Genomic DNA, 72,089 nt, shown 5'->3' on the forward strand with positions numbered 1-72,089 from the left:
TAAAAAATTCCATCAAAATCAGTCGAACTACGAATTCCGATTTACTCACCTGTTATCAGGAGAGACCGCAGTGCTGCATCTTTCAGCTCACTACTGTCCCTGAAAAGTAATTTTAACCGAACTTACCAGTACCTTGAATTTCCTTCCATAGGTTATGATTGACTGCTATATAAGATATATATAAATTAAAAAAATATAAAATAAAAAAATAAATATTACAATTTCAATATTTTTAAAAACATTTTTTTCAATTTAAATGAAAAATATGTAATGTAATTTAAAAAATAAAATACCTAAAAATAAATACTTTAAAACAATGTAGTAAATCAGTATAAAAAATATAACAATTAATACATTTAAAAATTAGCATTTAAAAAACCTTAGAAATTCACTAAAAAACCATAGGTTTCAGCCACGTTATAGTTAGGAATTAGCATTTAAAAAACCTTAGAAATTCACTGAAAAAAACATAGGTTTCAGCCAAGTTATAGTTAGGAATTAGCATTTAAAAAACCTTAGAAATTCACTGAAAAAACCATAGGTTTCACACATGTTATAGTTAGCTGGACATTTCACTCATATAAAACCATTGAAATTCCCCTGTTATAGTTAGTTCAGCTAACTATAACTCGCGCGCCCGCAATGCACTGGTGATGACGCCACATATTACATTACTCATGACATGGTCAGTGACATCACTCATGACATCACTGATGAGATCTCAAATGACATCACTGATGACATCACTGATGACATCTTCCAGCGAATATGTGTCTTTCTGAAAAATAATAATATTTTTTTTATATGTATACCTAAAGGTCGATGGAAGAATAAATGGGTAAATAACTGTCTAAATGGATGTTTTTTTTTGTAAAATTGATTGTATAACTGACTTATTAAGTGTATCTTAGTGAATACATGTATTAGCGAGTAATGTTTAAATATGTAAATATCTGTATCACTTTCTCACTTTTGTATAAGTGGCTGCATGGGTTGGTGAGTAGCTACATGAGTGTGTATATGGGTTATTAGTTGTTTTTTGAGTATCATTATGAGTGTCTGTATGGTTTGGTGGGGGGTATTACTTACCGCATAGATGCATGAATGAGTGAATCACTGTTTGTATGTGTTTTGAAGACAGTATGTGTGCAGGACTGTATGGGTGGATGAGTGTGTGTGTGGGTGTGTTAGTGAGTGATTGACTGTCTCAATAGTATCATTATGAGTAACTACATATGTTTTAATCTAGTATAAGTGAGTATTGATGTATATAAGTGATTACATGTGAGAGTGAGAGATTGGAAAAGTTCCTGTATAAATAAGTATGTGTTTCTATAATAGATTGTTTGAGAGAGTAAGTATGTGTATGTTTCTGTAAAAGTAAGTGTAGTGGTGTGTGTATAGCGGTATATGCAAATAAATAGATGTTTGATAGTTTATTTGCATGTGTGAGTATGTGAGTGAGTAACTCTATGGATGAGTGTCGGTGTGTAACATGATGTATAGGTGTCTGAGTACATATGATGAGTGAGTACATGTATGAATGACTATATAGAACTGTTGGTGAATGAGTGGATATGTATGTAGATTGTGGAATTACTGCGCATTTTGCAGCCGAAAAAAAAGAAGCATGTATTTTTGAGATATAGATCATGCTTATGTGTATAGAATTGGGTGGCTCTAAAAAGAGCCCTTGTGTTTATTGAGAGATTTTAGTACTTACCAGTAAGTACCGATGCAGAGTCTAAAGTTCATGAGAAAGACTCTGTTGCCTTCATCTCTAAAATGTACAGCATCTCTCCTATATCCTATAGATGCCATGCATATTTAAATGCAGATTGTTGTGGTATATGGACTCCATTCTATAGTCTTGGAGAAAAGTTTAAACAGATTTATTCAAATTTTTTCCTAGCTTTCTCAATCTGTGGACAAAATAGATTGGAGTGGTTCCATTTCTGCCTTTGGCATATGTTAGAATAGACAAAGGGAGTTTGGGGGAAAATGAAATTGAAACAGAAAAGAAATGATTGGTTGTTTGACAACATTCTACACAGAAAACTAGGGTGCATGTTTCTGTTTTTTAAAAGCATGATTCTTATTGGTTATCAGAACGTGATTGAAAATAACATTACGTAGAACATTACGTAGGATAAGGTAGTATATTGAGAAGTCAAGCACGCTTGCTGTTTTTTTTAGCAACATTGTGTGATGAACTTTTGCGTTCTTCGGGAGCCAGTATTGCTTTTTTGCATGGGTAGATGCTAATTTGTATATGGAAATGCAATCTGCTTTGGATTTTGAAAGTGAGAATAGATTTCACTGCTCTATCTTTCAAAATGCGAACTATGTTTGCTATGGGAGGGCGGGAGTCGTGAGAGTCCCGCTCTGTCAAAGCAAACGGTACAAAAGGGGGTGGTGATGGACCAGCAGTATACCGGGGGTAGACACCCCGGGACACTGCAGGAGCCGCCAGTAGTAGTTTCCAGGGCCCTCGAGGGCACCAGGTGGAGGGCCACACAGTCTGTCTCCCGTAATACAAAAATTCCCAGGGGTGGTGATCCCCGGAGCTTGAGGGGGTCGATGAGGCCCACATACTTGTAATTTTGTAGAGGGTGTTTGATGCGAAAGTGGTGCAAGGGGGTTGTAAATCTGGTACACAGTGTTTTATTTTACTTTGCTTTCCTTTCTGTCATGTAGAGGATCCTGGGTAAATGTAACAGTTTCTGTACAGCCAGTAACTTTTAACCCTACCCCCAAACGGTTTTCTGCCTGTTACTATAGAAACAGTTCATGGAACACTTAGGTGAGCACAGTGGTTAGAAGTGTACCACACTATGTTGCTAATGGCATTGTACTTTTTGTTCTTTTGAATTGAAACCATAAGTTACTCTGGTAAAGATCTGGTGAAGAGCTAGCCTCAGAAATTTACTTCAAATTATAAATATCATTTCTATTGTGGACTGCTACCCCCCCAAAAAAAGACGTATGTATTTTTTAAATTAACTTTTATTAAAACAATAAATAACTGGAAATATAACTAAATGATAACAATACAATAAATAACTAGAACCATAACTTTAACAAAACAATATAACAAACAACATATAATATGGATTCCAAAGAAAATTAGTGTTTAAAATTAGATTGATGTGACTAAATGAGGTCACACATTACAAGTCAAAGTAACACGACGATATTTCCTATTTTTGTAATGTGTGCAGTGTACCTGATAGATTTCACTTATCTTACAGGCTTGCATTCAAACGGTGTCTGTATAGAAGCGCCTACTGTGTTATATTTATATTACAGATGAACAGGTCTTTAAAATGATTCACAGATGAGATAGAATTAGGTGAGAGATGAAGTCATTATTGCGGACAATATTTTTTAGGGCTTATTTACAAAACCTTTGTGCCACTTTTGTGTTACTTTTGTCATGTTGAAAGAGATGCAAAAGTGGTGCAAGGGATTTGTAAATAAGCTCTTTTATTTCTAATGCATTTAATTGGAGGTATTGTATATCTAGGCCGATCTGCTTACCTTGTGTAAACACTGTGGCCAACAGAGTTCTCAACTTGAACTCCGCTTTGGTTGGTTACTTGCCAGATATGCAAGACTGCTTTCAAGAGGAGACCCCAAAAAAGAGTACTGGTGTGGAACTGCAAGTATGTGGAAGGACTTGCAGATCAAGAATCCGGTCAACTTTGGAAGGGAAGAGTTAAGGATATTGAGAGAGGCTCCTTCTGTTTCATGAGAAGGCCCAAGTACCAGTGGAGCAACACCGTCAACCTCTACTGCACAGCCTAATATTCGTCCCCAATTTGGAACCCTTTAGGAGAAAAAGTAAGAAGGTTGCGAGCTTTGTATTCCATCCTAATACCTAATCATCCATTAGTTATACAGAGATTCACCCTGTATCAGACTCATCCGTACTAGTGTGAATTGGACATCATCTGACACCAAAAACCCTTCAAGTGCTTATATCTGTTACTTTTTTACTTCGTCGACTACTCATATTGAGAGTATTTAACTTAACGTATCTGTTAAAAATGTGTGCATCTGTATGGCTTCAGACAACTAGTTCAAGCCATATTTGAGACGTTGGTGTAATCAGCTGGAACAGGAGGATGTACTTTTCTTCAACCTCAGCAGTTTGCTGCTGATTTATGTAACATTCTGCAAACTGAAAAAAGAGTTAAAAATGTATATGTTGTACATATGTCCAAGATTAATTTAAATGTACATAAAAACATTTGTTCTCAATAGGATTAGGGAGAACAGCAATCATCAGAGGTTATATTTGGCAAGCAAAATAGTAAATAGCATTCGATTATACAAATGTTAGGCCGAGATTGGTCACTCACTTCATTTACAAACTCCTGGTATTGATCTGATAGAACCCTTTATGGTCTTCCACGATCTAGAAATTGAGAAATAAACATCAAGAAAAATTGAAAGACATGTCTTCAAATAAAAAAATTCAAAACAACATTTTCACTTTGTATCTCAAGTGCAGGCTGAAGACGTGTAACAAGCATTTAAATGAGAAGCATATGGGTTTCAGAAACAAACGTCTATAAGACTATCACAATGGAGATTTACATTTTATAAAAAATATTTAAAGAAGCAAGAAAAATTATAACACACATTGTTAAATTTCAAATGACATATTTGGCCAATAAAATCGAGAGGACATATTTGTATTTATTTTCTTGATACCAGAATGCCCACTAATTCTACCAAAACATGAGAACAGCACAGTTATCTGTCTGCAAACACATGAAATACACAAATGCTTATCTCAGAATGCTTTTCAATCATGAAATGTTAAAGTCAAACCTGATAACTCCATTAGGTCCATTGCAATTTTTAGCTGATAGCATATGGAGAGCAGTCAGTGGATCTGGTATGTCGAGTGGTTGACCACTATTTGGAATAGTGCATGGGCAGGAATAAACAGCTTGTGGCGAACAGTATGTCCCATAGTTGAGATAGCTGTATAATGAGATAGAACAGGGGACAATACAAGTTTAAGGCTATTAAAAACCTTGGAGAGCATTCTAAAATACAACATTGGCCAATGGATTACATGTACAGTGCATGGGGAAAAAATAACACTTGGTGCAGTACTTTCGAAAATTAAAGGCGGCAGGATTAAGTGATTTGTCCAGAAACATCACCTACCAAGGCAATATTTTGGAGGTATAAGAGCTGGAAACCATGCTAAAATACAGCATTGCTAAAAACATTACATTTGCAATGCATGGGGCACGTGACGCACTACTTACACGAGAAAAACTACATCGCATTGAGTTGAACAGCATGTAGCACACTGCTGCGGGAACGGCCACGTGGCGCTTGGCAAATTAAAGAAACGTGGCAGGATTAAGAGATTTGCAAAGAACAAAGGATAGCAAATTAAAAAACATGGAGAGCCTGCTAAAAAGCAACATTGAGCAATCGATTACATGTGCAGTGCATGGGGAGGAAGTAGCACGTGGGGCAGCACTTAAAAAAATTAAAGACGACTGGATTAAGTGATTTGACCAGAAACATCGCCTACCAAGGCAAGATATTGGAGGTATAAGAGCTGGAAATCGTGCTAAAATACACTATTGCCGGAAATATTACTTTTGCAATGCATTGGGCACGTGACACACTACTTACACGAGAAAAACTACATCTCATTAACTTGAACAGCCCGTAGCACACTGGTGCGGGAACGGCCACGTGGCGCTTGCCAAATTAAAGAAACGCAGCAGGATTAAGTGATTTGCCCAGAAACAAAGTTACGAAGTCAACTTTAACGATATAAAAAAGCAGGAAAGCTTGCTTAAAAACAACATTGTCAAATCGGAAAAAAAATTGCATTTACACATTATTTAAAGATCGTTGAGATTAATTAATTTAATTAGTCTTAAAATAAATGCTCACCTATAAAGACGTGGATATGAACACTATCAATGGCTGTGACTGCGGAATAGGGAAAGTTCAAGAAGGTTGGCAGGTTATAAATGCTTTGCAGAAGGATGATTGGTTGAGCATGATGTCACTGGGTGCGAGAGCTGTGATTGGGCATGTTGTAATTGAGCATGCGCAAATAAAATGAAATACGTTAGGGATACATAGCCAGACGGTGGGACATATTGTGCGCATGCGTAACATTAACACTCATGCACTACCACAAACATGCATGCGCTAAGTGAAGGCAACTCCTAGGGGGTACATACACAGATGGAGTTCGGACAGGGTTGGATTGGGATTAAAAATCGGCCCGGGCACGATAAAAAAAAGTGCCCAACATTTCCATATTGCCTTTGTAAAACACTGCTTCAGCAAAGCTTTATTTTAAAAAAAGGGGGTTTAAGAAAAATGCACGGATTAGCTTGCACTGGTGAAACACACCTGTACACAAGTGAGGCTGCTATTATTCATGCTCCCTGACCCCGCTCATGTCAATGGGCCAGCCTCAGCGAGAGAAAGGGAATGACACCTCTGCTCATTGATAAAAGAGAAGTAATTGAGGCTGATCTGCCTCCAGAAAGGCCACTCAGGCACCCACTGGGCTGCTGGCGGCATCCGAATAACGCAGAAACCGCCAAATCGTCCAAAGGCTGCTAAAAAAAGTAGCCACAGCTGGAACTGGATATCGGCCCCTCGAGCATTGCCTGAGTGCCCGGGTTACCAATCCGACGCTGAGTTCGGATGTCGATAGAACACCGGCTCCCGCAGGAGGCGGGGAGCCGGCAGGACAGTGGGGGAATTGAAGACCCTCCAACGCTCCCCAACGGTGACGGCTAAAATAAATAAAAGAAAAAGGCCGTCCCCAGGGAATGGGGTCCCCGGGGCCTTGAAGTGGCTTCAGGAGGGGCCATGCAGCCCTCCTCCGTAAAATAATAATATATAATTAGCCATGCCCCGGAGGCTGGGGAACCCGATGCCCGGAGTTGGCCACAGGAGGGGGGCCATGCGGCCCCCTTCCCTTGAAAAAATGTAATACGGATACTCCACTTATTATCATCGTACCGTAAGCGCACCCTTCCGATCACACGCTGAAGGCTAATTGGCTGTCAAGTGGTTGTCAACATTCAAAACTATAATTGTTGGAAGCCCTTTTATGCCTTGGTACAAGGGAGGCTGAAGAAGCTTGTGAAATGTGCGTTTCAAATGTGAAAAGGGGGAGGGTAGACCCACCCTGATCCTCTAGGTCTGCTCAGGGGGTCGTACAAGGACCTCCAGGGCCCCTAATTTATTTTTGGGGAAAAATCGTGTGGTGCGCGTATGATCCGCACATTCTAGCGATATTAAAAACAAAACAAAAAAGACGTGAGCTTCTGCACGTCTTTGGTAATTTGCATTCTTTCAACTGTTTAGAGGAGATGCAACAGTGCTGGATGCAGAATGCACCATTGAGTAAGGAAAGGTAACGATAACACTATTTACCTGCTAAGTGAATTTCCTTTCATAGGTTAACATTGACTGGTTTCACTTGCAAATTCTGTGGGGAGTTTTGGAACTTTAAAATATTCACCTAAAATCATCCGTACAACTAATTCCATTTACTAATCTGTTATCAGGAAAGAAACCATTGCTGCATCTTTTAGCCCAGCACTGACCCTGAAAAGTAGTTCTAAGTATACTTACAAGTAACTTGTATTTTCTTCCATTGGAATCCCCTTCCTTTAAAAAAAATTAATAAAGTTAGATTTGTGGATCAGGCTCTAGGGGATGGTGTCCAAGGCCCAAAAAAGTAAAAGAAAGGCAGACCACATAATGCAATGTAATTTTAAAAATAAAATATCTAAAAATAAATAGTTTAAAAAAAAATTAGCAAATCAGTGTCAAAAAAAGTAAATATAAGAATAAATATATTTAAAAATTGTCATTTACAAAACCTTTGAAATTCACAGAAAAAAACATAAGTTTTAGACATGTTATAGTTAGGAATTATCATTTAAAAAACCTTTGAAATTCACTGAAAAAACCATAGGTTTCAGAAATGTCATAGTTAGGAATTAGCATTTAAAAAACCTCAGAAATTCACTGAAAAAACCACAGGTTTCAGGGGTGTTATAGTTAGTTGGACATTTCACTCGTACAAAACCATTGAAATTCCCCTGTTATAGTTAGTTGTACTAACTATAAATCACGCGCCCGCAATCCACTGCTGATGATGTCACATATTACATCATTCATGACATGGTCGGTGACATCACTGATGACATCTCAAATGACATCACTGATGACACCACTGATGAGATCATAGACGTGCCCATCTGATACATTATATCATTCACTTGAATACCTTTTTAACACTCATTATAAAATATGAAGTACCATACTTTAAAGCATTGACACACTAATGCAAGTTTCTAAAAAGCCACTTCCTAGATCTTCATGTACATCTAATTACTTACCCATAGATTCACTCATACATGGTAACAAAGATCAATACAACACTAATAAATATACTTATACACCTACATCAACATTACACACCAGCTTACATCATATCCGGTTATTCAGTTATTCCACTCACTTATGGAAACAATTGATCATACTTATATTAACTAATGTACACACTTACACAAAGACCACTTCATTTATTCATGTAGATAGTAACTCATACTTCGTGTGTTATAACATCACTATTACAAGTATACAGTTATGCATATGACATTCATACAATCACTGAGTCTTATTTATACTTATTTATAAACAACTGTCACATACACTGCCTTTTCTATTTTTAGTTTGTTGAACATGTATTATTGAGAAATATATTTACTCATCATCACACTCATAAAGAAATTCACTCACCCAAACAACTGTTTCAACATACAGTCTTAATCTCATATACCTACTAAATCAATTATTTATACATCTTTGGACAGTCACACACCTCCTACCCAACCACACAGACATTCATTCACTATTACATACAAATAATCACTTAACTAATTAATAACTAATATACACTTTCAAATAGCTAGTAACCAACTTATGTAGTACTTTATACATCAAGAGATAGAGTGACACAGTTATTCACAGTCTTTAATCAGTATCTCATATATTTAGTGATACACTTTAAATTAATTACTTAGATAGTCATTCACTCTGCTACTAAATTCTCCATTCAGACACTTATACATCAATTCAGACTTCAAGGCAGATTGCTATATATATATATATATATATATATATATATATATATATATATATATATATATATATATATATATATATATATATATATATATATATATATATATATATATATATATATATATATATATATACATAACAATCTGCCATATATATATATATTCAGTGAAAAAACCATAGGTTATAGACCATATATAGTTAGGGATTTGCATTTACAAAACCTTATTTTACTCGCATAAAACCATTGAAATTCCATATATAGTTAGTTGCGCTAACTATATATCGCGCACCCGCAATCCACTGCTGATGATGTCACATATTACATCATTCATGACATGGTTAGTGACATCACTGATGACATCACTGATGACAACATCCAGTGACTGTATGTTTCTGTAAAGTTAAAATATGTCTTACATATTGAAGAATGAGTGGATGTATAAGTGTCTGGATGAAGGATTTAGTAGGTGCAAGACTGACTGTATGAGTGAGTGATTAAATGTGTCTCACTGAGTGCATGGGTTAGTGACTAAACTGTTTTAATTTGTGCATCATTATATCTGTTGTTCTACAAACTGCTGCATATGTTGATCAGTAGCTATATGAGTAACTGTATGGGTTATTCATTGGTTGTCCAAGTATTTGTATGGGAAACTGAGTGTGTGTGTATGGGTGGCTGGAAGGTGTGTGACTCTGTACATAGATGTGTGAGTAGTTGATTCACTATATGTATAGATTCAAAAGTGCATGTGCAAACAGCTGTATGGGCGGTTGACTGTGCATGAGTGTATTAGTGAGTGAATGGATATCTCAGTGCTACATGTCAAATTAAGTACATATGTAAAACACAGTACATGTGAGAGTTGACATCTATAAATAACTGTGCATAAGAGCCAGTGAATGTGTGAGTGGCTGTATGGATCATTGTGAACATGTATCAGAGATTGTATAAGAGAGTAAAGTAAATATGTGTTAGTATATGTTTGAATAAGTAAGGTGTGTATAACTGTATAGTTGAGAAAATGGAGGTGTGATTGATTTTTGGCATAACTGACTAGGTGTGTGAGTAACTCCATGGATGAGTGACTGTCTGTTTACACTGATTGTATCTAAGGTTATATTAGAGTCTGAAGAGGTTCATGGTATTATCACATGAATGATATCATCAGTGATGTGATCAGTCTTGTCAAATGAGATGTTATCAGTGATGTCATCAGTGATGTCATTTGAGATGTCATCAGTGATGTCATCAGTGATGTCACTAACCATGTCATGAATGATGTAATATGTGACATCATCAGCAGTGGATTGCGGGTGCGCGATATATAGTTAGCGCAACTAACTATATATGGAATTTCAATGGTTTTATGCGAGTAAAATAAGGTTTTGTAAATGCAAATCCCTAACTATATATGGTCTATAACCTATGGTTTTTTCACTGAATTTTCAAGGTTTTGTAAATGCAAATTCCTAACTATATATGGTCTATAACCTATGGTTTTTTCTGTGAATTTCATTGGTTTTTTAAAAGCTAACATCTGTAACTGTAAAATGTATTCTTCTTTAAATCTTAAAATATATTTTAGATGTTTATTAATAATTTTTTTTTTTATATTTTTTTTCTTCGCTTCTAGTTCGCGAACCGGGAAGCTTTCCGTTAGCTCATCTTGATGCCGCGACCTAGTCCGCGAACCGGTCAACGTTACGTTAGCGGAACTGTGACGCGTCGCGGAAGCGCGACGTATCACGTTGTCGCGTAATGCGTCTAATGACGCGCTGCGTTAGCGCTCCCGGAAGTGCTCCGGACCGCGAACCGGAAGCGATCCGAGACGCGGCGCGCACCGCGTAACGTAAGCGGAACAGGTCATGTGACTTGTTTATCAAACTTTTCATTGGTTCATTTCACTTTTGGTTTCCAAATGATGTATGACTAGGTCATGTGACCTAAAAATAACACTTTTCATTGGTTCAGAACTTTTGCTTTTCCCAAATCATGTAAACCCCTCCTTCTTTCCTCACTCTGACTTTCATCTTGGTGAGAGAAAGACCATTTACCTTGAGTTCAACAATGGCTTCCATACTTGCAGCAGCTGGTGCACCCCCACCACCACCTCCACCTCCTCATAAGAAGAGAGGACCACCAAGTCAATTTACCTCCAACAGAGAGCAGGAAGAGGAGGAAGAAGAAGAAGAGGATACAGATCAACAACAATTTATCCCGGAGTTGCCCCGTGTTTCAAAGAGAAAAACTAGTTTCATCTGGCAGTTTTTTTCCATCCCTCCAGGGGAGAAGAAGGTGAATGCGAAATATGCCACCTGCCTCATCTGTGATTACAGATTGTCAAGAGGCACAGAGAAGAAATATAGTATGGGCAACTATACTATGCATCGACATATGACCAGGTGGCATCCCTTGAACTACAGCCGGGCTGAGTTAAGGGACCTACAAGACAATCCCCCGACAACTCCTGTGGCCAGATCTACCTCAACCATGTCTTTGTCAGGAAGAGAGGCACAGGAAACTGTGCCAAATATTCAACCGAATTTCAAACATATGAGGTTTACTTGTATATATTGTGGTGCTATGTTGTCGTATGGGAACATGAGCATCAACTTGATTAATATGGTGTTCGAAAACCATAAGTGCCCTAATGCACCCAAGCAGTAATTTTTTTTTTGCTCCTGTTGAGCCGTTTTCAATGCCTGTTTTTTTGTTGTTTCCCCTCCATAAAAAACACAAAAAAAACATAAAACTGTTCTAAAAATACAAAAAAATCAAAAAATGTTCAGAAAAAAAAAATATATATAAAACAACAAAAACAAAAAAAAAAAGTTCTTTTCAGAACTACCTCCCCTTTCAAATAAAATTGCTAGAATGTTTATCACTCTGGCAAGCTCTATTTCTTTTGGTTCGCTTCAAGTTCGCTGACCGGTTCGCGAACTGTAAGCGAACTAAAAAAATATTTTTTTAAAAAAAAGAAGAGTTAGTATAAGGGAAGTAAACAGAGAATAATGTAAAAAGAAAGACAGCTATAGAGAGTAAATGAGAGATAGTGTCAGTGACATCATCAGCAGTGCATTGCGGGTAAAAAGAGTAGAAAACATTTACCTTATAATTCTTGTTACCTTTTTAAAATATTTTTTCATACTTTCAATCTGTAAAACAGAGAACAAACATTTCCAAAAATATTAAAACATGTACTTAAAAATTAGAAAAGACAAGGTAAAAGGTTCAAGAACAAACAGTTTTTCAACAACTTTGACATTTACAGAAGTCTCTGCTTCTCTACGTCCCCTACACAATCCTAAATATATATATTTTACAAAAAACTGTATCTTGATGTTGATGAACTGAGGCCTATTTTGGAACATGGTGCTTTTTTTGCACTGCTAATGTCTCACAATAGTGATGCAAATGCAGCGCAAAAAAGATGTAAAGCCATCATAAAATTGTGTCTAACATTTTAAATGATTGTTTCAGGATGCAAATAAGATGTCTGCTTTCAACAGCTTTCTTTGACGTGAGGCCTATTCATTTTTTTTTTTTTAAAAACAGTACCCAGAAGTACAGCACTGTAAGGATTAAAATTGACACTTACAGAAGACTCAGTTTCTCCATATCTACTTCACATTTCTAAATGTATATCATAAGTACAAAAAGCAAAACATTAATTATACATGTTAAATGGTTTATTTTTGCTGTTCTCAGAATGTATCAAATTTCACTTAAATCAGTGACTTGAAGGTATTCATCATGTAACAGCGGGGAAAAAAAACCACAATCAAAATGATTGTGTTTAAAAAACCCATTCAACATAAGAAATCTGAATTCAAAACTCCTTAAAATTAACTTACTTTCAATGACATCGAAGGATGTCCTATGAACAGCGTCCACTGTGTTGTGCTATAAATATTGTCAGCCCGCCACTTTCTGAAAGAAAACCTCCAACGATTCGAAAAATATGCTACATACAAGAAAAGACTTCTCACATTCTACCACATGTTTCCACTTGGCCAAATCATGATGCAGCTATTCACAAGTCTTGTAATTCTTCCAATCAAATCCCGTCATTTTCTATATTCGCAACTTTCAAAAAGAAAACATTTAAGATAATTTTCACAATCCTGGACTACTAATATCTTACCCTTCTTTGTCACTCATGTTCTCCTTTTCCTATGACACTGATACTGCTTACTATGAAGCAGACTTACTTGCATCAGGTTTATATAGTCGGATTTTACAAAATAACATTACAATTTAAAGTTTTGGACCAATAATCTAGACAGCATTGCAGACTTACATTCCCTCAACTTGATGAACCTTTTCCAATTCTTCATAGGAAATCTCGAGATTCTTTCTTTAAAATTTTGGTTTTAAAAACACCAGGTAAGAATTTTTAAGGTCAAACGGCAATTTTTTTTTGAAACTTACAACGGAATCATTGCAGAATGACCAGCCGTTTCGAGACTTTAAATAAGCTGTATAATGTCCTGAAGTAGTTGAAGGACCATCGTGATAGATAATTGCTACAGTTACAAAAGTCCTTCCTGATATTGAAAGCTGAGAAGCCACAAATTTTTTTATTAAAGTTGACAATTTTGATCCATCAGGCCTACATCGTTGCATCATTAAAATGACATACTGGCCATATCTACGTATAAGTAATGTTGACATCATTTCAGATTTACATTGGCTACACTCCATGTTGTGATCAGCTGCATTTACTAGCTTATTAAAGGAGACTGATTTACTGTCTGGCAAAGTTAAATATATAAATCTTTCTGAGTCTACACTAGTAGTACTTGATACCCTACAATTCTCGCAGTCATGCTGCCATTGATAAGAAAGCCCAAACAGTTGATCTACATCTACACCCTCATCTTGCAATATATCAAGCATATATATTAAAAACTCCTGACAATCTTGCTGATTATTTTCAGAGAAGTCTGTTTGACCTGAACATTCATCTAACAGATAACGAACTTCAGACACACTTTCTACTTTTGTTCGATCAGTGCTACATTTCTCGAAAACAGAATTCAACAAACTGCATAAAATTTGTTCTGAATTCAACAGAATCTGTTCTTTTAAACTCTCTAGTGAAAAGAGAACATTAACCACTACATTTGCATAGCAGTTGACACCAGAACTGTTTTCAAATTGAAAACCAACAACATCTTCAACAGAATCCACTTTCTTTCTGCTAACAATTTTCGGTTCATTGACTTTTAGTCTTTTTGCAACAACCTCCCTACTATTACTGCTATTTCTACGTTTCCGGCCTACCACACGTTTCTCCAACAAAGGATATTGAGGCAAATGTGGCGCATACTCTCTTCTTAACCTATTGTATTCCTTAACACAATCTAGATCCGCACAAATGTTTCTGACATCACAGTCAATCAAGTACAATCCCGATAAAGTTCTAACTCGTGACAATGCCACATATGCCATACCCTCCTTGAACACAGAACTGCCAATATTCACCAATGCACAGTCTACACTTAAACCTTGCGATTTATGGATTGTCACCGCATATGCCAAGCAAACAGGAAACTGTTTACGGCGAACATATAAGTCTTTAACAAGCAAAAACCTAGCAGAACAACGACCAATTTGCTGTACTTCCTCAATGCCATCAAATTTAATTCTTAAAAATTCTATTCCATCTCTATTTCTGTATTTCTCAAAATCAACAACATTACCCATTGATCCATTTACCAGACCTCTTTCTACATGTAAATTCCTTCTCAAAATGATTCGGCAATTTAAACACACATTCAAAGTCTTTTCAAAACCCGCTGTTTTAGATATAGTCTTCTCTAATGAATCCAATTTTGATTTCAAATTGTCTGACAAAATAATTGTTGATCCCATATGCTCTAATTTGTCGATAGCTTCAAGTTTCACAATCTCTTGCTTTTCTAAATTCAACATTTTGTTGTTGAAGATGGCACATTCTACAAGAGTTGGCATGAGACATATCCCGGATTTCTTCTCAGTAATTTTCTGAAAAATATTCTCAGGCACAATCTCTTGTGTGGGATATAAATTTGACAGTAATCGTGCATTTAAAGCTTCTTTCCCATGCTCAGTCACTTTTCCAATTCTAATATCCTGTAGAATATTCTTGTAATCTTCATCCTTTGCCTGACGCATATTTTGATGCAGTTCTGCATAATTGAAGTTTAACCATATATTGACGTTGCCAATGCTCCCTAGGCACTTCCTGGTATCTTCATGCGTGAGTATTTTGAACACAGGTTGACCTTTTACTGGTGTCAGCTGCAGAAGATCTCCGAAAACAATGATGTGTTTCCCACCAAATAACACATCATATTCAGTTTTAAGTACTTCTTGCATTCTCAAATGCACAAAGGCAAGCATGACATTGGAAACCATGCTTACTTCGTCAATGATAAGTAGTTTCATTTTCCTCAAGACTCTTGAAACTTCACAGCAAGCATCTCCAGATAACTTGTTGTATTGTAATTTGTTGTCATGCTCCACCGGCAGCATCAGTAGACGATGCAAAGTAATACCTTTAATGTTATGTGCTGCCAGTCCAGTAGGAGCGGTGACAACACAAGACAGCGATGACTCAGTCCTTTCCTGCAAATAACAAGAGATTGCTTTAATGAGGAAACTTTTTCCAGTTCCCGCTTCTCCACTCACGTACAGTCGGACAGGCTTCAACGATGTACATGAGCACTTGTTCTTCTCATGACTTAATCCGTGCTCAATTTCCTTGGTAACTTCATCATATATTTTCCTCTGCTCAACGTTGAGTTGTTTTTCCAAGTCTTCTAAGTTAACTGAATCCTCCTGAGCATGTGCCATGGCTCTTTCTACTTCATTCATAGCAGTGGCAGCTTCATTTTCGATAATAGGTCCTCCAAGTGGATCTTGACTCAATGAAACAGAACTCTGACTGTCCTGAGAACTGTCTTTGGCAATCTCGGCTGCAATCGTTGCTTCCTGCTCAATTTCCAAAGTTAGCATTTCTTGATATTTAGAAAAAGCAGGACATTCTATGGACTCCTTGGCTGCATTGAAAGAGTCTTCGTAACAGAGGAAATCTCCAAGCAGTTCCTCTTCTGCACGCCAAGGCTTGAAAAGTTGCAAAAGTGCTAAATAAAAAAACTCCTTTTTTTCTGGAGATTCACCACTCAATTTTCGATGGTTTACTAATTGGCATTTTCTTTGCTTGACCAGGCATCCCTCACTTCCAATTACAGCATACACTCCTTTCTCAATATCTTCTTTGATGTTCCTCTTGAATATATAATTTTGGAGAACCTCATATAGACAAACATTCTCAAGGTGACTGCTTCGATTTGGATAATATGTATCCAACATGTTGGTCTTCAAAATGTCGGTACTGTTTGGTTCCTTTTCTGCCAAATACTCAATTTCCCGGACAGGTTTTAGAACTCGATTTCGCGTTGCAGCAAGACCAAGACTCGCCCAAACGAGACTCCTGGATTTGGCATAGAGACTTGCTGAAGACAACCGGTCAGAACATTCGTAAGCTCCGATTTCTCGATGCGACAACATCTTCAGACTGAAACTGTACAACTTCTTGCTGAGGCTCTTTTCATGGGAAATGTCCTCCCACATATCCTTCAGTTCGGTCTTTTCTTTTTTGGTGATGTAAGATGTCACATACCGAGCCACAGCCATACAGTTGTCAGCCACAAACTGTATATCCATGTTAGCATTCCACATGGACAAAATCACTGGGTTGTAGTCATTGATGTACTTGGACTCTTCGTTCCTTTTCAAATTGTATGTATTCTTGGGTGATTTCCTCGTCACATTATGTCGCAGCGAAGACATCAAACTGTTCACTCTTCCTTTAGAAATCACCGGTCGTGGAAAGTTGAAACGACATTTGGTGTAGAACTTGTCCTTGTTTCTGAATTTACGACGACAGTACTTTCCACAACGATGGCTTTGGAAACGTAGAACTTGTTCTCTTAGACTTTTCTTCTCCGTTGCGTTTGGAACAGCACACGTAGAATACTGTTCGATGAAATTCATCACTAAGTCATCCGGATCTGTTCCAAATTTAGGTGCATCCTTGATCCACAACAACATATGTATATGAGGGGCACCTCTTGCTTGGTACTCCTTTCTCCAGAAGAAATCCAACACCTCTCCAAGAGGTGGATTCTTTTTATTTGTGATGAAAGACATCATAGCTTCAAATCTATGATTGAAGTACCTGCATACATTCACTGGATCCAAAGAACACAGTTCTCCAGGTGTCTTGAATTCAATGTTTTCAATATTTCCATTTGCCTCTCGTAGAAATTCAAGTAAGTCTTCCCAGCCATACTCGGCACAGCTCAGAGTGAGGAACCATGTTGGAGTTCCTAAGTTCCTCAGCATACATTTTAAATCACCATGACGACGGTACCAGTACTCATTAGTACCACGCTGACACGCCATGAGATTAATTAAGTGAGAATCCAAAATACTGTCTTGGACATTGACTTTATGCATAAAGTCACTTGCCGAGATGTTTCGCATCTGTATACCACTTTTTAAGATGTGGTTCACTGCATATGACAGTCCAGACAGATCGCTTTCAAACAGGAGATGAAACAAATAGGGAATGCATTGCCGAAACCTAGGATCTGCTGCATACAATCGTAAAGTCCGGTATTCAGACGCAGGAATTTGATGAGGTCGCTCATCATATCTTCCTCCTTGACCTGTGGGAAATAGCTGTGGGAAACACCGAGCTTCCAAACTTTCCTCCCAAACACTAATGGGACTCCCTTTGGCTTGTTTCATTTGAAACAACTCAATAGCATTCCCCATGACTTCCTTGGAATGCAAAGGATGAACACTATAATGTTCATATATTTCTTCACTTTTAGAGGCCTCTACTTTCTCAATTTGGCCAGCACACAAATCGCTATCCTCTTCATCACTTACTTCCTCTTCTGCAACATATACATTCTTATAGTACTTATTATTTTTCTTCAAATACACTGTTGCCTTTTTGACTTTCCTAACATCCACTAAATCTTGCCATATTTTCTTATTCTTTGTCGGAACCCCATTAACCAAGATAACCAGAGGTTCCTCTTCCACTTTTTCTATTCCAATTGTGTTAATGTTTTTGTTCAAATCTAGAGGCAAATAAACAACTCTTCCCTTTAATCCTCTCTGTAAATCTGCTGGAGGCAACTTCCCTGTCTTTGGTTCCATTCTTACAATAGCCTGAAAGGGATGGATACTTTGAATCAAAATAGATTCATAAGTATTTAAATCCTTCAATTCAGAAGGAATCTCAACCAATTCCAGATTATTATGAACTGCCCTAGCAGGCATCTGGTTTTGGTTTAATTTATTACAACAATAAGTACACACACGTTGATCCGATCCCAAATCAAAATAATTTTCTACCATCAAGTATGTGGCAAAATCCTTCCATTCACTATTATTTTCCCTTTCACTTTTTGCATATAAATCCACTACCTTAGTCTGATTCTTATAATAAGTGCGTCGACAACATACACAAGTGAAATTAGGCCTCTCACTTGATTTCATCTGAAACGTGGCAATTTCCTTCTGAAAATTATCTGTACTGGAAACCTGTACATTATCTTCCACATTACCCTCTACTTCAGGGTCAATTTGAACATTCTCATCTTTACTACCAAAGTAACAAAACTCAATTTCTTCACAAATATTCTTCACATCTATTTCAGAACCATGCAAAAGAGCAGCACATAATTGTTTAAGCATAATTGCTGGACTCTTAGCATAATACAACATTCTCACTAATTTTCTCACTTTATTATGATGCACTGCTAGCATCCTGAAATGATGAAAAACACTCTGGCATACTCTCCTGGAAAGACAAGCCAGTGAATGACCACGCAAACCTGTCATTTGTCTCACTCTGCAAGGATCTAAATCTTGCAACAACTTCATTTTCTGCTTCAAACTTTTCTTATTAAATGTCCGTATAAAATCACAAAGCAAATTGATGGAAACCTGTCGCACACTGCAAATAGAACTACACTTCCAAATGTACACAGGACCCTTAGGACGTCTTCCTAAAACCTCATCACTTAGCGCCTCTTCTGTCTCTGTTGTCACAAGTTGTTCTTTTTCAACTGGACAACCATCCTTCACTTCATAAGCTCGACCACTGATGTCAACTGCATGCACCAAATCATTATCCTGAAAATAAGTCTCCTCATTAAAAAATGCCTCAGAACTTGAACTATGCATCCATTCTCCGGAAAAAACTTCACAAAAGTTAGTACGATTTACTACTCTCTTCCATCTACTTTTTGTTTTGAAATCAGAAATTACCTTGCTTAGTTTCCTAATTCTATTGATTACCAAAATAAACAACTTTCGCTTAATTTCAAAAGCATGATCAATAATTTTCTCTACATTTTTCTTCTTCTTATAAAATGCCGCTTTCTGTTGGCCTTTCTTTTTAATATTTTTCAATAAATTAACTAATATCCTATTACGGAACATTCGATTTCGAATGTCCCTAAACTGTTGTTTCCTTCTACTATCATGCACAGAGTTATCTCTTCCTCTACCAGTAACATTTGTGATGGGTCTCTCCTTTCCATTTAAATTACTTTTCTTGTTGTGAACTGAAACATTTTTTTGAGCAAAACTTTTTTTACTACAAATATTTCTTAAGAATGATTTCGTGCTCTTACCCGGGCCTTTCTTGGTGTTTTGACAAGTATTTGGGGAAGAGGACTGCTGCAATAAAACATCATCCTGCTGTCTTTGACGTTTTCTAGCCTTTCTTATTCTACTTTTGGAAGGCATTTTACAAACTATGAAAGAATCTGCAGTTGAATCTGTGGAAAAATATAATATAAAATGTTATTAACCACTATTACCAAACAGTAAATAAATAACAGTCATCTAAAACTTAATGCCGTACTAATTATTTAACATAGCAAATATTTTCCACCAGCACTGCATCACAAAAATGACACTCAATGGTACAAAACAGGCATACAACACTCATAAATCACTCCCTAATATTTTAAATCATTAATTCAGGATGACGATAAGATGTAGCCTATCTAAAGATTTGTTTAGGCCCAGATCTTTAGACTGGGGTGAATGTGTGTCATTGATCCACATTCAGTCCATCACCTGTTTTGTTTATTTGAGGTGAGGCCAACACATGGTTGCAGATAAGATTATCACTGAAAAAAACCAAGGTAAAAAAACATGTGAAGGCCTACCAATGAAGTAAATCATTAAATGAAAACCAATACATTTCTGGAAATATGCACTACTAGTGCTTCATAAGATGTTTTGGGTCATATTTATAAGGCATTTGAGTGTCTAGTATGCTATTTTACGTTGTTCATGGTGCAAATTTATTGTAAATACACTCCCACCTGCGGTTGGCAAATTTAGATTTTGATTATGGGAGTTAGATAGGCATGTTAATAATTTCCCAAAAATGGTGTATAACCCCAAACAACCTTTGAAGCAAATGCTCTTAGCCATGTTATCCACCTCCCATTGGATAACATGGCTAAGAAGTGCTTGCAAATGTGAAAAGAAACGGCCGCAATGCATGAATATCGCAGAAAAATCAGCGATATTCATGCATTTTCCAGCAAATGCTCTTAGCCATGTTATCCACTTCCTATTAAATAACATGGCTAAGAACTGCTCAGGGCCCCATGAGGAACGCTTTCCATTTAAAAAGGGAAAAATAACATCAAAAACACTAAAATGCCTTCTAAATATGACCCCAAACAACCTATGAAGCTCTAACAGTACATATCCTGAAATGTAATTGATTTCAAAATTCGTTTTTAAACACAGCATATAAATCAATTGTATACCTGCATTCATGAAGGAATGACTAAAAATGTCCTTGAGACACATGAAAGTGTTTTCTGGAATGCCCTAGCACCATTTTTGGGACACTATTAACATGGCTAGGTAACTCCCATAATCAAAATCTAAATTTGCCAAGCGCAAGTGGGAGCGTATTTACAAGACACTTGCCCCAAGAGGAACACTTTCCATTTAAAAAGGTAAACATAACATCGCAGAAAAGTCAGCAATATTCATGCATTTTCCAGCAAATGCTCTTAGCCATGTTATCCACTTCCTATTAAATAACATGGCTAAGAACTGCTCAGGGCCCCATGAGGAACGCTTTCCATTTAAAAAGGGAAAAATAACATCAAAGACACTAAAATGCCTTCTAAATATGACCCCAAACAACCTATGAAGCTCTAACAGTACATATCCTGAAATTTAATTGATTTCAAAATTCGTTTTTAAACACAGCATATAAATCAATTGTATACCTGCATTCATGAAGAAATGACTAAAAATGTCCTTGAGACACATGAAAGTGTTTTCTGCAATTCCCTAGCACCATTTTTGGGACACTATTAACATGGCTAGGTAACTCCCATAATCAAAATCTAAATTTGCCAAGCACAAGTGGGAGCGTATTTACAAGACACTTGCCCCATGAGGAACACTTTACATTTTAAAAGGAAAACATAACATCTTAGACACTCAAATACCTTATAAATATGGCTCAAAACAACCTATGAAGCTCTAGCAGTACATATCCAGAAATGTAATTGATTTCTTAAATCGTTTTTAAAAACAACATATCTGTTTCAGCTTACATAACAAACCATGGAATGGGCTCCATGTACCACAATAACTTGTGTTACTGCATGCCAGAATGTTACACCAAATATGCAATTACAATTTCTCTATGAAACTAATTCTATTACTATATCACTAGAGACAAAACCACATTTTAAAAACACAGCTTTCTTCATCATTTTCTCCTTAAATCATACTATTCTCTATCTAAATTAAATAAATCTTTTCTCACCTTAGCAAATACTTTTTGAGTTTTGAAAACAGTCTAAGAAATACACCAAATTGTCTTCAGCAGAAGAAAAAGGATGCACTCCAAAGGCTGCAGCTATTGAAAGCACAGAAATACAGATATTCATTTCACATATGTCTCATATTAGCCAATCATACCTCTTCCCTCACTTTTTTCAAATCAAAACCCTTCCCCCCTCTGCCCTGTCTGCCTTGTTTCCATAGCAACCACCTCCTGGAAGACCTCTCATGTTTGCAAATTCACACAACAATGTTTCAATTGAACTCTGAACTCTCAGTACACCTGCGTATCCAGTGCAATCTTTCATTAAATGTTTCTTCCTTGACCATTCAAATTACATGTTTCAAAGAACACATCCATGCACCCTAACTTTCTGTTTTCAGAAATGGAAATGCACCAATCACTGCTAATGAATCATTAGCATTGTAAATCCACAGTTTTTTTTCTTTAGAAACTCCTACTGTTTCAACTGCCCTTTCATTACCACACTTCATCTGACTGCAGAACAACCTTCTCCCACCATGTTTAAGGTCTGGATTGTTGGACATAGTTACATCCACTGGGCTCAAAGGTATGCTGAGAACAGAAATGTACCTAACCTCAATTTACAAGATGTGGAAATTAAGTGGTTGGGCCAAAGAGGATTAAAATGTCACCAATTGATACCATTGGTGAAAACCTTTATGCATTTGCCAAAACCTGACCTGTTAATTGTGCACTGTGGAGGTAATGATTTGGGCACTTTGACAGGGGTAGGTCTAGAAATGCTTTTAAAGGACACCTTTGAGCAATTAATGGCACTTTTTCCTCAAACTGCCTTGGTATATTCCAATATATGCCAAAGACAGAAATGGAAGTGGTCCAACCAATTTTGTCCACAAATTGAGAAAGCGAGGAAGCATGTAAACAAATCTGTTTCAGCTTTCATGAGAGACCATGGAATGGGCTCTCTGTACAACAATAACTTGCGTTACTACATGCAAGATATCTACAGAGGAGATGGAGTTCACTTCTCAGATGAGGGCAACAGAATTTTCATTCTGAATTTAAGACTGTGCATTGGTACCTACTTATAAGTACCTAAATGTACCATAAACCCAAAAGCTCTTCTCAGAGCTACCCTTCATCTGATCACTCACAATTATTATTTTTTTCTAACTTTTTTCACTAATTTTCCACAAAATTCGCTCCCCGGAGCGCTACCCGGTTCGCTAACCGAAAGCTAACCTCGCGGATTTTTTTAAAAAATGTTTTTTTTCCGCACATATAAGCCTCCTCAGCCACGCTCAGAAAACCTAGGGGGTCAAGATAAGTCTACCATGACCCCTTCTACCCATTCTAAACATTATTTGCCCTCCATCTTGTATCTTAATGCGACCGAAACACAAAATGGTGGACTCCCGTGACGCTTAAGGTTCGATAACCGGGCCGCTTTCCGGAAAGCGGTCCTAAAAAAAGGTGGGAAAGTAATTTACAGAAAAACGACTAGAGACACTCTCACCAAATATAGATTAGCTCATACTACATAACAATCCCTTCCATTCTCACAAATTTCATTGAAATTTCATTTAGCCATTTAGCCTGTAGACCTCTCCAAGTACCGTGAGGTAAATTACTTCACAAAACACATCTGAATTGTTGGAATTGACAACCAATGAAAATGTTACTTTCATTTTCTACTTTTATTACCTGACATTTGATTGGTTATATACCTGTATATATATAAAGGGAGAGAAGGAAACACAGCCATTTTGACTACTACTTCTTGTTGTACCTCCTATTTCAATAGCTTCAAAAAACTTCAACTTCTTTGTGAAGGTAAGTTATAATTTAATATATTGTGCACTATAACTTAATATAGTAGACTTTTTCTGCTAGATATACACTATCCCTCTGTAGTAGTAATGTATTTAGATAGACTTCTCTGTTATAGTTATGAATGGAGTAAGGCTTGTTTTGGTTAAATCACATACACTTTTTTATAGTCCTATTTCCACTCTCATACTATACACTGCCAAAAGATAAATTCACTGATAAAAACTGCCTATCTAAAATTAATCCCAACAGTGCCCTATCTCTACTAATATATATTTTTTTAATCCAAATTTCAGGCAAAATGGAAGGCGAGCAGCAAGTTTCTTTTGAGATGGACCTGCAAGAGAGCAGCCAGGAATTAATTGAACAAATTGACATGGAATTTATGGATGAAAGCTTGGATAATGAACTGCTGCAATGTGTCCAAGCAGTAGATGTCCTCCTTGCAAATGAGGACATTTTGCAACCTCACAGATTGCAAACAATATTTCAAGAAAATAATGACATTTCAGACACTGAAATGTTAGAAAGTTTAATAAATTATGAAAAAGAATCAAAATAAAAAAAACACTTTAAAAAAAAGAAAACAAAAAAAAACAAGAAAAACAACAAACAATTAACATACAGTATTAGAAAAGTCTTTCATTCTTTTATCCATAAAGTTCGCTGCCCAGAACGCTTTCCGGTTCGCGAACTTGCCGCTTACCACCCTCCTAGGCCCTTTTAAAACCTCCACATAAAACCTAGGGGGACAACGAGGATCTACTATGCCCCCTTATGGTAATTTCCCCCTTTGTTTTGGCCTCCTCTTGTCTCTCGATCCTACCGAGAGACAAGATGGCGGCCGCTCCGGACTGTTTAGAATGTTGACAGACACCGGAGGGCCAATCAGCTTCGCATTGCAAAGTTCCGATACGCGAAAGGTTCGCTAACCGGATCGCTGCCCGGAGCGCTGTTACAGATATATATCTTGATTTAAACGTTAATTTCTCAAAATCCACTGAAGCACATATATTGAGACCTAGCAAAGGCACATCGGGCTAACAGTCCCTACAATTTTGCCAATTTTCGTGAAAATCCATTCAGCCGTTCGGGCTAAAAGTGAGTCCAACCGCCCTATGGAAATTAACATGGAAAAAACGCGTTTTGGGACCCCCCTTTTTTCTCGGCCCCCCCTCCACAAAACCCCCCCAAATTTTCAAGGGCTGCTCAGAAACAAAATGTGCCATTTTCCTGAAAATTTCAGCCAATTCCGTCCACAAACGCAAAAGTTATTAGGCATAGAATTTTCAGAAATCCCATAGGGAAAAAATCCTAACTATATATACCTACTGGCGACCGCCAGTAGGTAATATATATATATATATATATATATATATATATATATATATATATATATATATATTCACAGAAATGAGATGTCATCAGTGATGTCATCAGTGATGTCACTAACCATGTCATGAATGATGTAATATGTGACATCATCAGCAGTGGATTGCGGGTGCGCGATATATAGTTAGCGCATCTAACTATATATGGAATTTCAATGGTTTTATGCGAGTAAAATAAGGTTTTGTAAATGCAAATTCCTAACTATATATGTTCTATAACCAATGGTTTTTTCATTGAATTTTCAAGGTTTTGTAAATGCAAATTCCTAACTATATATGGACTATAACCTATGGTTTTTTCTGTGAATTTCATTGGTTTTTTAAAAGCTAACATCTGTAGCTGTAAAATGTATTCTTCTTTAAAACCCAAAATATATTTTAGATGTTTATTGATAATTTTTTTTAAAATATTTTTTTTCTTCGCTTCCGGTAAGCGAACCGGGAAGCTTTCCGTTAGCTCATCTTGATGCCGCGATCTAGTACGCGAACCGGTAAACGTTTCGTTAGCGGAACTGTGACGCGTCGCGGAAGCGCGACATATCACGTTGTCGCGTAATGCGTCTTATGACGCGCCGCGTTAGCACTCCCGAAAGTGCTCCGGACCGCGAACCGGAAACGATGCGGGACGCGGCGCGCACCGCGTAACGTAAGCGGAACAGGTCATGTGACTTGTTTATCAAACTTTTCATTGGTTCATTTCACTTTTGGTTTCCAAATGATGTATGACTAGGTCATGTGACCTAAAAATAACACTTTTCATTGGTTCAGAACTTTTGCTTTTCCCAAATCATGTAAACTCCTCCTTCTTTCCTCACTCTGACTTTCATCTTGGTGAGAGAAAGACCATTTTCCAATTTGATTGCAATGGCTTCTATCCTTGCTTCAGCTGGTGGACCCCCACCACCACCTCAACCTCCTCATGACAAGAGAGGACCACCATCACAATTCATTTCCAACATAGAGGAGGAAGAGGAGGACTTAGAAGAAGAGGACACTGATGAACCTGAATTTATTCAGGAGTTGCCCCGTGTTTCCCGAAGGAAAACAAGTTTTATATGGCAGTTTTTCTCAATTCCTCGAGGGGAGAAGAAGGTTAATGCCAAATATGCCACCTGCCTAATTTGCAAAAAAAGATTATCTCGAGGCACAGACAAAAAGTATAGTATGGGCAACTATACTATGCATCGCCATATGGTCAGGTGGCATCCATTAAATTACAGCCGGGCAGAGTTAAGGGACCTTCAAGATATTCCCCCGACAACTCCTGTGGCCAGATCAACATCAAATATATCTTTGAATGCAAGAGAGGCACAGGAAACTGTGCCAAACATACAGCCAAACTTCAAGCACATGAAGTTTACGTGCATACATTGTGGTGCTATGCTCTCATGTGGCAACATGAGCGTGAACTTAATCAACTTGGTGTTTGAAAACCATAACTGCCCTAACCCACCCAAGCAGTAATTTTTTTTTTGCTCCTGTTGAGCCCTTTTCAATGCCTGTTTTTTTGTTGTTTCCCCTCCATGAAAAACACAAAAAAAACATAAAACTGTTCTAAAAATACAAAAAAAACAAAAAATGTTCAGAAAAAAATAAATAAATAAATAAAACAACAAAAACATAAAAAAAAGTTCTTTTCAGAACTACCTCCCCTTTCAAATAAAATTGCTAGAATGTTTAGCACTCTGGCAAGCTCTATTTCTTTTGGTTCGCTTTCCAGTTCGCTGCCCGGTTCGCGAACTTGAAGCGAACCAAAAAAATATTTTTTTTAAAAAAAGAAGAGTTAGTATAAGAGAAGTAAACAGAGAGTAATGTAAAAAGAAAGACAGCTATAGGGAGTAAACCAGAGATACTGTTTAATAGATCTATTTATTAATTCAGGATGACGATAAGGTGTGATGTCTCCTGAGGTTTGTTTAAGGTGAGACCTACTCAGGGTTACAGATCAATTTTACACTTGTTGAAGAATACAGAGCAGATAAAGCATGTGAAGGCCTACCAATGAAGTAAATCATGTCCTCTTATTACATCATTCATGACATGGTCAGTGACATCATCAGCAGTGCATTGCGGGTAAAAAGAGTAGAAAACATTTACCTTATAATTCTTGTTACCTTTTTAAAATATTTTTTCATACTTTCAATCTGTAAAAGAGAGAACAAACATTTCCAAAAATATTACAACATGTATTTAAAAATTAGAAAAGAAAAGGGAAAAGGTTCAAGAAGAAACAGTTTTTCAACAACTTTGACATTTACAGAAGCCTCTGCTTCTCTACGTCCCCTACACAATCCTAAAGATATATATTTTAAACAAACAGTATCTTCATGCTGATGAACTGAGACCTATTTTGGAACATGGTACTTCTTTTGCACTGCTGATGTCTCACAATAGTGATGCAATAGCAGCGCAAAAAAGATGTAAAGCCATCATAAAATTGTGTCTAATATTTTAAATGATTGTTTCAGGATGCAAATAAGATATGTGCTTTCAAGAGCTTTCTTTGAGGTGAGGCCTATTCCTTTTTTTTAAAAAAACAGTACCCAGAAGTACAGCACTGTAAGCATTAAAATTGACACTTACAGAAGACTCAGTTTCTCCATATCTACCTCACATTTCTAAATGTATATCATAAGTACAAAAAGCAGAACATTAATTATACATGTTAAATGGTTTATTTTTGCTGTTCTCAGAATGTATCAAATTTCACTTAAATCAGTGACTTGAAGGTATTCATCATGTAACAGCGGGGAAAAAAAAACACAATCAAAATGATTGTGTTTAAAAAACCCATACAACCTAAGAAATCTGAATTCAAAACTCCTTAAAATTAACTTACTTTCAATGACGTCGAAGGATGTCCTATGAACAGCGTCCACTCTGTTGTGCTATAAATATTTTCAGCCCGCCACTTTCTGAAAGAAAACCTCCATCGATTTGAAAAATATGTTACATACAAGAAAAGACTTCTCTCATTCTATCACATGTTTCCACTAGGCCAAATCATGTTGCCGCGATTCGCAACTCTTGTAATTCTTCCAATCAAATCCCGACATTTTCTATTTTCGCAACTTTCAAAAAGAATACATTTAAGATTATTTTCACAATCCTGGACTACTAATATCTTACCCTTCTTTGTCACTCATGTTCTCCTTTTCCTATGACACTGATACTGCTTACTATGAAGCAGACTTACTTGCATCAGGTTTATATAGTTGGATTTTTAAATTGACATTATAATTAAAAGTTTTGGACCAATAATCTAGACAGCATTGCAGACTTACATTCCCTCTACTTCATGAACCTTTTGCAATTCTTCACAGGAAATCCCGAGATTCTTTCATTAAAATTTTGGTTTTAAAAACACCAGGTAAGAATTTTTAAGGTCAAACGGCAATTTTTTTTTGAAAGTTACAACGGAATCATTGCAGAATGACCAGCCGTTTCGAGACTTTAAATAAGCTGTATAATGTCCTGATGTTGTTGAAGGACCATCGTGATAGATAATTGCTACAGTTACAAAAGTCCTTCCTGATATTGAAAGCTGAGAAGCCACAAATTTTTTTATTAAAGTTGACAATTTTGATCCATCAGGCCTACATCGTTGGATCATTAAAATGACATACTGTCCATATCTACGTATAAATAATGTTGACATCATTTCAGATTTACATTGGCTACACTCCATGTTGTGATCCGCTGCATTTACTAGCTTATTAAAGGAGACTGATTTACTGTCTGGCAAAGTTAAATATATAAATCTTTCTGAGTCTACACTAGTAGTACTTGATACCCTACAATTCTCGCAGTCATGCTGCCATTGATAAGAAAGCCCAAACAGGTGATCTACATCTACACCCTCATCTTGCAATACATCAAGCATATACATTAAAAACTCCTGACAATCTTGCTGATTATTTTCAGAGAAGTCTGTTTGACCTGAACATTTATCTAACAGATAACGAACTTCAGACACACTTTCTACTTTTGTTCGATCAGTGCTACATTTCTCGAAAACAGAATTCAACAAACAGCATAAAATTTGTTCTGAATTCAACAGAATCTGTTCTTTTAAACTCTCTAGTGAAAAGAGAACATTAACCACTACATTTGCATAGCAGTTGACACCAGAACTGTTTTCAAATTGAAAACCGACAACATCTTCAACAGAATCCACTTTCTTTCTGCTAACAATTTTCGGTTCATTGACTTTTAGTCTTTTTGCAACAACCTCCCTACTATTACTGATATTTCTACGTTTCCGGCCTACCACACGTTTCTCAAACAAAGGATATTGAGGCAAATGTGGCGCATACTCTCTTCTTAACCTATTGTATTCCTTAACACAATCTAGATCCGCACAAATGTTTGTGACATCACAGTCAATCAAGTACAATCCTGATAAAGTTCTAACTCGTGACAATGCCACATATGCCATACCCTCCTTGAACACAGAACTGCCAATATTCACCAATGCACTGTCTACTACTGCGATTTATGGATTGTTACCGCATATGCCAAGCAAACAGGAAACTGTTTACGGCGAACATATAAGTCTTTAACAAGCAAAAACCTAGCAGAACAACGACCAATTAGCTGTACTTCCTCAATGCCATCAAATTTAATTTTTAAAAATTCTATTCCATCTCTATTTCTGTACTTCTCAAAATCAACAACATTACCCATTGATCCATTTACCAGACCTCTTTCAACATGTAAATTCCTTCTCAAAATGATTCGGCAATTTAAACACACATTCAAAGTCTTTTCAAAACACGCTGTTTTAGATATAGTCTTCTCTAATGAATCCAATTTTGATTTCAAATTCTCTGACAAAATAATTGTTGATCCCATATGCTCTATTTTGTCAATAGCTTCAAGTTTCACAATCTCTTGCTTTTCTAAATTCAACATTTTGTTGTTGAAGATGGCACATTCTGCAAGAGTTGGCATCAAACATATTCCGGATTTCTTCTCAGTAATTTTCTGAAAAATATTCTCAGCCACAATCGCTTGTTCGGGATATAAATTTGAAAGTAATCGTGCATTTAAAGCTTCTTTTCCATGCTCGGTCACTTTTCCAATTCTAATATCTTGTTGAATATTCTTGTAATCTTCATCTTTTGCCTGACGCATATTTTCATGCAGTTCAGCATAATTGAAGTTTAACCATATATTGACGTTGCCAATGCTCCCTAGGCACTTCCTGGTATCTTCATGCGTGAGTATTTTGAACACAGGTTGTCCTTTTACTGGTGTCAGCTGCAGAAGATCTCCGAAAACAATGATGTGTTTGCCACCAAATAACACATCATATTCAGTTTTAAGTACTTCTTGCATTCTCAAATGCACAAAGGCAAGCATGACATTGGAAACCATGCTTACTTCGTCAATGATAAGTAGTTTCATTTTCCTCAAGACTCTTGAAACTTCACAGCAAGCATCCCCAGATAACTTGTGGTATTGTAATTTGTTGTCATGCTCCACCGGCAGCATCAGTAGACGATGCAAAGTAATACCTTTAATGTTATGTGCTGCAAGTCCAGTAGGAGCGGTGACAACACAAGACAGCGATGACTCAGTCCTTTCCTGCAGATAGCATGAAATTGCTTTAATGAGGAAACTTTTTCCAGTTCCCGCTTCTCCACTCACATACAGTCGGACAGGCTTCAACGATGTACATGAGCACTCTTTCTTCTCATGACTTAATCCATGCTCAATTTGCTTGGTAACTTCATCATATATTTTCCTCTGCTCAACGTTGAGTTGTTTTTCCAAGTCTTCTAAGTTAACTGAATCCTCCTGAGCATGTGCCATGGCTCTTTCCACTTCATTCATAGCAGTGGCAGCTTCATTTTCGATAATAGGTCCTCCAAGTGGATCTTGACTCAATGAAACAGAACTCTGACTGTCCTGAGAACTGTCTCTGGCAATCTCGGCTGCAATCGTTGCTTCCTGCTCAATTTCCAAAGTTAGCATTTCTTGATATTTGGGAAAAGCAGGACATTCTATGGTATCCTTAGCAGCAGTGAAAGAGTCTTCGTAACAGAGGAAATCTCCAAGCAGTTCCTCTTCTGCACGCCAAGGCTTGAAAAGTTGCAAAAGTGCTAAATAGAAAAACTCCTTTTTTTCTGGAGATTCGCCACTCAATTTTCGATGGTTTACTAATTGGCATTTTCTTTGCTTGACCAGGCATCCCTCACTTCCAATTACAGCATACACTCCTTTCTCAATATCTTCTTTGATGTTCCTCTTGAATATATAATTTTGTAGAACCTCATATAGACAAACATTCTCAAGGTGACTGCTTCGATTTGGATAATATGTATCCAACATGTTGGTCTTCAAAATGTCGGTACTGTTTGGTTCCTTTTCTGCCAAATATTCAATTTCCCGGACAGGTTTTAGAACCCGATTTCGCGTTGCAGCAAGACCAAGACTCGCCCAAACAATACTCCTGGATTTGGCATAGAGACTTGCTGAAGACAATCGATCTGAACATTCGTAAGCTCCGATTTCTCGATGCGACAACATCTTCAGACTGAAACTGTACAACTTCTTGCTGAGGCTCTTTTCATGGGAAATGTCCTCCCACATATCCTTCAGTTCTGTCTTTTCTTTTTTGATGATGTAAGATGTCACATACCGAGCCACAGCCATACAGTTGTCACCCACAAACTGTATATCCATGTTAGCATTCCACATGGACAAAATCACTGGGTTGTAGTCGTTGATGTACTTGGACTCTTCGTTCCTTTTCAAATTGTATGTATTTTTGGGTGATTTCCTCGTCACATTATGTCGCAGTGAAGACATCAAACTGTTCACTTTTCCTTTAGAAATCACCGGTCGTGGAAAGTTGAAACGACATTTGGTGTAGAACTTGTCCTTGTTTCTGAATTTACGACGACAGTACTTTCCACAACGATGGCTTTGGAAACGTAGAATTTGTTCTCTTAGGCTTTTCTTCTCCGTTGCGTTTGGAACAGCACACGTAGAATACTGTTCTATGAAATTCATCACTAAGTCATCCGGATCTGTTCCAAATTTAGGTGCATCCTTGATCCACAACAACATATGTATATGAGGAGCACCTCTTGCTTGGTACTCCTTTCTCCAGAAGAAATCCAACACCTCTCCAAGAGGTGGATTCTTCTTATTTGTGATGAAAGACATCATAGCTTCAAATCTATGATTGAAGTACCTGCATACATTCACAGGATCCAAAGAACACAGTTCTCCAGGTGTCTTGAATTCAATGTTTTCAATATTTCCATTTGCCTCTCGTAGAAATTCAAGTAAGTCTTCCCAGCCATACTCGGCACAGCTCAGAGTGAGGAACCATGTCGGAGTTCCTAAGTTCCTCAGCATACATTTTAAATCACCATGACGACGGTACCAGTACTCATTAGTACCACGCTGACACGCCATGAGATTAATTAAGTGAGAATCCAAAATACTGTCTTGGACATTGACTTTATGCATAAAGTCCCTTGCCGAGATATTTCGCATCTGTATACCACTTTTTAAGATGTGGTTCACTGCATATGACAGTCCAGACAGATCGCTTTCAAACAGGAGATGAAACAAATAGGGAATGCATTGACGAAACCTAGGATCTTCTGCATACAATCGTAAAGTCCGGTATTCAGACGCAGGAATTTGATGAGATCGCTCATCATATCTTCCTCCTCGACCTGTGGGAAATAGCTGTGGGAAACACCGAGCTTCCAAACTTTCCTCCCAAACACTAATGGGACTCCCTTTGGCTTGTTTCATTTGAAACAACTCAATAGCATTCCCCATGACTTCCTTGGAATGCAAAGGATGAACACTATAATGTTCATATATTTCTTCACTTTTAGAGGCCTCTACTTTCTCAATTTGGCCAGCACACAAATCGCTATCCTCTTCATCACTTACTTCCTCTTCTGCAACATATACATTCTTATAGTACTTATTATTTTTCTTCAAATACACTGTTGCCTTTTTGACTTTCCTAACATCCACTAAATCTTGCCATATTTTCTTATTCTTTGTCGGAACCCCATTAACCAAGATAACCAGAGGTTCCTCTTCCACTTTTTCTATTCCAATTGTGTTAATGTTTTTGTTCAAATCTAGAGGCAAATAAACAACTCTTCCCTTTAATCCTCTCTGTAAATCTGCTGGAGGCAACTTCCCTGTCTTTGGCTCCATTCTTACAATAGCCTGAAAGGGATGGATACTTTGAATCAAAATAGATTCATAAGTATTTAAATCCTTCAATTCAGAAGGAATCTCAACCAATTCCAGATTATTATGAACTGCCCTAGCAGGCATCTGGTTTTGGTTTAATTTATTACAATAATAAGTACACACACGTTGATCCGATCCCAAATCAAAATAATTTTCTACCATCAAGTATGTGGCAAAATCCTTCCATTCACTATTATTTTCCCTTTCACTTTTTGCATATAAATCCACTACCTTAGTCTGATTCTTATAATAAGTGCGTCGACAACATACACAAGTGAAATTAGGCCTCTCACTTGATTTCATCTGAAACGTGGCAATTTCCTTCTGAAAATTATCTGTACTGGAAACCTGTACATTATCTTCAACATTACCCTCTACTTCAGGGTCAATTTGAACATTCTCATCTTTACTACTAAAGTAACAAAACTCAATTTCTTCACAAATATTCTTCACATCTATTTCAGAACCATGCAAAAGAGCAGCACATAATTGTTTAAGCATAATTGCTGGACTCTTAGCATAATACAACATTCTCACTAATTTTCTCACTTTATTATGATGCACTGCTAGCATCCTGAAATGATGAAAAACACTCTGGAATACTCTCCTGGAAAGACAAGCCAGTGAATGACCACGCAAACCTGTCATTTGTCTCACTCTGCAAGGATCTAAATCTTGCAACAACTTCATTTTCTGCTTCAAACTTTTCTTATTAAATGTCCGTATAAAATCACAAAGCAAATTCATGGAAACCTGTCGCACACTGCAAATAGAACTACACTTCCAAATGTACACAGGACCCTTAGGACGTCTTCCTAAAACCTCATCACTTAGCACCTCTTCTGTCTCTGTTGTCACAAGTTTTTCTTTTTCAACTGGACAACCATCCTTCACTTCATAAGCTCGACCACTGGTGTCAACTGCAAACACCAAATCATTATCCTGAAAATAACTCTCCTCATTAAAAAATGCCTCAGAACTTGAACTATGCATCCATTCTCCGGAAAAAACTTCACAAAAGTTACTACGATTTACTACTCTCTTCCATCTACTGTTTGTTTTGAAATCAGAAATTACCTTGCTTAGTTTCCTAATTCTATTGATTACCAAAATAAACAACTTTCGCTTAATTTCAAAAGCATGATCAATAATTTTCTCTACATTTTTCTTCTTCTTATAAAATGCCGCTTTCTGTTGGCCTTTCTTAATATTTTTTAATAAATTAACTATTATCCTGTTACGGAACATTCGTTTTCGAATGTCCCTAAACTGTTGTTTCCTTCTACTATCATGCACAGAGTTATCTCTTCCTCTACCAGTAACATTTTGGATGGGTCTTTCCTTTCCATTTAAATTGCTCTTCTTTTTGTGAACTGAAACATTTTTGCGATAAATACTTTTTTTACTAAAAATATTTCTTAAGAATGATTTTGTGCTCTTACCCAGAGCTTTCTTGGTGTTTTGATAAGTATTTGGGGAAGAGGACTGCTGCAATAAAAGATCATCCTGCTGTCTTTGACGTTTTCTAGCCTTTCTAATTCTATTTTTCGTAGGCATTTTTCAAAATATGAAAAGATCTGCAGTTGAATCTGTGGAAAAATATAATAAAAAATGTTATTAACCACTATTACCAAACAGTAAATGAATAACAGCCATCAAAAACTTAATGCCCTACTTATTATTTAACATAGCAAATCTTTTGCACCAGCACTGCATCACAAAAATGACACACAGTGGTACAAAACAGGCATACAACAATCATAAATCTCTCCCTAATATTTTAAATGATTAATTCAGGATGACGATAAGGTGTGGCCTATCTAAAGGTTTGTTTAGGCCCAGATCTTTGGACTGGGGTGAATGTATGTCATTGATCCTCATTCAGTCCATCGCCTGTTTTGTTTATTTGAGGTGAGGCCAACACATGGTTGCAGATAAGATTTTCACTGAAGAAAACAAAGGAGATAATACATGTGAAGGCCTACCAATGAAGTAAGTCATTATTTGAAATCAATTACATTTCTGGATATGTACTGCTAAACCTTCATACGTTGTTTTGGGTCATATTTATAAGGCATATGAGTGTGTATGATGTTATTTTTCCTTTTTAAATGGAAAGCGTTCTTCATGGTGCAAGTTTCTTGTAAATACGCTCCCACCTGCGAAACGGAACTTTGCGATGCGAAGCTGATTGGCTCCCCGGTGTCTGTCAACATTCTAAACAGTCCGGAGCGGCCGCCATCTTATCTCTCTGTAGGATCGAGAGAGAAGAAGAGGTGAAAAACGAAGGGGGAATTTAATGAAAGGGGGCAAGGTATACCCCTCTTGACCCCCTAGGAATGTTGTTGGGGTTTTTAAAGGGTCCCGTGGGGAAAATAAAAAAAATATATTTTTCACGGTAGAAGCGCTTCCCGAACACCGAACTGGGCCGCAAACTGCTGGCGAAACGGGAATTCGCCATTTTGTGCTTCGTTTTAATTAAATTACTAGGTATAAGGGGGTGCGGGAGACCATTTTGTACTTCGTTTTAATTAAATTACTAGGTATAAGGGGGTGCGGGAGACGTATCCTAATCCCTTATATTTTCTGAGGGTGGCTGAGGAGGCTCATATATGTTGATACATGTGTTCCAGCGGCTGTGCGTGAGCTTTTTTTTTTTTTTTGCTGCGTGACGTCTGTTAACGTTCGATTCGAAGGAAATCAGGAAGTGTTGACCACCAATTTGTCAGTGCGATAAAATATTTTGTTATAAATGAATCCTTATTGATAAACATTGTCTGCGCCATCTTGCCTTTTTTACAATGCCACAATTTTGTCGTGCACGGCAGCCATTTTACATGCCAGGCCGGTCCCAGGCTATCACCTAGCCCTGCGGATGTAGTTTATGGCCCTAGCTGTAGAGAATCCAGACATGCCAACCCTCCCGATTCAGGTGTCAGACTACTGATTTCAGTGCTACTCTCCCGCCTCCCGATTCCTGCAAACAAAAACCCGGGGGCATATTACCAACAACTAGCGATAACTTGTTTAGAGACAAAAATTATCGCCGCACATCGGCGATTTTTATCGCAGATAAACCTTGCTATTAGCAAGGTTTATCGCAAATGCGATAAAAAACGGCCGCAATGCATGAATATCGCTGAAAAGTCAGCGATATTCATGCATTATCCAGCAAATGCTCTTAGCCATGTTATCCACCTCCCATTGGATAACATGGCTAAGAACTGCTCGCAAATGCGATAAAAAACGGCCGCAATGCATCAATATCGCTGAAAAGTCAGCGATATTCATGCATTATCCAGCAAATGCTCTTAGCCATGTTATCCACCTCCCATTGGATAACATGGCTAAGAACTGCTCAGGGCCCCATGAGGAACGCTTTCCATTTAAAAAGGAAAAAATAACATCATAGAAAAGAATCGTTTTTAAACACAACATATAAATCAATTGTATACCTGCATTCAAGAGGAAATGACTGAAAATGTCCTTGAGACACATGAAAGCGTTTTCTGGAATGCCCTAGCACCATTTTTTGGACATTATTAACATGGCTATGTAACTCCCATAATCAAAATCTAAATTTGCCAAAGCGCAGGTGGGAGCGTATTTACAAGACACTTGCCCCATGAGGAATGCTTTCCATTTAAAAAGGAAAAAATAACATCAAAGACACTCAAATGCCTTATAAATATGACCCAAAACAACCTATGAAGCTCTACCAGTACATATCCAGAAAAGTAATTGATTTCAAAAATGTTTTTTAAAAACAACATATCTGTTTCAGCTTACATAAGAGACCATGGAATGGGCTTCATATACAACAATAACTTGTGTTACTGCATGCCAGAATGCTACACCGAATATGCAATTACAATTTCTCAAAGTAACAAAATCTATTTCTATATCACTACAGACAAAGCCACAGTTTAAAAACACAGCTTTCTTCATCATTTTCTCCTTAGCAAGGTTTATCGCAAATGCGTTAAAAAATGGCCGCAATGCATGAATATCGCTGAAAAGTCAGCGATATTCATGCATTATCCAGCAAATGCTCTTAGCCATGTTATCCACCTCCCATTGGATAACATGGCTAAGAACTGCTCGCAAATGCGAAAAAAAACGGCCGCAATGCATGAATATCGCTGAAAAGTCAGCGATATTCATGCATTTTCCAGCAAATGCTCTTAGCCATGTTATCCACCTCCCATTAAATAACATGGCTAAGAACTGCTCAGGGCCCCATGAGGAACGCTTTCTATTTAAAAAGGAAAAAATACCATCATAGAAAAGAATCGTTTTTAAACACAGCATATAAATCAATTGTATACCTGCATTCAAGAGGAAATGACTGAAAATGTCCTTGAGACACATGAAAGCGTTTTCTGGAATGTCCTAGCACCATTTTTTCGACATTATTAACATGGCTATGTAACTCCCATAATCAAAATCTAAATTTGCCAAGCGCAGGTGGGAGCGTATTTACAAGACACTTGCCCCATGAGGAATGCTTTCCATTTAAAAAGGAAAAAATAACATCAAAGACACTCAAATGCCTTATAAATATGACCCAAAACAACCTATGAAGCTCTAGCAGTACATATCCAGAAATGTAATTGATTTCAAAAATGGTTTTTATAAACAACATATGTGTTTCAGCTTACATAAGAGACCATGGAATGGGCTTCATATACAACAATAACTTGTGTTACTGCATTCCAGAATGCTACACCGAATATGCAATTACAATTTCTCAAAGTAACAAAATCTATTTCTATATCACTACAGACAAAGCCCCAGTTTAAAAACACAGCTTTCTTCATCATTTTCTCCTTAATTCATACTATTCTCTATCTAAAATAAATAAATCTTTTCTCACCTTAGCAAATACTTTTTGAGTTTTGAAAACAGTCTCAGAAATACACCAAATTGTCTTCAGCAGAAGAAAAAGGATGCACTCCAGAGTCTGCAGCTATTGAAAGCACAGAAATACAGATATTCATTTCACATATCTCTCATATTAGCCAATCATAACTCTTCCCTCACTTTTTTCAAATCAAAACCCTTCCCCCCTCTGCCCTCTCTGCCTTTTTTCCATAGCAACGACCTCCTGGAAGACCTCTCATGTTTGCAAATTCACACAGCAATGTTTCAATTGAACTCTGAACTCTCAGTGCACCTGCGTATCCAGTGCAATCTTTCATTAAAAGTTTCTTCCTTGATCATTCAAATTACATCTTTCAAAGAACACATCCATGCACCCTAACTTTCTGTTTTCAGAAATGGAAATGCACCAATCACTGCTAATGAATCATTAGCATTGGAAATCCACAGTTTTTTTTCTTTACAAACTCCTACTGTTTCAACTGCCCTTTCATTACCACACTTCATCTGACTGCAGCCCAACCTTCTCCCACCATGTTTAAGGTCTGGATTGTTGGACATAGTTACATCCACTGGGCTCAAAGGTATGCTGAGAACAGAAATTTACACAACCTCAATTTACAAGATGTGGAAATTAAGTGGTTGGGCCAAAGAGGATTAAAATGTCACCAATTGATACCATTGGTGAAAACCTTTATGCATTTGCCAAAACCTGACCTGTTAATAGTGCACTGTGGAGGTAATGATTTGGGCACTTTGACAGGGGTAGGTCTGGAAATGCTTTTAAAGGACACCTTTGAGCAATTAATGGCACTTTTTCCTCAAACTGCCTTGGTATATTCCAATATATGCCAAAGACAGAAATGGAGGTGGTCCAACCAATTTTCTCCACAAATTGAGAAAGCGAGGAAGCATGTAAACAAATCTGTTTCAGCTTTCACGAGAGACCATGGAATGGGCTCCCTGTACAACAATAACTTGCGTTACTACATGCAAGATATCTACAGAGGAGATGGAGTTCACTTCTCAGATGAGGGCAACAGAATTTTCATTCTGAATTTAAGACTGTGCATTGGTACCTACTTATAAGTACCTAAATGTACCATAAACCCAAAAGCTCTTCTCAGAGCTACCCTTCATCTGATCACTCACAATTATTATTTTTTTCTAACTTTTTTCACTAATTTTCCACAAAATACGCTCCCCGGGGCGCTACCCGGTTCGCTAACCGAAAGCTAACCTCGCGGAATTTTTAAAAAAAATGTTTTTTTTCCGCACATATAAGCCTCCTCAGCCACCCTCAGAAAACCTAGGGGGTCAAGATAAGTCTACCATGAACCCTTCTACCCATTCTAAACATTATTTGCCCTCCATCTTGTATCTTAAAGCGACCGAAACACAAAATGGTGGACTCCCGTGACGCTTAAGGTTCGCTAACCGGGCCGCTTTCCAGAAAGCGGTCCTAAAAAAAGGTGGGAAAGTAATTTACAGAAAAACAACTAGAGACACTCTCACCAAATATAGATTAGCTCATACTACATAACAATCCCTTTCATTCTCACAAATTTGATTGAAATTTCATTTAGCCATTTAGCCTGTAGACCTATCTAAATACCCTGAGGTAAATTACTTCACAAAACACATCTAAAGTATTGGAATTGACAACCAATGAAAATTTTACTTTCATTTTCAATTTTTATTACCTGACATTTGATTGGTTATATACCTGAATATATATAAAGGAAGAGAAGGAAACACAGCCATTTTCACTGCTACTTCCTGAACTACATTTGAAGAGCCTTTTCACCTCCCTGTAAAGTAAATTGATAATTTGTAAGTGGCACTTTAAATTAATTTGTAAAAACGTTTTTTGATAATTATTTACTGTCCCCCTGCTATAGTTATAGATACAGATAAGCTCCTCTGTTATATTTATTGATTGACTTACACTTCTCTGCTATAATTATGAATTTACTTACTTTAACTTCACTGTTAAAAAAACAGAACTACATGTCTGAACTTAAACCCAACAGTGCCCTAACTCTTCTAATATAATTATTTTTTTATGCAATTTACAGCAAAAAAATGGAAGGGGAGCACAAAAAAATCAATGTTTCCTTCGACATTACAACAGAGGAGATTTTAACTGAAGAAAATTTGGATGAAGATTTTATGGATGAATCTTTTGATGAACAATTTATTGAAAGCTTACAAGACATAGAAACATGCATGTTTGACGAGATTCCAGATGATGTAATGCTGGAAGTTTTAATGAACTATGAAAATTCTGACCCAGAAATTTTTTTTTAATCAAAATAAATAAATAAATAAAAAAAACAAACAAAAACAACAAATAATTAACATACAGTATTAGAAAAGTCTATCATTCTTTTATCCTTATAGTACGCTGCCCAGAACGCTTTCCGGTTCGCGAACTTGGCGCTTACCACGCAAAAAAAAAAAAAAAAAATTTTTTTTGACCCTCCTAGGCCCTTTTAAAACCTCCACATAAAACCTAGGGGGTCAACGAGGATCTACTATGCCCCCTATGGTAATTTCCCCCTTTGTTTTGGCCTCCTCTTGTCTCTCGATCCTACCGAGAGACAAGATGGCGGCCGCTCCGGACTGTTTAGAATGTTGACAGACACCGGAGGGCCAATCAGCTTCGCATCGCAAAGTTCTGATACGCGAAAAGTTCGCTAACCGGATCGCTGCCCGCAGCGCTGTTACAGATATATATCTTGATTTCAACGTTAATTTCTCAAAATCCACTGAAGCACATATATTGAGACCTAGCAAAGGCACATCGGGCTAACAGTCCCTACAATTTTGCCAAGTTTCGTGGAAATCCATTCAGCCGTTCGGGCTAAAAGTGAGTCCAACCGCCCTATGGAAATTAACATGGGAAAAACGCGTTTTGGGACCCCCCTTTTTTCTCGGCCCCCCCTTGACGAACCCCCCCCCAAAATTTCCAGGAGCTGCTCAGAAACAAAATGTGCCATTTTCCTGAAAATTTCAGCCGATTCCGTCCACAAACGCCAAAGTTATTAGACATAGAATTTTCAGAAATCCCATAGGGAAAAAATCCTAACTATATATACCTACTGGCGACCGCCAGTAGGTAATATATATATATATATATATATATATATATATATATATATATATATATATATATTACTTATTTAAATAACAAAGCAAACCAAATTCAATGGATGATGTCATCATTGATGTCATCAGTGATGTCATTTGAGATGTCATCAGTGATGTCATCAGTGATGTCACTGACCATGTCATGAATGATGTAATATGTGACATCATCAGCCGTGGATTGGGAGCGCGTGAGTTATAGTTAGTACAACTATCTATAAAGGGGGAATTTCAAGGGTTTTGTACGAGTGAAATGTCCAACTAACTATAACACCCCTGAAACCTGGGGTTTTTTCACTGAAAAAAAATATATATACAATACCTACTGGCAGTTGCCAGTAGGTAGTTATAGTTAGGACCTATTCATAGGAAATTCATAACATTTTTTTCCCAATAACTTTGGCGCTGATTGACGAATCTTCACAAATGTTTCAAAACGAATTCTTTGTTGATATCAGCTCCTATGTTGAAAGTTTGGGGGTGATTCGTTAAGGAGGGGCGAGAAAAAATGGGGGTCCCAAAACGTCTTTTATCCATGTTAATTTCTATAGGAAACTTTAGACAAGGCTACAGGACGAACGGGTGAAGGGAATTACCCCAAATGTGGCAGGGAGAAGGGCCTTGGTCTAGAAAGTACACTTTTGTTTATTTGGTGTAAATTAGTTGAGTAGATTTTAAGAAATATCGAAATTTACAGATATCGATATTTGGGAATTCTGCCTTCTGATTGGCTGAGGCGTTACGAGCACAAGCTTGCTGCTGATTGGCTGCGAGCGGTGCGAGCAGTTGCAACTAGAAAATGTTGCCCACCTTTTTATGATTCCGCTGAAGGGATTAGGAGGGGAAAAAGTTGGAAAAAAGGCAGGAAAAAGTGGTAAATAGGAAGGTAGGAGCACTGTAACCTCTGTGGGGTGTTTAGGGTGTGCTATAGAGGGGGTGCAAAGCGAAGTATTCACTGATACCAGTGTGTAAGTGGTGGGCTACGGAAATTAAGTGAGGTATTGCATAGAGTCTGTTGCAGGTAAGGTGAGCTGGTGCGGGACTCGGGGATTAAAGGGTGAGCCCAATTTGTGTGTCTTATGCTGTGAAGTCACATGCTGTGGCCGCTGCACCACAATTGTGGAAGTAGTGTCTGCATGTGTTTATAACTACTAGGACAAACTACTGACCCGCACTGGTATGAAAGTTCTGGGGTACGGAATATATGTGAGGTATTGTCTAGAGTCTCATGCTGCTGAGCTGAGCTGCTGGCGGAGTCGCGGATTAACCCCTTACATGCTCATGACGGAACGGTTCCGTCATGAGCGTCGGTTGGCCTGTGCTTATGACGGAACCGTTTCGTCATGGTTCCATAGGCCCAATAGAACGTTCAGCACCGCAGCAAAATTCGTGCAGCACAGAAGGGAGCATGAGCCCAAACTGTGTGTCATATGCTATGAAGTCATGTACTCTGGCCACTGTGCTACATCTCTGCTAGTAGTGTCAGCATGTAGTTATAGCTACTTGGATGAACTTTTGTTTAGAACATTGTAGCTTGTGTATGGTGCTTAGGTGGTGTTGTATAGGGAGTGTGAAGGTAAATCAATACAGTATTAGTAAAGCGCAAACTACTCACCCCTTTGGTTGAGTAGAGCTGGGGATCAAAGCGAGAGGTGTGTGCAGCAAAGTGAGATGGTCTGGCTGCTGTGCCACAGCTGTGTGGAGAATACATTCTGTCGAGGGTGCAGAAGTTGGCGTTATATGGCCCTAAAATAGCGGGCCTAAGTTGTAAGTTATAGGGTGTCTCTAAAAAGAGCCCTTGTGTTCTTTAGTTGGAGCTACATATAACTGCGGATGCACAGCTTTAAGTTATTCAGGAAATCCCGGTTTCCCTGATCTGTGAAGTGTACTCCATCAATTCTGTATACATCTGCCATATCAAAACGTATGTTGTTGTTGTGGATGGAGACCATTTTGTGGTCTCTGAGGTATGCAGATACAGCTTTGTTGACTTTTTTCCGAGATTTTTCAATCTGAGGACAACATTGTTTGAACCATTTTCACTTCTGTCTTTGGCATATATTGGAATATACAAAGACAGTTTGAGGCAACAGTAACATCAATTGCCCAAAGGTGTCCTTTATAAGCATTTCCAAACCTACCCAAGTCAATGTGCCTAGGTCATTTCCCCACAGTGCACAATCATGAGGTCAAGGTGTTGGAGATGCAAACAGGTTTTAACCAAAGGCAACAATTGGTGCCGCTTCAGTCCTCTCTGTCCAAACCATTTAATGTCCACATTTTGTAAACCTAATTCTAAGTCAGTACGTCTCTGTTCTGCATACCTCTTCCACCAGAAAACACAATTATGTCCTACGATCCACACTAGCATTTTGAAGGTATGACTGAAAGGTATGGAAAGATGTCTGTAGCTCATGCAGTTCCTTTGTAGAATAAGAGATATTTTTGTAGATAGGGACTAGTTTTGTTTCGTCTTTCTGCATACAAAACGGTACCTGATTGGGAGATGAAAAGCATTGTTTTTTAAAAGTAGGGTGCACATTCGTTTTGTGGAAAAGTATCTTTGTGATTGGTTAAGAAAAAGCAGTTTGCACTTGGAGTACATATTATAGGATAATATTTGTTCAACTAAACCACACCTGCTACTTGCATTTGGAAGGCACTGTTCGTACTTAAAATAATCGTGAACTTTTAACCTGCATGTGCCGTTAAATGTTCGAGAAAATGTTGCAAAAATATATCATTAAATTTTAAAATATTGATGAATTTTTAACCTCCACATGTTGTCGAATGTTCTATAAAGTGTGTTGATAGAATACGTTGTATTTCTGCCTTCGATGTGTACTTGAATATTAAAAAAACTGTTTAAATGGAAAAGTAGAAAGACAGTAATGGAGAGAAGTTTTGAAAGCTAAAAGAATCAAGGAACTATTGTAATTTGTTCTGGTCGCCAGTAGGTAGTTATCACTGTTAACAGCCTGAAAGTGCGGTGTTGCTCAGAATGATATGGTGCTGATATGATATAGTGCTATACTCGGGTATGAAACCGAGAGTCTAAACCGTGAGGTCACTGCTGTAACGGGATGTGGTCTGGTGTTTGTAGCATACATCTGCAAGTACTGTTAGTAGGCGTTTATACCATACAGGGAGTAAGAAGCGAACTACTGACCGCTACTGTGTGTTAATAGTATACAGGAAGGGAGAAGCGAAGTAGCTACTTCCTACCGGTGTGAAGACTTGGGGATGAAACTGAGCTGATTGCTGTAAGGTGATGGGCTCTGGGCGTTGTAGTATAGTAGCCGCTGTAGTATAAGTGTGTAAATAGTGTTAGTATGCTTTTATAGTGTATAGGGAGAGTGGGAAGCGAACTACTCACCCCTACTGGTGTGAAGATTCGGGGATTAAACCGTGAGCCTAAATTGTGAGCTCATTGCTGTAAAGTGATATGCTCTGGGTGCTGTAGCATACCTGTGGAAGAAGTGTTAGTTTACGTTTATACAATATAGGGAGTGGGAACAAAAGACTTACCCCTACCGGTCTCAAGACTCGTGGATAAAATCATGAGCTCATTGCTGTAAAGTCATATGCTCTGTGTAGTATTCCAATGTAAGTCATAGTAGAATGTTAGTATGTAATTCTACTAGAATCTAAGTATGTAATGTTAGAATGTAGGGATGTCATGAGGGAAACCTTGCAGAGTTTGTACACGGTGCTGGATTAGTCGGTTGCTTTGCTGTCTGCTCCTGTTGGTGGTTGTTTCAGATGTCTTGTTTTCTTGTAATTAATCTATTTATTGGATCCACTGCTGTCCGCCTCTTCACTACATAAATTTGGCAACAAGTGGGAGAAGGTAAAAATAAGGCCCCACTCACCAATATTTCAAAAATTCTTGCGTTGTGCTGAAGCCCCGTTTTCTTCGTGTAGCTGTTTCTACTCATGCCAGGGTTGTCGGCTCTTTGAACAATGTCATCCGACTTCTGGTACGATTTATATTTTTAGATTTTGTGCTTCCTCTGCTTCTTCACTACATTCTGGTTGCTGTACTACACGTCTGTAAGTAGTGTTAGTATGCGTTTATACTAACAAATGCATCATGGTCCTAAGTAGGGAGACCTCTCAGACGCAGCTCATACAATGTCCAGGGGTGTGCATTTGCGGGATATTTGTGTTTGCTATTAGAGGGTGGTGCATGGCTTCTACCCTGTGATAGCAAATAATTGTTGGACTACTTTAATTGAGAGGTGGAAAACCTTGTATTTCTGTAATAGAGAGGATGCGGATAGTAAAAATGGAGAGAAAAGAACAAAAAAAAATTGGGGTCTCACCCGTTCTTTTAAATGAGGCCCCTGGTGGGTAATGTTCCATGGCCAATCCAATTATTATATTGTGGGGTCTCTGTAGGACTGGGGACACATGTAAATGAGGCACGGAAGGGCACAGAGACGTTTTGCAGCCTAGGGGAGCACACCCTTCCTGGGTATTGTTTACTAATTGTTCGGGGTGTTCAAGGCCAACTAAAGTCCAGGGATCGCCACACTCCAGGTCTTTATTAAAATATGCAGGGTGGGCCTCTGCAGTCCCTGAAGCTTCGGTGGTCCTAGGCAGTGCCTTATTTGTTCTGTAATCACACGTGCAGTACTTATGGTGTTATAAAGTGAAACACTTATAGAACTCTTGCAGTTTTACAATTACATAGGCTTCATTTGTTTAATAGTCAGTTAGAATATGTTTGGTAGGTGCACTCTAATATTAAATAATGTTGTCCTTAAAATCTCCTATAAATAGATGATTTTCACAATAAATAATAGACAAATGTTTTCAGAAAAAGAAGACCTATACACTCAGTTATTTATTTGAATAAAGTAACCTTTATTAAAACACAAATAAATATAAATATAAATTTAATAGAAGAAACAGGATAAAAAAAGCCTGGGTTGGACTCCAGTGGAAGCAGCGTAGGAAACCTGCAAGACAGAAATGAAACATAAGTATGTGTGCTATGTGGAAGAGGTTAAAGGAAAGTAGTCCGAATGAAAGGACCATAGTGAGAATGGAAGGGAGGGGGAGTGGGTGGAAGGGAGAAGGGGAGGGAGAGTCAACTGAAGAGAGTGAGGAGTAGACAGAGCATCGACCTATTGCACCCAGCCCTTAGTGTTTACCCTCCCGTCACCCGTTTGTCTAGGACGCTGGGGTCCGCGAGAAAGATTGTGGTTCAGCAAGTCCTTAAAATGAAGTACATGAGGCCAGAGATTACGGGCCATATTATCAAGGAAGGGCAATAACATTATCGCCGCTTTAGCGTCAGGAAACTGCCGGTAAAGTGGCGATTAGGGGTTGATAATATGCCCTTGTGAATTCCCTTAGAAGTATAGGTTCTGGTGTGAACCTGGGCTTCTATGGGAATTCACAAGGGCATATTATCAACCCCTTATCACTGCTTTAGCAGCAGTTTCCTGGCGCTAAAGTGGTGATAATGTTATCGCCGATTTTTGATAATGGTTGTATGACGTTACAACGCATGCCTTTACAACTAATTTTTCACATCGCAACATCCTTTACAACGCATTCCATGACATCGCATGACACAACATCGCATTTTAAGAAACTACCTTTACATCGCATTCCATTACATCGCATACTACCTTTACAATGCATACTATTACAACGCATACCATTACATTACATTTATGGTAAGTGTTGGATAGTATAAGGGTAACAATTCCTATTCTAACTCCAGGGGGTGCAACAGTAGGGTAGGTGTTGGATAGTATAGGGGTAAAAATTACTATTTTAACTCCAGGGGGAGCAACAGATGGGTAAGTGTTGGATAGTGTAAGGGTACTCTGTGATGTAATGGTATGGGTCGTAATTACTGAGCTGTAGTGACATGCGTTGAAATGGTATGCGTTGTAGTAAAATGCGACGTAATGGTTGCGTTGTAATGGCATGCGATGTAAAGGATGTTGCGATGTAATAACTGCGTTGTAATGGTAGTGCAATGTAAAACTTGCGTTGTAAACATTGTTTCCCTTTGGTAATATAGTCCTTCATTATTAGCTACAGGAAAATAGCTTGCATGCAGCTGTAGACTCAGGGTGCTGCACCCCAACCCCTTCCCCCGCACTATGCTCAATTGCAGGTCTTGCACACCGAAGCTTCACTGCTCACCTGCCACCACTGGTGTATCCCACGATGTGTTGGTGCAAGCTCCTAGTCCGGGCTTTGTTTGTACAGTAGACCAGGTCTCCCGTCCGGGACTGTGTCTTGATACCACGATGGAAGGTGTCAGAATGCCAGGGCATCATTGTGGGGTCAGCTCCCGCTCTGCCCTTCTTGTGGCAATCAATGGAATGTCTGAAAAGGAAGAAATATTGTAATGGTTGAAACGTCTGGAGGTAAATTAAGGTTTATTTCGAGCTTGATGGAAAATAGGAGTTGAGTGCATCCTTTGTTTTTGAAGTACGATCTACCAACTGTTAGTGGTAATCGTGGTTCAAAGAGGAGTTGGAGTGCATGAGAATACACAAGGTTAAATAATAATATGTTATACCAATGTTCACCTACAAAGGAATAGAGCGCATGCTAGAAGCATAACGTGCACATGTAATGCAGTAGCAGGAGCCTGTGTGCATGTACACTTAGTAAGGAGCTCACTAAAGTGTCCTAAAAGCCAACGCCACATGTCTGTAGGGCAGCGCTGCCCGCTGGCTCAGGCCTACAGTACGATCCAGCAGGTCCTTAAAATTAGACCGATGTCACTAAATGAGGTCAGAGATCACATCATTACGCATGGCAACATCACTTTTTCGCACGTGCGCACTAAGGTTGATGCACCCCACCCCTCCCGCAGCTGCGCTCAACAGGTGTCTGTTGGGCAGCGCTGACCGTAGGCTCGGGCCTACCTTATGGTACAGCAGGTCTTTAAAATGAGATAGAGATGTGACTGAATAAGATCAAAGATCACATCATAACACATGGCAATATCGCTTATTCACACGTACGCACTCTGGCTGATGCATCCCACCCCTTCCGCAGGACCGCACTCAAGAGGTGTCTGTAGGGCAGCGCAGCCCGCTGGCTCAGGCCTGCAGTACAGTCTAGCAGGTCTTTAAAATGAGTCAGAGATGAGACTGAATGAGGTCAAAGATCACATCATTATGCATGACAATATCGTTTGTTTGCACCTGCGCAGCCAGGTTAAAGCACCCCACCCCTCCCGCCACACCACGCTCAATTAGAGGCCCTGTGCAACCACGCCACTCTGCTTACCTGCTGTCATTGTTGTGTGAGCAAACACTACGGTCAGCAGTGCTCACAATTCAGATGGAGTGTTGATTGCAGGAGAGTGTACACCTCATGGATCCCTTACGTAGACGACGGGCAGTAGGGCTCACAATTTAGAGCCTGTGTTGATTGCCAGGATGGTGTACACCTCATGGATCCATTTTTTTTTACTGTGCATTGTGATATGCAAGATGGATGCGGCATATCATTTGAGGTAGTGTGGAGGAAGAGGGATGTATGGCGTTGTGGTTATCCATAACATATGCCAGGCCAGCGTAGGGGTGTAAATAATTGTTAAGGGGAGCTGGGCGTTGTTCTGTTCCTGTCTGGCCAGGAAGTGTACTTATGTGTGTTCCTTTTGTAGTTTTGACCTTGCAGAGGGTGCAATTTAGATTAGTGTAGCATGTGTCGGGAGGGCGGAAACTATCGTTAATAAGATGGCATGTGATCTAGGATGTGCAGTCTGCCGTGGCTGATGATACTCCTTAGAGTCACCAAAACCCAGGCCGAAAGGTCGCACAGCACACCAGGGGCATCATGTAACACATATTTGTTTTTTGATGGAACATTTTTGGCAATTCGACAATGATTCGCCACGTCCAACGCAGGCACCTCCAGAACTATGCCCGGGAGAGTGTCCGAGACCTGGCACGTAATCCCCCAAGGGATGGTGCCTCTACATCTACAGGAGGAGCCACAACATCAGGGAGAGGATGTGCAGTGGAATTGGAGATGATTCCGAACATTCAACCTGTTTTTAGTGACATTACTATAAAGTGCAAGCAATGCGATGAAATGCTTTGCTATGGTGAGCAGAGCATCAAGCTCATTGCACACAAGAGGCAAGAACACCGCTGCCTTCCCCAGCCCTAATTTTCCCCCTTTTTTTTGCTCCTGTTGAGCAGTTTTGCATTCCCTGTTTTTGTTTTTGTTCTGAAAAAAAACATAAAAAAAGAAAAAAAACAGTTCTTTTTAGAACTTCCTTCAGTTCTCAAAAAAGAGCTATATTCTTAACAAATTCAAAAGGAGTAACTGAAGTGGAGTGCAGTGAGAGAGGAGAGGAAAGGAAAATGAGTGAGAAAGCAAAGAAAGGGATGAGAGGGGAAGGGAAGTGAAGTAGGGGGACTGAAAGAAGGTGAGTGTGGGGAACAAGAGTGAGGAGAAGGAGAGTCTACATGGGGAATGTGGATAAGTGAAGAAAATGTAGTAAAAGAATGGTGGTGTGGAAGGGTTAATAAAGACTGACGCAAGTCCTTTCACATTATACATGCGCCAGGTGTAATGTATGCAAAGGGGGCGTATTGACACAAGAAAGGGTCATAGAAGTGACGCAGTGAAATCTATGAGATTTCACTGCGTCACTTTTAGGACACCGTTGCGTCAAAATCTTGCGCCTGCCTCACAGCAGGCATAAGACTGACGCAGGCCCTTTCACATGGGGCTGGCACCATGTGAAAGGATGCATTGCTGGAGTTGCATCACTTTTGTGACACACTCCAGCAATGCATCACTTTTGCGCTTACAGGTACGCCAGAAATACTGACGTATCTGTAACTCCTTGTGACATAATGCGTCATACATTAAATATGACGCATGAGCAGAAGACTGAAGGCCTCATTTATGAGGCCATTCATCACTTTTACGCCACCGGTGCGTCACTTTTTGACATGTAAATACATCTGTTTCTGCTTACATGAGAGACTATGGAATGGGTTCAATATTCAACAATAACTTGTGTTACAACATGCAAGATATCTACAGAGGAGATGGTGTGCCCTTCTAAGATGAGGGGAATAGAATATTCCTCCTGAACTTAAAACTGTGCATTGGAACCTACTTGTAGGTACCTAAATCAGCCACAGAACCCAAAAGCTCTTTTCAGGGCTACCCTACCTCTGATCACTCAAAATGATTATGTTACTCTAACTTTTTTCACTATTTTTCACCAAAGTACACTCCCCAGTTCGCTCGCCGGTGCGCGTACCGGGCGCTCCCCCGCGAAATTAAAAAAAAAATACATTTTTTTTTGGCCTATATGGGCCTCCTAAACTCCCCTCAGAAAACCGAGAGGGTCAGGGGGTGTCTATCGTGCCCCCTTTTACCCATTCCCAACGTTGTTTGTCCTCCATCTTGTGTCTCAATTCTACCGAAACACAAAATGGCGGACTCCCGTAGCTCTCCCGGTGCGCGTACCAGAGCGCGCACCGGTAAGCGCTCCCCAAAAATTTGGGAAGTTAATTTACATAAAAACCACTGGAGACACTTTCACAAAATATAGAATAGGCCCTACTACATACCAGTCCCTACCTTTTTCCAAATTTGGTGGAATTTCATTGAGCCATTTGGGCTGTAGCCCTTTCTAAATATCCGGAGGTAAATTACATGACAAAAACGCATATGAAAGTTAGAATTTACAACCAATTAAAATGTTACTTTCATTTTGTACTTTTATGTGCTGACATTTGATTGGTTATGTACATGAATATATATGAAAAATGATAGGGAAACACAGCCATTTTGACTAGTACTACCTGAGGTACATTTGGAAAGGATTTTCACTCAAAGCTTCAACTGCTGTGACAAAGGTAAGTTGTTAATTTGGAAGGGGAACTATGTTGTGCACTTTAAGTTAATTTAGAAAAACGTTTTCTGATAGTTATATACTGTCCCTCTGTTATAGTTATAGATTGAGATAGGCTTCTCTGTTATAGATATGGATTGAGTTAGGCTTCTCTGGTATAATTATGAATTTACTTAGGCTTCATCACATGCACTTTTTAATAGTTCTACTTTCTGCCAGAAACCATACACTGCCCAAAAATTGCTTCACTGTTAAAAACTCAGAAGTACCTGTCTTAACTTAAACCCAACAGTACCCTAACTCTACTGATATAGTTATTTTTTATGCAATTTAAAGAAAGAAAATGGAAGAGAAAGAAGAATCCAATATTATTTCTTTCGAAGTTAAGGTTGAGAACAATCCAGAAGAAAAAAAAGATGACTTGGATTTCATGGATGACTCTCTGGACCAACAATTAATTGACTGTTTGGAAAAAATAGAATCATGCAATGAAAATTATGAGGAAATTCCAGACAATCTAATGTTGGAATAAATGTATATTTAATCATTAAAAATTGTTTGAGACATTATTCATTTTTATATGTAATTCATCAAGTAGTACCAAAATGATTATAATATAAAGTGAGACATAGTATACTGTGCAACTTTTTTGTGTTACATAGTAAGTTTGCTCATAGTTACTTCCTTTCTCCCTCTATATTATCTCCAATGTGTATTTCACATCTCTTTTTCATCATAAGGGAGCAGAATAGACTACCCATGATCCCCTAGGCCTTCTCAGGGAGTGTTTAAAGGATCTGTTTCTGCTTTCCTGACAGACTCTGGTATGGATTCCATATACCACAATAACTTCTGTAACAACATGCAAGATATCTACAGGAATGTCTGACATAATATCGACAGACAGAATATCGAAATACAAAAATATCGGCACAAAAATATCGACATCAAAAATATCGGAGTCATATCTTCATAAAGGTAAGTACAAAAATATCGAACAAATAATATCGTAGTACAAAAATATCGAAATTAAAAATATCGTTTTTTTAAATATATTAATAATAATGTAAAAATAATTTTAAAATACATATACTTTTACTAATATTAAATAAAAATATTAAAACAAAATTAAAACTAATGCATATACATTTAAAATAAATAAAACACTTAATAATTTAATGTAATTTTCTTTTTTTTAATTTCATTTAATTGATTTAATGTAATTTTTTTTATTTTTACCCTGTACGCCTGTACCCCAAAAACCCAAAACTGACCCAGAACCTTAAAAATATCCCTGTACCCCAAAAACCCCAAACTGACCCTGAACCCTAATAATATCCCTGTACCCCAAAAACCCAAAACTGACCCTGAACCCTAAAAATATCCCTGTACCCCAAAAACCCCAAACTGACCCTGAACCCTAAAAATACCCCTTTACCCAAAAACTGAAAACTGACCCTGAACCCTAAAAATACCCCTTTACCCAAAAACTGAAAACTGACCCTGAACCCTAAAAATACCCCTTTACCCAAGAACTGAAAACTGACCCTGAACCCTAAAAATACCCCTTTACCCAAAAACTGAAAACTGACCCTGAACCCTAAAAATACCCCTTTACCCAAAAACTGAAAACTGACCCTGAACCCTAAAAATACCCCTTTACCCAAAAACTGAAAACTGACCCTGAACCCTAAAAATACCCCTTTACCCAAGAACTGAAAACTGACCCTGAACCCTAAAAATACCCCTTTACCCAAGAACTGAAAACTGACCCTGAACCCTAAAAATACCCCTTTACCCAAAAACTGAAAACTGACCCTGAACCCTAAAAATACTCCTTTACCCAAAATTAATTAATATTATTTAATTACCAATTAATTATTAATTAACAATAACAATAAAGTAAATATATTAGCACATTAGCTGTAATAAATTTAATTTAATAATTAATATTATTTTTTCAAATTAATTAATTAAGAATAACAACAAATTATATATAATAAAAATTACTCTAATTAATGTAATTAACTAATTAATATTAATTAATTACCAACTAATTAATAATTAAAAATATGTACAAAATTATATTAATTAATTAACTGATTAATATACATTAATTACCAATTAATTATTAATTAAAATATGTACTAACATATATTAATTAATTAATTATTATTAAATTACTTCCCACCCTATTCCCCTATAAACCCATAACCTGCTACAGAACATATTTATCAATTAATCAATTAATTAAAATTAATTACAAATTAATTCTCAATTAATTAATTAATTAATTATTCCTACTAATTAATAATTAATTTAACATAATTAAATTACTTCCCACCCTATTCCCCTATAAACCCACAACCCGCTACTGTAGTAAAAGACAATATTTAATTAAATTACATTAAAAATAAATAATAAAACATAATAAATACAATATAATATACACTAAATTTATTTAAAAATTGATATTAGTAACATCGAAGTTATTATATCGATATTATTGACATCTATATTTAAAACTTCGATATTACTGATATCATACTAATATCGATATTAAGACTGTCGATATTACTTACCTTCGATATTTTGTCCCATCGATATTTAAACTTCGATATAATTGTATATCGAAATTTAAAACTCGATATTTTGTCTTTGTACCATCTACAGAGGAGACGGTGTACATTAAATTTAAGACTCTGCATTGGTACCTACATGTTGGTACTTTAAATTATTATTTTACTGTTTCACTGGGTTTTCACCATGGTACGCTCCCCGGTGCGCGTACCGGGCGCTCCCCCCTCGAAAATCGAAAAAAAATTGCCCCCACATCAAACCTAGGGGGTCAGGGGGGGTCTACCCTGCCCCCTTTTGGCCATTTCCCCCTTTGTTTTTGCCACCTCTTGTGTCTCGATCCTACCGAGACACAAGATGGTGGCCGCTCTAGACTGTTTGGAATGTTGACAGACACATGATGCCAATCAGCTTTCCGCGCGCGAACTCGCGTAGTGCGCCCTGTGCGCGCCCTGGTGCGCGTACTGGAGCGCGCTTATAGATATATATTCTTTTTTAACCTAAATTACTCAAAATCCACTGGAGCACATATCTTGAGACATAGCAAAGGCACATCGGGCTACCAGTCCCTACAATTTTGCCAAGTTTGTTGGAAATCCATTCAGCCATTCGGGCTAAAAGTGAGGTTGACCGTCCTATAGAAATTAACATGGGGAAAACACATTTTGGGACCCCCCTTTTATCGCGGCCCCCGCATGACAAATCCCCCCGAAATTTTCAGAGAAGGACCGGAGCTCGCAAGGCAAATTTGAGGACATTTTCAGGCAGATTCGTCAACCAGCGCCAAAGTTATTCACAATAGAATTTTGAGATTTTGCATTGAAAAAAATCCTAACTATAACTACCTACTGGCGACCGCCAGTAGGTAATATATATATATATATATATATGGAATCCAACCTGTTGCCGGCGGCAGCAGTCAGCCAGCACACACGTACACAGACTCCTTCAATGATTACCGCAAACCAGACTACTTTGTAGAAATATTTATTGCTGTTCAAATGGTGAAGGTGGCGCCAGTCATCAGACGCGTTTCGGACTTACGTCCTTGCTCACTGATGAGCGAGTGAAATGGAGGTCAACAATATATACAAAGTCTGTGCACATTTGAAATTCGCGTCTAAACCAAAAAGCTAAACATAGTTGGTGGACTCACATGTAAAGTCTCATACCAAACCCTAAATAATGGGCGCCATTTTGTAATGGTATTTGGTGTAATACAAATGTGTACTCAGACCATCCTATGCATCAATAAATAAATTTCATTAATTTCAATGCATCGAGTGTAATCAAAAGACAAGTGTTTTTAACATATACACAAAAGGAGAGCATTGTGGCACATTTCACAAGTAAATATAAACATACTGTGTGAAACCATATTCAGATACATGTAAATACGACAAATTTAATGATTGCCTGTACAGTGTACCAGTTGGAAATATACAATGCGCTGATGTTATATCTCTCCTCATGATATGAAAATAAGACATGGAAATTATCTCATTATACTGTTTTAGTCAAAGAACTCGATGCACTGTATGTATGCAACATGATGTCATCATATATTGTATTGAGACGATAGAGCAATGTCCGTACAAATACGTTTGAAAACTCAAAGCTAAGTGTAACTACATTTTTTCATGGGAAAATTAATTAATTAGCAATAATTGTCTGGGAATTAAAAACAGACAAATGAATCATATTCGAGGTATGCTTCCATATTTGTACCGTACCCCTTGGTACTCGCTATGGAATATGTTTTAAAATACCTCGAACTCGAATATGTCACATGGGATGATTGCAAATATGTGGCCAATAATTTAAGAGTTAGCCAACCATTGAGCTCCCCCGTGATCTACCCATGATGTGTAGTGTCAATGCAAAGTTTGCTCTACTTGTCATCAAATATGCAGGGATGGTCAAGTGTTACTCGTTAGACACTCCAATTGAAAAGTGAAGGCTTAAAAACGATACTGCTCATATAAATATCATGAGAGCCGTAATGATGTGCGTTTAAACTAATAAAGTGCTAAAGTGTGAATATATAATTAAACAGTTTAAAAAAGATCTATATGCCCAGTTGATATTTATGTACAATTGCTTATATTTTCTGATCTAATTCAGGCTACACTGGACATTTCTAAAACAACTGACAAATGAGAGAAATTAGAGAAATTATGGTATCTGTAGACAAATCCAATGAGAACTATGTGCACATAATGAAATTCTAATTCAGCCATGTACATTCACTTTCACTGTTTTAACTGAAACCCTATACCTGGTACATCCGTATAGGTAACATATGAGTAACATACATATGAAATGGCCTATAAGAAATTGCGCAGATCTTCCCCTGTGTTCAGACCCCCAGGATGTTTGCTGTTGAGCATGACTATATATTTTGACTCCAGTTGGCGTAGGCGTTTTTCGTTGTCACCTCCTCTCTTATTGGGGATTATCGCATCTATCACGAAGTATTTCAAGTGATTTAGGTTTTGTTTGTGAACAGACTGAAAATGCCTTGCCACCGGGTAGGCGGGATCTGCATTTACTATAGCCCGTAAATGCTGCAGGATGCGTAAATAAACCGCCCCCTTGGTACTCCCTACATATATCAGGTTACAGCTGCATTGTAATATATATACTGCTAGCTCAGTGCGACAAGTGTAATGAGACTTGAGCATGATAGGTTGCGTATCAAATGGTGTTGGGAAAGATTTCATGTTCACACCGAATTTACATGCCCTGCAGCTTATGCAGCGAAAAAAACCTTTACGTGGGGATAGCCAATTGTCAGATGGTGTTTCCATATATGTATATATGATATGTATATATCCACAAAAAAATTTCCTACGGGGAGCCAGCGACCCTACAGGCAGCTTCAAACAACAGCGGGAATGAAGCAGCCAGCAAATATGCACTCCACACAAGAAAAAAACTGAAGCACAGCTCTCCACAAGAAGCTTTTATTCTTTCTCCAAGCAGCAACCAATTCCTTACATCTGATGCATTTTGGCTGATAAGCGTTAATCATAGAGCAGCAATGATTGCTATACATAGTCCACAGCTGTTTGAACATTGATCTTTACACACTTTTTGGGCTTGGGAACTTGACTGCCCATAATGCACTTTGATTGTATTTCAAAGTTATATTTTATATAACTTTAGTCTATTTTTCACCTAATTCAAATCAATCGCTCTCAGACTATTAAACATTATACTCAGGTTAGGGAGGATAACTCCCACCTGCAGCAAACTATAATGGAGATGGATAGGAATATGATCACCTTATCCTCCCCTATGCAGGATCTCCAGCAGAAAGTCACGGAGATTGAGGAGGCTATAGCATCTGTAGCATAGACAGTTACAAAACATGATACCTTGATCTAGTCTGCCCAATCAACGCTAGAAGATCTTGAGAATCGTGAGAGCCATATTAACCTAAGGATCATAGTGATATCGGAAGCCAAAGAGGGTAGCAATGCCTGCTCATACATAGTCTAACTATTTCAACAGGCCTTTCCAGATCCAGAGAACTGGGATTGTGACTGCCAGATTCAACATGTACACAGATTTCCGATATCTAGACCCTCTGGCTCAGGTTTTGGTGCTAGCAACAGCCCTTGCTCTACTCTGATTTTTGTAGGAAACTTTCTTCTGTGGCAGGCTGCCTATCTCAGGACTACCCAACATCTTCAATATGTGTAGATTTTGTTTCCTTTTTTGTTCAACTTGGTTTTTGTAAACTAACTATGTATCGCAAATGGAGGTTGAGAAAAATTGATAGAACCACTAAAAGCAACCGGCACTCAGGACTATCTTCAGATACCTGCATACCTTAAAAGAGTGTGTGGGGGATAAACTAGGTTTTGTTTCACTCATAAAAAAGCCATAAATGTTCCCTAGCAGCGGCAAAACCGACAGGAAGGGGTCTGATTGGCTCCCAATCCGTAGTCTTATTGATTATCTGAGTGTCAATACCGAATTGTAGATTTCTGCAGGTTTTTTTGTTATTGTGATCTTTGCACTTCTGTAATTCACGTGTAGACATGCTGCAGGGGGTATCTGATGGAGGTGCATGGGGGACTGTCTTTCCTACTGACAGTAATGTGCAGGGTGATTTCTTCTGGGTGGGTTATTGGTGGGTGCGAGGTCGGTGGTGGGATAGTGGGTGGGCTTTTTGTTGGCAACTACTGATTAACTGTAACATGTGCATGGGGGTTATAATTGCAAGACAGAAAAGGAATTATTTTGGTGACTTGGGCTGTGTTATATGAATGTGTAGGAAAGTACTCTTTTTGTATGGTCAACCCCACGCTTTGCTCCAAATGCTGATGGTTATGACTCTGATATTGCACTTGAGTCTGCGGTCCAGACCCCAGTGCTTGTGCTCTCTCTCCAAACTGTTATGTTCAACTTGGTAATCACAAATTGATAAAGACGTTTACTCCTGTATAAGTCCCTAGTATATGGAACCAGGGGTACCCCGGGCATAGATGGTAATGTGCTCTCCTGGGTTGCAGCAGATATGTTTTCCACCCTGGGTGACCCAGGTAAGCTACTGACAGGAGGCCTGCCATTACAGACTGCAGCAGCAGTGCAAACTGCTCAAACTCGACTGTACCACCACCACTGTGTGGCACAGCCAATACTTTTACTATATGTCAAGCACCTCTAAAAAAGGCCTCCTGGGTCCAGGAGACAGGATGCATTATATTAAAGGTGAGGACATATAAGTGCAAGCATATATATCCCTACAGTAGCATTCTCCATTGGAAACTACTGTAGGTTTTAGTGGTTCATATGACAACATGCGCTGCAACCCGGGAATTTTTTAGGTTGGCAGCTCCATTATGATACTAACCAATATGTCATGTTTGGTATCAAATAATGTGATTTCTCACCCTTGGCACAAATCTTTTGTCCTAGGTGATATGGCATGCACCTACGTGCATGCCAGTAGAGATTGCCCAACTCTTTGCCCCAGCTTTTCTGTGCTCTGGATGGCAAGTCTGTGCTTCCTGCATTTGCTGCTGCCAAGGCAGGATTCTGACCTCATGCCAGGCAGTGTGATGTCTCCCAGGAGTCGGGAAAAAAGAGTAGGGCAGGAAGGAGGTCAAACCACCCAACCCCTAAACAGGCTAGTGAAATATCACTTCAAAGTGGTGAGCTTCGTAGGCTACATCGCCTCTGATATGCATCAGGGTTGACTCCCAGTGGAGGAAACAGTCCTCCCCCTGCCCCAGGCACAATTGTACCTGAGCAGGTGGGAACTTAGTTATTCATGCATGTGTGCAACTCCAGAAGTCTAGCCACATCTCTTGAGTAAGCACCCTGGTATGTACATTAAAATTAGATTTGTTCCATCTTTAGGAATGACAGAGTAGAGGATTCTGCCCTCAGGCGTGGACTAGCTGCAGGGACTAGCTGCCCATTGACTACTAGCTCTCACACCCCTAAATCTAGGATTTAAGGGATCCCCCTGACACCAGAACTCAGTTCTGAACAACCTGCATCAAACAGGACTGAAGAAGGGACGTTTGTCAGCGACAACAAGACCTGCACAAATTAAAAGAGGAATACCCTGCACCTGAGGCAACACTCTTGGAACAGACTGATAGAAGCAAGTCCTAGCCTATCTCTTGGTTCCTCCCAACAGAGAGACCCCCTGTGGAGATTTGAAGTACCCTCAGATTCCCCTAGACAAGTGGCACTAGTCCCCTTCAAACTGCAGGTAAAACAATGCTACAGTTTCGACGAATAGCTTGTCATCGGACCCTCCGAGGGATCGCCCAAATCCAGATGGTCTAGTTCATTGTGGGAACAGCAGTCCTATCTTCCACAAAGTTACAGGCAGTACTGCGTTCTTCTGGGCCACTGGACGTCAAAGCTATTTCTTGCGCTACTTAACGCTGCCAAGGGTTGTTGGTTGACAGTCTGCCAACTGACCCCTTTACTAGACGTTGCATTAAGAGGGAACTCCATCTGCCTTTGACTGAAATCAGCAACCACCTGTTGTTGTCTTTTTGTATCCTTTTCCCTGCAGCACTGTTTCAGTGGTAAAAGCAGCTCTCCTGCAGCTCCCATTCAGCACCAGGAACAGCCAGGACAACTCTGCACCCGGTCTCCATGGACCAGGACAAATTTAACTCACTGTTGTGGCTTGGTCCTGGGACCTGCATCACCGTTTTTTCCTACCAGGGTCCAACGCAACTCGACCTGCAAGAGACCCATTGTCACTAGTGGTTTTCCCATTGACCACAATGTTAAATTTTCACTGTATTATTATTAATACAAATATACTCTATTTTTATAAATTGGTGTCAGATTTATCTTAACTCATTTCAATTGCTTATTGTCTATGTTGGTATTTTGAAATGCTTAATACATGTTCCTCTAGTAGAGCCTGACTGCTCTTTGTCACTTTACCAGGACAGAGCTAAGGATTTATTAGTGTAAATCAAAGTACCACCTTTAGGGTATTGTGATAATATTACAATGGTGAGGACGAACACCCATCCATATTATACTCCACTTTCCTATAGTATGGTACATGCTTTTAAACCAGAATGGCTATTATTTGGGGGAGGGTGAATTTAATGACTGTAAGAAGGACAGAAGAGAAAGTTTTTTTTCATTAATCATGCTTGAGCTTAAGATAATATGCTGGATTGTTGCTGGTCTCAATCGCCCCTTGAAACAATGGTTAGTTAAAGAGAAGATACTTTTCTAAAGGCCACATCTCATACGTCTTACTGAGACTTTTAAAGATAGGATGCTTCTTCAGCAACTCGGGTATGATATAATTTCTTGTACAACTCAGTAGGTCTCAATCCGCAGGGTAGCCATTTTAAATGTTCATTCTTTTGAATGTAAGGTACTACGAACTGAATCTCATTCGTATGGTAGGTGGGCCATTTCCAAGATTTGGGTAACTAATTGAGTCTATACTATTTGTGCTGTCTCCGGTCACAATAAAGATAAAGATAACCCATACTTACTAGATACTTAAGTGTGGATCTAGCACAGTATACAAGGAAAATCAATGAGAGAGTAAGGGCATGGACAGACACTCCTATACCCCTGTCAATATTTAATAAACAACTAAGGAGTGGCTTAGTGAAAAAATGAAAAAGAATAAGAATTATTTATAAGTGTTTTTATGTTTTTCTCTCGATATGGAAAGTTCCTACGGGACTATGCCTTTGTAAATTCCCAGCCGCCTGAATACAGCGGTTATTTTTGACAACCCCTCACAATCAATTAAAACCCGGAGGGGCCTCATCCTCTAAAAAAAGGCAAATAGAGGTTCACTATCAAGATACTAAAACCGCACAATGGCTAAATGCATGCAATATGTATATTGAAATGAGAATGACATGTTGCTATGGTTTACCTGGCTAGAAAACTATTATATGTCAGTGTATATAACTATATGTCAATTTGTTTTGTCCTTTTTTTTCCCTCTTATTTTTTACAGGTATTTTGCTCCTGTGAATCTCAGCGAGCTGCCACGGTTAACAGCCGTGAGTAATACTTCTTTGAAAAAAGAAAATACCTTTTTTCACACAAAGATCCTCACGGGAGGGTGCGCCTTAGCGAGCGCATACCACCGGAGGAACAATTTTTTTTTTTAATTAAGACATAGGTTCTGACGAATGCTGAGCGAATTTGCTTTACTAAACAGCAGAAACATGTTGACCATTTACTTAAGGACACAGGTTTCTTAATATAGAACCTTGTTTTGTCCGCCCACACCAATTTTAACCTAATTCTGGTTGGCCTTTATTAAAAAAATTTGTATAGGCATCAACCTTGTATTTTTTAATTTTGCACTCATAGTTGTACTCACATATTAGTTAGAGCACTGTTACACACACCATCATCCCGCTCCGCTGTATCTCAGGCGTCGTAGCACGCTGGGGAGGCATTCGGCCACCCCAGCAGGGACCCTATGATAAAGCATGTCACCAATTAGTGGTGAGTGAGGGTCCTTTTTAAAAAGAGAAAGACTTGTCTTTCCTTTTTGTTGATTGCACAAGGGCAGAGACTGCGCCTTTGTGGGTGTTTTCCTTAAACCTGGTTCACCTATGGGGGAAAAACATAAAAACACTTATAAATAATTCTTATTCTTTTTCATTTTTTCACTAAGCTACTCCTTAGTTGTTTATTAAATTTAGATCTAGCATAGTAGTCTGGTGCTTTATTGATCCTTGGAGATTTTAATTATGAGGTAAAAGGTGGATACAACTAATAGATCTGCTAGTCTGCTTATGACTAAAACTCAGCAGTCTATTAAGGAGCCAGCAAGAGTTTATGGCCAAGTTGATTTCAAGGATATTGCATCTGTTTGTCCCCAGGTTTAGATTTTATTCTGCACCTCAAAGGCATTACTCTAGGATTTATATGATATTACTCTCTCTGCGTTTAAGTAGTGAACATAACCCCTTGATACTAACACTTCAGGTCTCTGATTCTTCATAAAGACATCAAAGTTGGACCTTTCCTAGACCCCTATAATCAAATACCATATTCATAGAAAGGATGCATACACAGCTGGGTAAATTCCTATTGGCTAATGTGGGCTCCTCTTTTCCTAGTATTGTCTGGGTTACTTTGAAAGCGTGTTTTGGGGTGGGGGCACTGCTTAGTTTATATCTAAACAATATAATCCATAAGGGCCAGGCACAGCAGTTGCATCTTGAACTACTAAGGTGGAAGTAGAAATATGCTCAATCCATCCTAGAGAAAAATACATTGTGATATGACTAGGTGCAGTGCAGTACAGATCGTATACAGAAGGAAAAGGCTGCTGTGGCCTACATGGTGTGAAGGTTGTCCTTATTGGAATATGGCGAGAAAGTTGGCAAGGTATTGGCATATAAAATAGCTGAAAATAATAATCAGAACATGGTTAAATGTATTAAGGTAAGCACAGAGAAAAGCATTATAAACCTAAGGGTCATTCTTGAACAATTTAAGAGCTTTTATCAGGATCTATACATTGAGACACTGGCCCTGAATCATAGTGATTTGGATGAATACATATTAATAGCTAATATTCCTTAATTACGATCTTGGCAAGCAGAGGCACTTGATGATGCGTTCACTCTTGACGATTTGAAGGTCACTATCAGATCACTTCTGTCGGTCAAGGCATCAGGAAATCAATGTCCTGCCAATGGAATTGTATACAATATTTATGGATATACTGGTAGATGTGTTATTTATGGTTAATCTTCATGCCAATCAAGAAGAAAATATTCCATATCCTTCTACTAATATTGTTATCTTTCTTAAATAGGGCAAGAGAGCAGAAGAGAAGGCGTCATATCTGCCTACATCATTATTTAATGCAGATGGTAAGATACTGAAAAACTCTTGACCACAAGGGGGGGATTCCTACATCCAAGACTTAGTATGCTCACAATAGCACAGCATTTTCCCAGGGAGAGACATCGCCATTAATATTAATGCTATTATAGCATTATTTGATAACACTAACACTTTGGGCAGATGCATTTGAATGATATTATTAGGTGCTGAGGAAGAATTTGACAGGGTTTTGTAGTCTTTTCACTGGATAACCATGCGAACTATGGGTTTTGGGGATAGATTTGTTGATCATGTCCAGTGCTTATATTGGTACACAATTGCACTTGTGGTTCTGGCTGGACACTGCTCCTCTCTCTTTAAAATCTCCCTTAGCACACCGCAGGAATGCCCATTATCTCTGCTCTAATTTGCTCTTTATTTCGGACCTTATTTACAGTATCTTATTAGCAGTTTGTGGATAACTCCGGCAGCCTTGAATGGAATTGAGATCACGATTAGTGCCTACATGGATGATATTGCTGTGCATTTCTCAGGTGCAAATCATGCCATACAATTTATCAAAAAAAGGTGGCAAAGAGATTCGAGATAGTTTCAGGATACCGTCTTAATCTTCAAAAGACCCAAAATATTCTTAACTTTGCTTGTATTCTGAAAGAAGCAAATGTTTTGCCAATTACAACTCCCCGAGGACTTAAGATCACCTCTTCCCTTAATAGGATAACTAAATTAAATTATGACCAGCTGCTTTATCAGTCTATAATAAAAAATGCATTTATGGCATTGACAACCTAGCAGTATCGCTGGGGGATGCAATATTGTCAAAATTAATATTCTTCCTATGTTTTTATACCTCATCCATGATGTGACACCTTGTGGACAAAATTTGTTTTTAGGAGACTTCAGCAAGCAATTAGCAGCTTTTTATGGGGTATACAGATCAGGTGATTTACCTGGTAGTTGAAATTGTCCCCTAACCAGGGTGGGTCGACTTTACCGGAATTTAAGATTTACTTTTTAGGCGGCCTTCGGCTCTCGTAGCAGTTGCCTTCTTACCTATTATCAACCAGATTGTAATGCGTTTGTGTATCAAATAGGGGATGAGCCTGGCTGGAACTTTTATTGTACGGGCATTCTGATCCTAATTGTTTTAAGTGGGTATGATTTAAGGTAATTACTGATGTAGGTAGGATATGAGGAGAAAGCTGCTATGCTTTTCAAATTTCATATCTACACTCTTTTGCATCTCCTGGAGGAATCCATCCATACCGTATATTTTTCAGAATGCTGTCTCTAGATCCTGATACTCCAGTGGGATTTAAGTGGGATTAAAGTTGCAGAGCAGCTATTCTGTCATCAAGGGTTTAACACCTTTGTTTTTGTCTTCCAGTGAAAGTATGATCTTTCCTATGTTGGCTTATTAAAATATTTCCGGATTTGGGATTATTTTCAACATAATGATGTAAGTAAGATTATCAGCAATGATCTGGAGCCCCTATCATATATGCCTTTGGGCAATAGTAAACTTATTATTCGGATGCTCTATCATCTAATGACCACAGATAAGGAGGACAACCTCGGTAGCCTCACAGAAAAGTGTAGCCTTAAGATTGGGTTGCCTGAACAGGTGTTGGATATTAAGGGTTCCCTCAAAATAATTGACTCTTCTGTTGTCTCCGTTAACTTGAATCCTCAAAAGTTTAGAAGCCTGTGTATGCTGTGTTATACACCAAAAGAGGTAGCTACATGGGTACTGAACAACAAGAGTGGTTGTCCAAGGTGTGGATTGTATGCTGCAGACATCGTTCATACTTTTGCTAACTGTCCACTTTTACCTCAATACTTGACCAATATTGCTCAGCATCTCTCTCAATTCTTTTAGGCTGGTGTGTAGCTAACGGTTAAAGATATTATGCTGTGATGGATATGAGATACAGCCCAATATATATCTGTTGCTAAATGTGTTGCAAAGATCATAGCTTTTTTATGTATTGCTAGAAAATGGAATCAGTGGTGGGCATTACTTGGGAAAATCGTGAGAAGGAGGATGCAGTTCTCCAGCTTAGGGGCAACAAGGGCACTAAATGTAAAAATGAAATCTGAGCTCCCTTCTTTTGATGTTAGAGCATTTTGTTATGTGAGCTTCCATCCTTTTAATTGTTTATAAATATGTGATATGAATCATGATATATGGAATATAAGTACGAAACTAATTATGTATAAATTATGTATAAATCTGATATATTTTGGCTCTCATGTTGTTTTGTCGTAATTGTTTCTCTTCTCTATCTTGTTGTTTTGCTCTCTTCTGTTTCTTTTCCCCCTTTCTTATTCTTCTCGCTTCTTCCCTCTTTTCCTTTTTTGGGTGTTTTCTATTTCTCAAATGTATTTTAATGTGTTTTTGTACCACCTCCAAATCCAATAGAAACATTTAAAAAAAAAGAAAAAGTCAGGTAATTACAAACATTAGAATTGTTTTTTAATTTTGCTGGAAATGTCTTAATTTGATGATTTTCATACAAAGCTGACTAAGGGGGACCAATCAGCGAAGTAGTTCTTTCATATTACCAGTACTTACAGTGACATCATGGAATTAATTATATTTACATAGATTGCCATTAAAAAGTAACATAATTTTCCGAACGTTAAGCACTGTTCCTAAATTCTCTCTAGTACTTAAAGGGTAAATAATCAGTATTAAATTGCCAAACCTTCCAGAATGTTCTCATGCCACCTCTAGCCTGTGCACTGAGAACAGATAAGTCACATTCAAGTTGGACCATTATTTAGTAATTAGATTCCATAATATAAGTTTATTGCCTATAAAATCATTGAGTGAGTGTTGTTACCATAGACAATGGTCAGAGAGTCCACTTCATAGTTGCACTCAGTCATGTGGCTGTGGACTGTGAAGATCTAAGTCCAATATTACTGTAGTATGTTACTGTTAAAAATGGGGGTCTCTAGTTGGCAATGGTTTACACCTTTGTCCAAGTAGGGACACTTACTCCTGTCAGGGTAAGGGAGCTACACCTTTAGACAACCCCTGCTCACCCCCTTGGTAGCTTGGCATGAGCAGGCAGGCTTATCTCAGAGGCAATGTGCAATCATCTGTGCACACATACAGTAATACAGTGAAAACACTACAAACGAACACCACACCAGTTTAATAAAAATAAAAATAAGTAATATTTATCTAAACCAAACAAGACCAAAACAAAAAAAGTCCACATTACATATACCAAGATATCCTCAAAAATAGGTTATTCAAACAAATAAAGATTGTAGCAACAAATACTTCCACCTGGAGCTATTACAACGCGAGGTGCGCGGCGTCAGGCACAGAGTCACACAGACACACCAAAGAACAGTACGGCAAATAATGAAATCAAAGATTTACACAGCATCGGTAGGTGATGCTACATTGGTGCAGGCGGTGTTGGTTCCTTATGACCACAGGGGAGGTGATGCGTCAGTTCCTTATGACCCCAGGGGAGGTTAAGCCTTGGTTCCTTATTGTGATGCAGGGGGGGTGAGGTGTTGATTCCTTACTGTTGTCATGGAGGTGAGGATTTGCTTCCTTAGTGTTGCTTGGGAGGTGATGTCATGGTGGCAGTGAGGCGCTGGTTTCTTATGAAGGTGCGGTGTCGATGGATTCAGGAATGCACCCAAGTCTGGTATCGCCTCCGCGATGATGAAGCACCGGCGTCAATGAGATCGAGGCTGTGGTACGAGTTGGGCGATGTGTTGTGAGCATCAGAGTGGTGCCTCGGTGACGGCATCTGAGTCAATACTGTGCAGCGATGACAGGCGTCGGGGCTGCACTGCAAGTCGGGGTAGTGCATTGTGCTTTTCACAAGCGGTGCCCATGGCTTCGGTGCAGGTCTCAGCATCACTCGCCGGTGTTGGTATTCCAATTTCCCTCTGTGGCAGCTCAAAGAGTAGTTACAGTTGCAGGAGGACAGAGGACATGAAGCAGGATAAACAGCACACAGCAAAGTCTTGGTCCTCTCCTTTGCAGAAACAGCCACTGCAGGACAAACCCAGAGAGCACACAGCAAAGGAGCAGTACTTCTCATTCAGTTTTCACAGCTCTTCTCCTTGGCAGAGGTTCCTCTGGAGTCCAGAAGTAATCTAAAGTTCTGGGGTCTGGGCCCCAATAATTATACAGCACTTTTTGTTGTTCTCTTGTGGCAGAGAGGCTCTGTGCTCAGTCAAAACCAGGTCTGTCCTTTCTGTTCCAGCTTCCAGGCAGGAGGTGGAGGCAGCATTGTGTAAGGCGGACCTGGCCCATTCAGGTGCAAGGAAATCTCCTCCTCTACTCTAAATGCAGCCCAGGTCCATTCAGCCCAGTCTGACTCATCCAGGAAAGGCCGGACACACCTCAACGCCCCCAGTGGCTGTCTCCATTGAGTGCACATCCCCAGCCCCTGTCACTCCAAAGCCAGACTGCCAATCCACAAACCAGCAGAGGCATACAGGATGGCTTAACAAGAAAATACCTACTTTCTAAAACTGGTATTTTCAAACACACAATATAAAAATGATCTTATACTAAAATATGTATTTTTGTATTCTTAGTTCAGGCATACTAAACTCTATTTTCTATCTTGTCCCCATGGGAAGTTATACTAATAAGATATTTGAAGTAAACTCCCATTGTATCTTATAGGACAGATAGCCTTTCAATAGTCAAAAATGAAATGCAACGTAGTTCACTATTAGGACATGTCACTTACATCAGTACATGCCCTACCTTTCATATACACTGCACCCTGCCCACAGGGGCACCTTGGGCATACCTTAGGGGTGACCCACATGTAATACAAGGGAAGGTTAAGGCCTAGCAAGTGGGGCACTTACTAGGCTTACATGGCAGTAGAGACTGCACGCCACCACTGCAGTGGCAGTTCTGAAACCCCTTTGAAAGGCTGCTTGTTTGGGTGACACTCTCAGTGCTGCAGGCCCACTAGCAGCATTTGAAATACAGGCACTGGGGACACACTTTGCACTGTACTAGGGACTTAGTAGTAAGTCAAGCAAGCCAATCATGGAAACACCAATCCATATTCAAAATTGATAGAGGGGGCACTTGAACTTTGGGGCTGATCAGCAGTGGCAAATTGTCCAAAGCAACTAGACCAGCAAAAACGAAATTCAGCACACAGCAAAACTACAGGAGGCTGAGTCAAAAAGATAGGGAAAAACTACGCCAAGGGTGACAAGTCTCACACCTACATATTGTATGCATGTGCAGTCTGCCTGGGGAGTCTCAAATCTTGGGCATTGACTGTGGTCTCCATTTCAGTCAGTCATCTTGCCTGGGATAATGTAAAAATAAAAAGAATTGAAATTTCAGAGTTCTCAGTGACATTGGTTTTAGAGTAAAGTGCTTATCAACACGTTCCCTCTGCATATGAGTATCATACACAGGAGAGCCAACCCAATTGTGTCCATTTATATGTCAATCAAGATAAATCATCTGTTCTTTCATTCATTTATTTATCATAAAAAGTTGACAGATTGGAAGCTTGTCTTTCAAAGAAAGTATTTTTAATGGAGACAAGCATGATTCCCTTCTCATGGGCAATGATATTTATAAAAACACTGTATATATCAAACAATGAGGAACGTGGCACCACCAACGTCTGTTTACTTGATTACATGATACTTAGTTAACACTAAAAGCCGCAAATGGACGAAATTTAGTTTGCAACCAAATGTTACAAAATGAATCTCGGAAGATTTCTGGTGTGTATATATGTCCTGCAGGATACTGATAGGATAAAGGGATAGCAATATAAAAAATCCTCTTAGGTCTGCCATATTTGATTACCAGGTGCAAGAGTCATTCATTTCACCTGTCTAAAGAACATTGGATTGACAAATTTAAATAAAACATAGCACCAAACAGAGTCTAGAAACAGATTGAAAACATGCCATTGGTTGACGATTGTGTGAACACTATGTAAGAGTTTATACAAGTTATTTCTCTTGGCTGCCTACTAGTACAACCACCAGTTTGGTAGTGCTCAATTTCCTTTTCTGTGTGGTTACAGTAACATTTTATGTGCTCTCCTCATTTCCTTATTTGTCAATTGAAAACAGAAGTGAGGACAACTCATTAACAAAAAACGTAAGTTGAACATTCAGTGGTAATGGTTGAAATAAACAATGAAACTAGGATCAACCACAATTTTAACAATATTAATTCTCCCAGTTAGGGATACTAATAGTTGATTTCATCTTTTGAAGGAAGCAATAATTTCAACATTGTTACCCCCAGATGTTAAGCTTTGTGTACTAATCTCTGAGTGTTAGGCATGCTTCCTCCTAGAAAAATCATGTATGATTTTGCTTCATTTAGGGGCCGATTATGATTGCGGTTTTTCCGCATCCTCGGGGCCGGCGGAAGCCACCGCCGGCCCAGAGGATGCGGAAAAACCGCAGCGGACTGACCAAGGACCCACTGCCACATTAGGATGGCTGGTGGGTCGTGGTTTCCGTCCGCAGCTTTTCCGCCGCGGTCGGCTTACAACCGCGGCGGAAAAGCTCTGATATGGTGACGGTGTCTCTCAGACACCGTCCGCCATATCAGGATGGGCTTTAAAAAGTGCTTTTCCGCGGCGGGTTTTCCGCCGTGGAAAAGCATACGGATCTTCACTGCAGGGGCCCGTTGCGGGCCCCCTAGGTGAAGGGGGGTTGGGGGGTGCACATGGGGGGTACCTATGGTACCCCCCTGCATTTGCATGCAGAAAGCGGCAGGCACCGCGCGGTGCCTGCCTCTTTCTGCATGCAAATGCAATGCGTTCATTTTTAACATTGCCGCGGGTGCAGCTTGAAGCTGCACCCGCTGCAATGTTAAAAATAGAGGATGTGACCGCCAGGGTGGCGGTCACATCCTAATTGCACAGGAGGGAACTCCGCATGCCATGCGGAGGTTCCCTCCTGCTCTGGGGTCGCGGACGGACGCAAGTCCGTCCGCGATCCTAATCGACCCCTTAGTTTGTACTCTGCTACTGTCTTACTGCTGAATTGGTTGAAGGTTGAAGATCTCCTGCCAGCAACTCTGAGTATAATGCTACATAGTCAGTATACACAATGATATTACCTGGTTGGTATGCCTCATCAATTTCAGATACTAATTCCTTTCTAAAGGGTTTGATGTAAATAGCATAACGAGAGGGGAATATTGGACATCCTTGCCCAGTCTCTCTGGTTATTGGTACACTAGCCAAGAGTGTATCATTTACTAGCACTCTTGAACCATTGTCAGTGTAAGAAGCATGAATTCACCTGAGGAATCTTTGTGCTATCTTCATTTTGCACATCACCTCCCGCAGAAACTGTCAAGACACCACAAAAAAAGGTCTTTTCACACCTAATAATACATTTGCCTCTTGTCGTATCATTTCCTGGGTATATTCAAAAAAAGCATTGTTGTCATAATTACGTGGGAGGTTGGGGTCTCTCCCAGTTATGTAGACATGCTAGAATTGTGACGCTATTTTAGATATTTCCATTGATAGACTATTTTTTATGTAATTTGGTCAAGATCTTAATAGCGTCATTTGATGAAGAGACTTATGGAAAATATTGGTAGCCCTAAAGCATTTTCCCTGTTTCAAGAAAATTAATATAGTATCATATATACAAGAGGATGGAGTTTTATTGATGCCAAGATCTCTTTTGATATTTTTTAAACACTGTTATGCCAGGCCTTAGCAAATATAAAATCTCTTCTTGTAGGGTGATAGGACCAGTGACTTTGCCAGACTATAACCCCATTCAGTGTCTCTACTACTTAATCAAGTGTTTGTTCATCAATAGCATGGGTCTGGAAATCTGAAAGGTACTCACTAACCTGTATGCTAGACGTGGAGTGAGAAGGCACTTCTGCATACAGCACCATATATTAATGCCAAAATGTATGTACTATGTTGAGAGTTATTGCAGATTGTACCCAGGTCATTCTGAATAGATATTTTATTATTAAAGTTTTCTTATAAGATGAGCATAAATGCTAAATGCTGGCCTGCTTTTTTTGCAATCTTCAAATGTGTTTTTTCTTAATTCTTTAATTTGGGAAATTATTATTGCCTTTTGTATTTCCAATATGTGACCCTCTAGTCTATTAATTGCTTCACTCATGTTTCGACTTTAAAACTGCTTGTAGTTACTTTCAGCATATATGCCACAGTTATTTTTCTGATCATTGTTTTAGCTATAGATTGTGCGGATACTCCACTCACATGCACTTTCAAGGTCTCTGCAACTTTTTAGCAAAAAATACAATATTTAATTGTGAATGTATTTTGCACATCCTTTTCTTTCGTAAACACCTAGGAACTATCCATCACCATTTATGATTCTTGGTGATTCCAGTTCACATGTCAGATGCTGCTGCCACATAATCAGAATAAAATGCAGAACATACTATTGTTATATATACATCAGCTGTGGATATAGATGTTAGTACTAGGTCTATCCAGGTGAGTTTGTTTAAAAAGTATGGGGCAGATTTACAAGCCCCTTGTGACATGTTTGCGCCACTGTTGCATCACTTTTGTGATGCAGCGGTGGCGTAAAAAATGCAGCCAATTTACAACGTGACACATCTATGGAGATAAGTCACGTTATAAAGCCCTGCGTCTCATTATACATGTGTCAGGTATAATGTATGCAGGGTGGGCGTTCCCACACAGGAAAGCCTTGTAAAAGTGATGCAGTGAAATCGACAAGATTTCACTGCGTCACTTCTAGGACACC

The sequence above is a fragment of the Lissotriton vulgaris genome, chromosome 12, assembly GCF_964263255.1.
Source record: "Lissotriton vulgaris chromosome 12, aLisVul1.2, whole genome shotgun sequence".
Lineage (NCBI taxonomy): Eukaryota > Metazoa > Chordata > Amphibia > Caudata > Salamandridae > Lissotriton > Lissotriton vulgaris.